Source organism: Vigna umbellata, chromosome 9, assembly GCF_029865625.1.
Source record: "Vigna umbellata cultivar VRB3 chromosome 9, Vumbellata_1.0, whole genome shotgun sequence".
Taxonomy (NCBI): Eukaryota; Viridiplantae; Streptophyta; class Magnoliopsida; order Fabales; family Fabaceae; genus Vigna; species Vigna umbellata.
In genome coordinates this window covers 10,738,145-10,810,233 of record NC_142173.1, presented here as the reverse complement: position 1 = coordinate 10,810,233, position 72,089 = coordinate 10,738,145, and the positions used below count along the sequence as shown (strand labels likewise).

The following is a 72,089-nucleotide window of genomic DNA, read 5'->3' as shown; positions in this document are numbered from 1 at the left end:
TTTTGAATGTTCTTGTATGTATGTATGTTATAGATTGTTGTGCCAGCAACCACATTTTTTGTAATCACAACATGAATTTCATTTGTCAGGCTATAGATTCCATTGCTGTTCCTGAAGGTCAGAGAAAAAGTGAAGATGCTATTCAAGGAGTAAGTGTTTTTCAATTTGCTTGTAAAGGATATATTCTCCAATTGATGTAATTACTTTGTTTGGTGATATAATGTATTAGTGGAGCAATCTTTGAAGTTTGAGTTGACTTGTGATAGACTTAACTGAAATCAGTAAACATTCATTTCCCTATGGTAACATGGCTATTTTCTTTATTAGGTGAGTGGTTGGAAAGCAGTTAGACGGTTAATAATCAACTAATATTTTGTAATTAGGTGTCTTTTATTTTGAAATCAAATTCACTTCATATTTGGTTTTACTATATTTAGTTTATAAAAGAATGCTCTATAACGTTGACAAATGTTTTCTGACATTGGCTTTATTATGTCTAAATATAATAATTTTTTTTATATTTTCAATTCATAGCATAATATTGTATTACGTAATTTTAATAATTAGGGTGATCATAACTAAGTAATTTCATTGTAACGAATTTTGATTTGATATAATATGTGATTTATTTAATTTTTTTAAATACTTTTATAGTTATAATGATATATTTGAAAATAATGCTAATGTTCCTTTTAGATATTATAATATTTTATAATTTGGTAAATTTATATGAAATGTTTTTTATAACTTTGGTAAAATTATATGAAATGGTTTTTTATTATTTTGGTTGAGTTATACTAAAAGTGTTTTTATAACTTTGGTAAAATTATATGAAATGTTTTATTATTATGTTGGTAGAGTTATACTAAATGGTTTTTTATTTCATAATTTTAAATCATTATAAATATATTTGGGTGAATGCATTAAGTGATTGTATTACAATAACTATTTATTTTTGGTGATATTCATAATTAATTAAATAGTTCAATTTGTGTGAATGTTTATTTTATTTTGTATGGTATGAGAAGTGATTTATTTATTTATTGTGATTTTGTATAATTATAATATATATTTGGTAATGATTATGATAATATTACGGATGACGGGCGTTGGGATAAATACAACTAATAGTAGTACTTATCCTTAGTTGTAGTAGGAAAAATTGTTGGGTGAATTGAAAAGAAAATAAATTTTAGGGAAAGAAATTGAAAATTTTGTGATAGATAAAATAAACTTAAGTTGTATATTAATATATTTTTGATAATATTTAATGAAATAAATTTTTAAAAATAATTTAATGTATTTTGAATTAGTTATTATGTTATAATAAAAGTTAAATATTTTATTAATTAATCAATTGAGTTCCTGATTATTTTTATTTGGATTAAATAAGTTTTTAGTCTTTGAATTTTGACATAAAATTAGAATTTGTCATGTTGGAAACTTTAGTACATTGTTGTTCCCAAACTTTAAAAATAATAATTATAATATTTTTAACTCAATTATGTTAATTTTTTTTTGTGTCAAATGTATTTCCTATATGACATTGAAAAAGGAAAGTGTCAAATAGTATAAGCAAGTGAAATGTTAGCTTGAAACATGTTTAATAAGTAAAACAATTGACATAATTGGATTAAAAAATTATATCCATTCATTAGAATCAAAATATATCAATAATTTCATCCAATGATCAATTTCAATTTAGAGTAAAAGTTTAAAAACTAAAAATATATTTAACATTTTTTATTTTATATCTTATTTTTGAACTTTTATATGCATTGTTTATTCTCTTTCCATATTTTGTTTTTAGATATTATATTATAAGCATAAAAGACTTTATGGTCTTTTTATACTTTTAATATATTCTAAATTTTTATTAAAATGAGTTAATGTATATTATTTTGTTAGCATTATTTATAATTACTAAAGATAGAAATATGGTGTACATCCATAGCATTTTCAGTTTAGTGGTTGTTATGTGGTCTTAGTAGTTATTTATATAGGATTTGGATAAATAAGATTTTTTTAAGTTGTATATTTGTTTTATCGAAAAGTAAAAATAAATTATTTAAGATATCAAGAATCACAATAAAGTACAAGATTAATAAGGTAAATTACATGCAATTGACTCAAAGACGGATTTTATATTGCTTGATTGATTAAAAGTCAATTTTTATGAAGATGGATAAAAGAAAAGGTGATGGTATAAAAAATCTTCACAGGGATAGTGTTAGCAAAGGATAAAAGCCCCTTCGACAATTATCAAGAATTCGTTTCGTGTCTTCTAAACCTCAATGGTCCTAAACCAAAGAAAATTATACTCTACAGAGTTGGAGAGGATGAAGGAGAATTTTACTAAATACTTCTTTAATGTCATGAGAACATGTAACTCTTTAGAAGGGAAACACAATTCGAGAATAATTATCGACTAAATCAAGAAACAATTGGAGAAGAATGAAAAACAACGGTCTTAGAGATATAGTAGATGTTAATTTCCGAGAACACATGGACTTCAAAGAAGTTTTGAAGACATAAAATGAAGTCTTTTTTAGGGCACACCAAATTAGGTTTTCTGATTTAGGTTTAATGACGAAACTCATCTTCTTCATTCCTCTCTTGCGATTCACTCAAATTGTGTTTTCGTTCTTAGGATTCATCTTCGTTCTTGCACTCTCACTTGTGGTTTCTTGCACCATCGCTCGCATCGTGGTTCTCGCCTCCAATCTCGTCTTTATCCTCGCCTCTTTGTTCCTCGTTCTCACGCTTTCATTCTATCGCCTTCATTCTCGTGTCGTCTTTGTCGCTCACGTATCGTCAATCTCGACTTCGATCTCAGCTTGTGTAAGTTCTTGTGCCTATACCATTAAAATTGTGTTCCTATGCATTATGTTTTAGTTGTTGTGCCTCTACCTCACAAAATGTATTTTACAATAAGTGTTGCATTGCACTATTAAAAAAAATGATTTTATTTTTGAAAAAATAAAGTGTTTCACTACATTATTCAAAAATTTGTGCCAAAGCTTTGTTGCAATGTTTTAAGTTCACCTCTACTGCAATGTTTTACGTTCCTAAAATATTATTTATGTTTGAAGTGAAATTAAGCTAATCCCATTATGTCTGGAAATGCACTAAATTCAAGAGAAATCGGTCTGATATTGGATTGAAACATGGATTTGATATTAATGGTAATGGAAGAAAAGTTAAATTTAAGTGATGAAATAAACATCATCTAATGAAAGTTGTTGAGTATAGTGTCCAATGTTTTATTCACCAAAGTTTTTAGTGGTAAGTCATTGAGGGACAAGGGAAACAACTCTTGATGCGATGATAAGCCAGCTCGAACTGCTTGGTTCTGATGAAAAGGAAGTATGGTAGGGTACGAAAGAGAAGACCAATGGTTTGTGGCAATGATGTCTAACCGTGTTTGAGTTATTGGTGTGTAACCTTGTTTGAGTTATTGGTGTGTAACCTTGTTTGAGTTATTGGTGTGTAACCTTGTTTGATTCTTAGTTAGCTCACCCTTGTGTTTGTTTGTTTGTTGTGTGTGTGCGATGATCGTATAACTCGTGTCACTATACGAGAGCAAATGATAATGTAGATAATTCGAATGTTGTATAGTGTAACAAGTTGATTGAGAGAATTGGAAAATTTTATGGTTTTGTTATGAATAAGCTATTTTCTTTGAGTTTTAGTTGTAATAAATTGAAATTTTGGTTTATTTTTTGGTTAATTGTAAGGACTTATTGTATTTGGATTTTAGTAATGGTATTATGATTTAAAATTTTTAAATTTTTACTCATAATCATGACATTCTAAAATGAGGTGTTATATTTTGGTAGTATTGTCAAAATGGGTCACTCGACTCAACCTGACTCGATCCACCACGAGTTTGTCACTTAGTGAGATAACCCAACCTTAACTCATTTTTCCCGGCCCGATCCACCACAAGTTGGTATGTTAAACGGGTTAGGTCATTGATTCACTTAATTATAAGGTTTTTTTATTTCCAAAATAAATAAAAAAATATTTCTAATTCAAATCTGAATAAATGGAAATGATCTTAAATTATATTTATGATCGATCAAACATAAGATTTCATTCACACAAAGATATCACAAAATCCCCTTAACAAAATTTTTAATGGCTTCATATTGATTCAAATTTGTTTTTGCATAAAAGTTGAGCTAATAAGTATAGATTTGTGGATTTATAATGTTGCCTAATTAATCCATACAAAATAATTTCATACGAGCCTTCGTTTCAATATTTTGTAATTGATTAACCCAACAAAAAGTACTTGGTAGAAAACTAAGTGGGTGGGTGAGCCAACCTAGCTCACTACAGGTTCAACCCAAATGAGCTGGGTTTTTAGTGAGTCGGGCTGAAAATTGGCCAGTATCGAAATTTCAATTTTTTTCAACCTAACCCAGCTCGAATCATCTATGGTAGGGCGGATTGGCTAACGGGTTCTAACTCATTTTGACAACACTATATTTTGGTATCAAAGCCTGATTTTCAAAAATTTGTGAGGTCTTGGGGAGTGACCCCATCTAGTTTCTATTGTGTGACTTTGAATTGTGTTAAAAGTTGTGATGCTTGAATATGCCAGATTATGGCATGTAGACCATAAACCCTTTCATCTGCTATTGATAAGATAGCTCGAGCCATCGAGAGGATGGTGGACGTGCTACAACGATAGCAAGTTATACCGAGTCCTATAAATCAATCACAGTATGAATGATTTCTTACATCATAACCTAAATAAGTTCAATGGGAAAACTACTATGGATGAGGTTGATGATTTGATAAGTAATAGCAAGAGATTTATGAAGTTATTGAGTATTCAGAGGAACAAAAGCTAGTGTTTGTTGCTTTCATGCTGACGGGAGAAGCCGCATATTGGTGGAGAGGTATGACATAGTTGATGGACGCTTGAGGAAAGGACATCAACTAGGTCAAGTTTAGAACGAGGTTTCTGAACAAATACTTCCCTGATAGTGCGAAGTATGAGAGGGACGCTAAATTTCTAACGCTACAATAGGGGAATAGGATGGTGCAAGCATACATTGATCGCTTTGAATATCTCACTTGGTTCTACTCAGAACATGAGCGAAGAATGGAAATGCAGAAAGTTCAAATGGGGTTTACGCTAGAATCTAATGAGAGTGATTGTGCATCTAAAGATCAAAGAGTTTATAGAGATTGTAGAGCAAACAAAAATGGCAAAACAACTTGAGGTGGACCAGAGTCGTGTGATGAGAACTCATAAGGGCAATTTTTTTTGTGGAAGGAAACATGAGAAACCTTACTCTTGACAACAGTAGTTCAGTCAAAGAACTTTAAAGTGTTTTGAGTGTAGGGGAGATCATCTAGAAGAAATTTTCTAAAGATTGCAGTTGGAAAGTTAGACGAGAAGAAGAGTTATAATTATGACAAGCCTGGGCATTTTGCTATCTCTTTTCCATATAAGAAAATAGCTTAATGGAGTCAATCACATTAGAAGTTGTCTAGAGAAAAGTCAAGGCAACAAGAAGAGTGTTTTGTATGATGGGAATAGAAACTAAGAGGAAAGAACATTCACACGGTGAAGGTACTTTAGAATGAAGGGACTCAGGAAATGAGTTGGGAATTAGAAGATGTACATGAGGAAGGAGTATCTGTATCTTTTTTACAAATACAAATATTTTCGAGACGAAATTTTTTGAAGTTGGAAAGAATGTAAAACTTGAATAAAATTAATAAAATAATATATATGATAAAGAAAAAAGAAAAAAATGATATAAATTTGTTTCTTTTGTATTATAATTGTTAGTGGATAAATAAATTAATTTATAGTTTTATTGATTTATTGTTTAATAACATAAGTTATGGTTTGTATGATTTATATGGGTATTTTTTTGTGTATTATGAAATGAAAAGCTTGTAGACTTGTGGTTGGGGTTTGTATTGATAATTGCATGGGCCATGGTTTGAACTTTGCTAGGTGAAAATTCACTTGGGCTTTATTTTGTTGTGTAAGTGAGTGGGTCTAGGGAATTGCCATTGAAAGGTTGTAGAGAGAGAATCATTTAAGTAAACATGAATCTTGCATGATTTTTAAAATAGAGAGAGGAAAAAAAATAAAGATGGAACGTGAGTCTTTGCATGGGTTGCATAGAAAGAGAAATGCACGTGGGAGAAAAAAAAGAGCATGAAAGAAACAATATACGCACATTTTAAGGAGGTGTTATAACAAAGAGAAAAACGTTACGGGAATAATAGAATGTGGGGAACACGATATATCAGCATGCACTAGTACACCAGCACGATATAACACCGGTTAAAATTAGTTATAGGCACCAGTTCTACAACCGGTGCATAATCAAACGGGGTAAAAAAATATAGGTTTTATGCCTCGGTCATGGACCGAGACAAAAGTGGTAAGATTATGCCCCGGATTTTAAATAACCGAGGTCGTAACACTTTTTTTTTTAAAAAAAAAATTAGGTAACTCAGTTCAGTTCAAGCAGATGGTGACCGAGATTCACAAAAATGCAACTGCAGAACCCAGAAGCGCAACCCATAACCCAGAACATAACCCAGAACAGCAACCTGCAACGCAAAACAACAACCCAAAACCACCATAACAGCAACCCAAAACCCAAATCGTGCCTCCATGATTCAATCTTCTCCACCCCCAACCTGCACAGAGAACCCAGAAACTCAAAAATCGGAGAAACGAAACTCAAATTGCAACAACCAAACTCAAATCGCAGAAGCCAAACTCAAATCGAAAAAACCAAATTCAAATCACAGAAATTCAAACGGTAGGAGAGAAAACAGAGATGGTGAGGGAGATCGAGGAATTTTCGCTGCCGCCGCGTCCTCGCCGTCGCCGCATCCTCGCCATCGCCGCATCCTCGCCGTCGCCGCGTCCTCGCCGTCGCCGCGTCCACCATCGTTTCTCTCTCGTCGAAAACCACCGATCTCGCGGCTGTGCTGGCTGTGTGGGTGTTGTCGCGCGACGAGATCTAGACTCAAGGACGTTGGGGTCGTTGTCGGAGAAGGCGATGTCGCCGGTGGTGCGGTCGGGGACGACGCGAGAAAGCGATGGAGGGAGTGGGAGGGAGGGAGTCAGATCTGGAGGAAAGGAGGGAGAGTGAGGGAGCGAGGGTGTGAGGAGGAAGAAGGAAAGGAGGGAGAGCGAGGGAGCGAGGGTGGGGAGGAAGAAGGAAGGGAGGGAGAGCGAGGGAGCGAGGGTGGGGAGGAAGAAGGAAAGGAGGGAGAGCGAGGGTGGGAAGGAAGAAGGAAAGGAGGGAGAGCAGGGAGCGAGAGTGGGAGTGAGATCTGGAGGAAGAAGGAAATGAAAGGTCAGTTAAGATACGTGCATATGACTCGGTTCACTCTCACCCGAAACAATACATGCGTATAGGCATCGGTTCTACACCTGACCGAGGCATATAATCCTCATAAAAAAATAAATAAAAAAATATAAAATGACTATATATCTCGGTTTCCATTTAAACCGAGGCATAAACACTGTTTCGTAGCTTTTAGACTTCGGTCATTACTTTAACCGAGGTAATATGCCACCGTATTTTAATAGGCTTCGGTTTCACTTAAACCGGTGCCTATAACGCGAGTTTAAAACCAATTTTTTTACTAGTGATGGGTCTTTAATAAAAAACAAAATAGATAGATATATCTATATATTTATAAGGATGTTCATATCTCTAGTGGGTTCAAAGAATTGATTGAGCTTATCTTTTAGAGTTTGTTTCATTGTGAATATAAATACATAAGGAGGGACGGAGAAAGGAGGCAAAAACGGCAAGAGAAGAATGAAGTTGTGGGAGAGAACCGTGAGAAACATAAGAAGAAAGGAAGTCGTGAAGCACAAAACTGTGAAGTTCAGTGAGGGAGGAGGCGGTGTGAGCACCGTGAGAGGGCATTAGAGAGGCATGAAGGATAGCCTGAAAACATGAAGCAAAGGAAGAAAGTTTGGATCCACCTAGGTAGGGGGTGCTAACTTGGGTTATCTTTGAATGTGGGTGTTGTTTTGGTTGGTGTTTTCCTTCTCTTTTCTGTCATAGGTGATGTAAAACATGGGTGCAATTCACGTTCTTTTTTTCCTTTGTTAATGGGTTGTATTAGTTTGCTTTGGCCGGATGCAATCATGCATGGGTTACATTGCACACAGTTCAACCCTTGGTTTCTTGTGTCATGCATGAGGCTTAGGGATACTATGATGTTATGGGGTTGGATATTAAATAATAATGATTCTGTGAGGCAATGTGCAAGGATAGTAGGTTTATATTGATGAAATATGGATTAAGGGTTGGGTGTGAGGGTTTTCCTGGGTTGGGGTTGTATTTACTCTAGAAGGGGACTACGTTACGTAGGATGTATGAGAATATAAGGGAAAAGTTTAAATGGTTGGAAGGAGATGTGTTACGTAAAGGTGTGTGCAGGTATTTTATGGAGCATTGGAGGACTGCTTTGTCTAGGTTTGAGGGTGTTATAAGGTGGGTAATTAAGTTTTACATACTACTAGAATTTTGTAGCTAAAGGGTTATTGTTTCAGGTTGAGTTTGGGTTGTTGTTTCACCATCATTTTTACATAGTCTCAAGGACATGACAAGGCCTGCTGGGAGTGTGTTGGTCTTGAGCATTCGTAAGTTTTTCATGGGAGCATGCCTCCTTGTTGGTCATATAAACGGGTGAGTTAAGTTGTATGCGTGGGAAGAGTAGTGTAGTATAGTAACTTGTGTTGAGAGGGTATAGGGACTGGTGTCTGTTTGAGTCATGTTGAGAGGGTATAGGTGATAATGGTTGAGTATACTGTTATCTGTTATGCAATTTTGATATTAAATAAACTTTTTTTTTACTTAGAAACTTGCTTAATCTCTTATTTTTAGTTTATTTTTATGAATAAGAGAGTTGATGTTATATTTGATGATTTTATCACTAAATTCTCCTGATTTTGTAAGTTATTGGAATGATTTGAAAGAGGAGTTAAAGTACCAAGGAGTTGGAATGCAGAAAAAGAGAAAAAGATGCAGTGCAGAAAAGTCAGGCTGAGGGCCCCCTCATAGGCCCTAAGCGCCAGCCAGTCAAGGTTGAGCGCCAGTCAGTCAAGGCTGAGCGCCCCTTTAGGGGCCATGAGCGCCAGTCAAGGCTGAGCGCTCCTTAGGGGCCCTAAGCGCTAGTTCTGTCGCAGTTTCGCCTGCTTGCCCCCACTTAGGGCACTGAGCGCTAACAACGTTGGCCCATGATCCAATTTTGATCTATTTAAGGACTTGCATGACCTATGGTTGGTATCTTTTGATGGCTACATCATAGAAACACATTTTTCTTCCCTTTGGAGGGTGATTTGGGATGCGAGAGCTCTCCTATTCTCTTTTTAGGGTTTCTATCTCATTCTTCCATTGTACACCTAGTTTCTCCATGACGATGGAGAACTAATCTCATTTGTTGTTGGGGAAGATGTAACCTCGAAACTTTCATGTATTTGAATATATTCTGAATTATTTTATACTTCTTTCATTAATTGTTAGTGATTTTCTCCTTTGCTCAATGTTAATTATATTTGGCTTTCTTTGTTATTGGGAAATACCTAGAAATCAGGATCTAGAGAATGTCACCCAAAAGCAATATTGCCCAGGGATAGGGATAGGATGTTTGGTTGTTTTAAGCTTTTGTTCGTAATGCAGAATTAATTATTAGGGATGCAAGAGATTGTGGTCTAATAATTAAGGATATATTTTCTTTGCCGAGGGATCATGTTTTAAGGAATTTAGAGAGTGACATTAACAATTTAATGAAGAAGATGAATTCTTATATGCATGAAAGTGATTAGGTGAAACCTAAACCCCAACAACATATTCATATTATTAACTTCATCCATCCATTTTAGTGTTTAGCCTCAATTGATCAATTTGCATTCATATTTACTTTTGTTGCATTTGCATTTAAAAACCAACAAAATATCTTTTCAGTCTTAATTAGTTAAGTAATTACACAATTGTTTAGTACCGTGAGTCTCTTGGGAAACGATACTTGGTCTTACCATTTATATTACTTGATACGATTTGGTACACTTGCCGATGTCTTAACAATAGAAACTGATGTGTGTTTGAGTTACAAAGTGAGAGGGTATTATCTTGTGAATGACACTATGTGAGGAATGATTTTGAATGGGTTACAAGACAACAAGTTTTCGTGTGTGAAGTTGAGAATATGCGAGTTTATAGTGTGGTTGTATGTGTGTGGAGATAAGACATGTTGTTGGGGGGTCTCGTCGTACCTAGAAAATCCAACAATGACTCTTTCGCTTGTGCAAGGTAGTGGAAAGAGGTTCTTTTCACTTGTGTGAGGAAGTAGAAGAGAATAGTTTATGTGTCATACCTTCTTGCTTGTGTGATGCAATGGAAAGGAGAAGGATGTTTCATCATCGCTCATGCTCGTTGCTGAGTATAGTTCCCATTATGAGATTCACCGAAGTTGTTACTTGTAAGTCCTTGAGAGGCAAGGGAAATATGTCTTGTTACGATGGAAGGACGACTCAAACTAGTCAGTTCTGATGAATAGGTGGTATGGTAGGGTATGAGGGATTGACCACTGGTTTGTGGTAACGATGCATAACCGTGTTTGGGTTATTGGTGTGTTTAATATTGTAGTGAATATTTAACACTTATGAGTTATGTTATTCTACTTATGTTTGATTCTCAATTAGTTCATCCTTGTGTTTGTTTGTTGTTTGTATGCGATAATTGTATAACTCGTGTCATTATATGGGAGCATATGATAATGCAGATAATTTGAATATTGTATAGCGCGATGAGTTGATTGAGAGAGTTCGAGAATTTAAGGTTTTGTTTTGAATAAAAAATTTATTAGATTTTTATTTTATAATAAACATTTTATTTTTGGTTAAATGTAAAGATTTATTGAATTTATATTTCCGCAATGGTATTAAGATTTACAAATTCTAAATTTTTACTCGTAATCATGACATCCTAAAATGGGGTGTTACAAACACCTTTTCCATTACGGGAGATCATCCATCTGCTTCCTCACTTGGATACAATTTGAAAACACTAACATATCCTTCCTCTTGAGGACAAAACTTTGTTGTGTCTTTCCTTTTTGCACCTTATTCATATCACCTTAGTCTAAGAACAAACCTTTATCTCATGTGAACCTCTTTACCCTTAATATGCCTTCTCTCAACTTTGATGTTATTATTGTTAAGAAGATCCAACCACTTCCTACTGATGTTGAACTTGGCATAAAACCCCTACGATACTTTATCCTCTTCAAAAAGACTATTTTCCCTTCCTGGGAAACACCATCCTACCTAATTAATCATCTAATCTCTACTTCATCTAAGTCTTCCACACTACAGATTAGTTTTCCTTATACACTTTAAGGTCTCTACCTTTTTCAACTTTAATCTCAAACCTTCCATAACTTTTCACCTTATGACCTCATGCACTGTCTAAGTGTTAAATAAAGTTAATTACTCAAATCTTACTATATAAGCGTGCAAAAATATCTTTCTTTATATTAACCATTTAAATCATTGGTTGGTCCTCGTGTTTATTCAAAATTCTCAATTAGGTCATTAAATTTTAAAAGGTCTCATTTAAGTCCTCGTTTTATAAAATTTGATATAATTTGATCGTTTCCATTAGTACAATACTACTGACATTAACTCATGTGCCACATGTCACTTTGCAGTTTTTTATTTATTTATTTTTTCAAATTTTTTTGTCACATGTCAAACGAGGATCCTGCCATGTAGTAGAGACAATGTGACGTGACAATAACAATGTCACTCTTGAGATAAATCTCATGTGTAAAATCTAAATTTAATTCTTTTATTTGTATTTTGTCTCAATTTAGTCTACTTTTTTTTAAAACTAGAGCGATTGCATCATTCTTCAAATTGAGACCAAATTTAACTTTTACATAAATGTTATAATGATACTTTTATTGAATATTTTTAACCATATTAAATTTATTTAAATTTAAATTTTACATTAAACTTATTTAAATTTTGGTCCATATATTTATATATCAATAATTTGTATACAAATGTTAGAGTTTGTTTGAAAATAACAACATTATAAATTTAAATGTAAAATATTAAAATAGTTTTATAACAATTTAAAATAAATATATTTAAAATTTGAAAAAAAAAATTAAATAAAATTTAATGTAAAATATTAATTTAAATAAACTTAATCTTATAAAAAATATTAATTTTAATAAAAATATCATCATAATAATTATAATATTTATATAAAAATTAAATTTTGTTTAGGATAAAATTGAGAATTATGACAAGACACATAACATTGTAATTATCACATTATGTGATATGATACTTAACAATATTTCTTTTTTATAAAAGATGAAAAATAAAATATAATTTAAAGAAAAACAATTAAAAAAATTACATAGACACATGAGTTATTAGTATTATAGTAAAAAAAGAGTAAATTACGTTACATCTTTAAAAAAAAAAAAAAAATCCCAATTAAAATCAATTAAAATCTGGTGACGAGATTTTCAAACAGTAGAGTAAGTGAATGTTACATTTAATATCGTCCAGGCATGATAATTTTTACTAATTCAATAAAATATACCGGAATAACGGACTACAATTTAAGTATTTTATTTCTGTAGCATAAAATTTGGAATATTTGCCAGGACTTTTTTTTTATGTTAACTTGAGTGCAAATTAGATATATATTTTTCTTTGTTATGCAACCATGCTAACTATATATATTTGAATCATTAGGTAGATAATTAAACAAATTCAATTTAAACAAAAAAAAAATATTATTGGAAGTGAAATACTCGTCTTAGAATTTTCTCAATCTTTAGAAAATATATTTAATACTTTTGGAGATCAAAATATATTTAAAATCATTTTTACAAATTGATATTGATTATAAAAATAATTATTTAAATATACTACCGTCGCAAAATAATTTCTGATCATGGAGTATTGTATATGATTAGAATCATGGTCTTTATTATAACTATTTTAATTTCAATATACTACCATTATAAAACAATTTTCATATACATAGTCAATAATTACTAGCTGAAAAAATTATATAACAACGATTTTAAATTAACACATATTATTATGCATAATAATTTATAACCGAATAACAGTTTAATAATAGCGTATATAAATGAAATCCTAAATATATTCAACATTTTAATGTGGTTTTATTTTTATTTTTATAAATCTGAAGTTCCTTTGGATGTAAAAGCATTTTGACTAATTGGACAAACAAAACAGAGTTCAGAGGTTTTCGTTTTTTTTTTTCTCTCTTTTAGTCTATGCAGCAGAAGCATCAATAACTCACCAGTCGCCAGGTCTGTTGGTTCCTCGTTTATGTTGTCTGGTTTTTCTTACTACGTTGTCGTCTGCCTTATAGAGTTTGTGCTTTGTTTCTTCGTCCACGAATCAGATCCCTGAAAAATAAAGTGTGTATTTTTATTTTTCTTGTTGCTGCATTCATATGTGTTGTTTCTGTTGATCTAGGTTTTATGGGGTTAGCTCATTTATCTTTTCTGATTTTACATGTGACGAAGTTGATGGGGACCTATTCGTTTTATAGCTCCTTGTTCGGTTGTGTAGAGTTCTGTAAAATAAATGTAAAAAACGGGGTTTTAGGTTTTAGGCAATTCTTGTTCAGTGCACTACCCAATTGTTAAAAAAACACCATGCACACTAATTTCCACTTGTTTCTTGAAGGAGTATGACGTCTTTGGAAGTATTTTAATAAATAAAAGTTATGATTTGCGGAGATATGTGGGGCTTGTATAGATATAAGTTACAAGTGCTTTTTGAGAGATTCTCGATCAGAAATGTAGAACTTTTTTTCCAGTAGAGAGGCTCTCAATTGTCTATCCAGCTTCGTATCCAAACATGATTATAGTCTTAAACAAGTGAAAGTTCATTAGCCGCAATAACTACTAAATATTTCAACTTGTTCTGTGGAAGGTATATGTTACCAAATTTTACACTTGGAATTACTCTAAAAGTCTAAAGTTATAACTAGCTAATGTACTATTTCTGAATAAATGAATTTTAAGCCTAATTCGATCTTACAAAAAGATTGAATTTGCACTCACTTGTATACTCTAGACTGATCTTATCACTAGTTAGGTGTGAAACCTCCAACAACAAGTGGCAGAATATTAACATCTTCTATTCATTTGTGCATTTGTCCAATTGAAAGAGTGTTCATCGTCCACACCGACCTAGGAAATTGTAGTTATGCTTGTTGTTTATGAGTCAAGTTTCTCTTGGTATCAGAATTGTAAACCAACCAAACTTCTCAGAAATGCTGTTTCTTGACATGGAATAATATTCGTTGATTGCACTTGTAATTTTGGTTACTTATTGTTGCTTGATAGAAATTTCAAAGAATACAAATGGCCCACAGGCGTTGCCTCTTGATAAGAGGGAACCTCATGAATCAAAAGTGCCACCCGTCTTTCAGTTATGTTCTCCACAGTGATGAAGAGAAACATGAAAGCACTGGCGAAAGGTCATCTTCAGCAGGGATTAGTAATTTTTTCCAAAGAAGGATGTTTGGGAACTCAGTGGATGGATCAATGTGGTGTTTTGCCTATTCTGAACATAGAATGTCTTCAAACAGATTCCTTTCTCCGAGCTCTGGGTATAATTTATATCGACATATGTCAACAACTAATCAGGGTTCCGATAAGATTGAAATAATGACTGACATAGCAGATGTTCTAAAAAACAATACGATGGAAGCTGTGAATTCTCAGGCACCTATTCTTAAAGAAGTTGCAATTGCCTCTGCTGATTCTGTTTTACCTGTGAAGGCCTTGCAGTACATTATAGATGCCATGCATTCCTACACTGGATTGAACTGGTAAGTTTATACTTATTTACCTCTATAGTTTCAGTAAGAGACATTAAGTTAATCCTCATTTCTAAAATCTGCTTTAATTCTGAGGAATTTCCACAATATTACAGAATGCCATGCATGTCAAGCTGTCATTGGTGGATGGTTTGCTTTTATGAGATTGTAGGTTTTTGATTTTAACTATCAACTTCTGTGGTTTCTTAGTTACTAAGTTTGATTTACCATGCATAATAAGTACTCAAGCAATTGATTTGCCCCAAATATTAAGTTTTAAAATTCTCTACATGCCTAAAGAGTGCTCTTTTATGAGAGAACACAGTTACTTTATGGTGTAGTTTTTTCTTCCATAATAAGTACATGTGTATACGAATAGGTTGTTCCTTCATCTTAAAATACTGAATGCCATTTTAAATGGAAATACATTTCTTTCGTAACATTTCAAAGCTTATTGATAATTAAGGGGTTTTGGGATTATGCTAGCAAGGTTGTTCTTGGATTGGTGCCATGCAGGATTCATGTTCTGGGCCTAATTCTGGTGATCTGTGTCTTCACATTTCAACAAAGATAGGTGGCACATGGTACAAATCCAAGAAAGCTCATCACTCTATTACTTGATTGTTTCAGGTGGGCAGCCATAGTTATAACAACTCTCTTGATTCGAAGCGCAACAGTTCCACTCTTAATAAATCAACTTAAGGCCACTTCTAAGCTTACGGTATGTTTGCGGCTTGTAGCTTCATCACCTTTTGTTAGGAGGTTGAAAGTATACGAGAGACGTAAGAAACGTGAATAGGCTAACTGCCTTGGCAGTTAGGAAGAGCGGGAAATAACTTCATATAAATAGTTTAGAATAAACGTTTTATACAGTTTTGGATTAATTGTGAATTCTGACGGGAATTATCATCCTGTGGGGGAGGTTAGGCTCTCTTTGTTTCTGATATTCTGCACTTTGGGTTATTGTTAATAAAAGGAGGAGGTTATTCATCAGTTTATATTGTGTGCTTGGTGTAGTCTGTGTTTGTTTGTGAAGGTTTCTTGAGAAGAAACCTATCAATTTGGTCCGACCTGCCGGATCCCAAATTGAGTGCAAAATCCAAAAAATGGAGGTAACCACTGAAGGAAGACTGGAGGCACTGGAGATTACGATGGAGGGTATGAAGGAGGAGTCCGCTGCTGTACGAAGAGATTTGCAACAACTAATGAGAATGATGGGGGCTCAGACGAATAACAACGACGGGCAGTCGGATGGAAGTCAAGCATCCGTAAATGGGAATCAGCGGAGGCGCGAGGAGGAAAATGGAGGTAGAAGGAACGGCGATCAACCGGAGGTACAGAGTAATTGGAGGAAGAAGGTGGACTTACCCACATTCGAAGGCGTAGAACCTCTCAGTTGGATCAATCGAGCGGAACGGTTCTTTGATATTCAGAAAGTGGCGGAAGAGGAGAAGGTAGATCTCGCCTACATAAGCATGGAGGGTAGCGCGAGTTACTGGTTCAAGTTCTGGAGAGAGAAGGCTACCAATCGTTCGTGGGAGGGCCTGAAAACAGCCATGATCGGCCGTTTTGGAGGCGGATATCGGGGAACTGTGTTTGAACGATTGGCAACGCTGCGACAGGAGGAAACCATCGAGGATTATGTCCGGGAATTTGAGATGCTGGTGGGGCAAGCACGGGGTGTTTCTGATGAGCAGATGTTGGGGTATTTTCTCGCTGGTCTGCGTGAGGATATTAAGGGACAGGTCCGTATTCACGATCCTCAAGAATTAACGGTGGCGATGAGAATCGCGAGGGATGTCGAGGACGCTGCACGAAGAGCCAGAGGAGGAAGTTGGAATGGGTTCAAGAGCAATCAATCGGGGCCGCGAGCGATGGGGGTGGTAGTGCGTAACGAAATTCCGAGACCCAGCATGAATCGCCCAGGAGGAATGGAGAGTGTCGGTTCAGTGAGGAGAGAGGGCGTCGTGACAAATGGCAGCGTGAGATCTAGCAATGTCGGGGGAAGTGATAACAGGGGAAGATTGGTGAGGAATCTTCCCTACCCGGAGTTCTTGAAGAGAAAAGAAGAGGGACGGTGTTTTCGTTGTGGGGGTCCATTTGCCCCTGGACACCACTGTCCAGAGAAGAGTTTACGGGTGGTACTCCTTGCGGAGGATGAGGAAGAAGATGATAATGTAGAAATAACCGACGTTGACCAGAAACCCATGGAATTGTCGGCATGCTCGGCGGAGGGGATAACGCAGCCCAAAACAATGAAATTAGTAGGGAGGATTGGAGAAAGAAGCGTACTAGTACTCATCGACAGTGGCGCCAGCCACAACTTTATTAGTTGGGCACTGGCGGAGGAGCTGAAGTTGCCAATAACGGACACACCCCCATATAATGTAAGTCTGGGTGATGGACACCGAAAGAGAACACGGGGGTACTGTGAAAAGGTAATGATTACATTAGCGGGGACCGACGTTGAAGAGAGGTTTCACTTGTTTGAGTTGGGAGGTGTGGATGTCATATTAGGGGTGGAATGGTTGGCAAAGTTAGGAGAAGTAATGCTTAACTGGGGGAAGATGACTATGGTGTATAAATAGGGCAACGAGAAGGTGATTATTAAAGGAGATCCCACTTTGACTAGACGAGTGGTGGGGCCCAAGTCTTTATTAAAAATTACAGAGGTGGAATCATGGACCTTGGTGTGGGACCTAGGTCACGTGGAAAAGAAAGAGGATACAGTAGTATGTCAGGGACTGTCTGAGAAACAACAGGCAGAGATGGAGAAAATTCTGGACTCACACTCCCGTGTTTTTCAAGAAAGGGGTGGCCTACCGCCAAAAAGAAATATGGTGCACCGCATCACCCTTAAAGAAGGAGAAGCTCCTGTAAACGTTCGACCTTATCGTTATCCGCATCTATTGAAAGAGGAAATTGAGAAACAGGTTGCTGATATGTTGAAAGCAGGGTTAATTCGTCCAAGCATCAGCCCATATTCAAGTCCCGTTATTTTGGTAAAGAAGAAAGATGGAAGCTGGCGGTTTTGTGTGGACTACCGGGCCTTGAACAGAGCAACGATACCAGATAAGTTTCCCATTCCAGTAATAGAAGAGCTCCTGGATGAGTTGAGAGGGGCTACCTATTTCTCAAAAATAGATCTAAAAGCGGGATACCATCAAATTAGGATGGAAGAGGAGGATGTGTGTAAAACAGCGTTCCGAACACATCAGGGCCACTACGAATTTTTAGTGATGCCCTTTGGCCTCACCAACGCACCTTCAACGTTTCAAAGTGCCATGAATAGTTTACTACAGCCATATCTAAGGAGGTTTGTTTTGGTCTTCTTTGACGATATTTTGGTGTACAGTTCTACTTGGGAAGACCACCTGGAGCAAGTAAGTTTGGTGCTGCATAGGTTACAGCAGAATGAATGGGCGGCCAATAAAAAGAAGTGTGAATTCGGGAGAAGACAGATTAGATACTTGGGGCATCAAATTTCAGAAGAAGGGGTTGAGATGGACCCAGAGAAAATTAAGGCTGTCTTGGAGTGGGAAGAACCGAAGAGCCTAAAAGCTTTGAGGGGATTTCTTGGCTTAACCGGCTACTACAGACGTTTTGTACAGGGGTATGGAAAAATTGCAAAACCATTAACAGAGTTGTTGAAGAAGGGTAACTTTGTATGGTCTGATCAAGCCACGGCTGCCATGACAAGGCTGAAGGAAGCTGTTACATCTGCACCGGTGCTGACATTACCAGATTTTTCCCAACCCTTTCATATAGAATGTGATGCTTCTGGGGGAGGAGTGGGAGCAGTGTTAACTCAGAAAAAAAAACCAATAGCCTTTTTCAGGAAGGCTCTATCAGATAAATCTTTAAGCAAATCAATCTATGAAAAAGAGTTAATGGCTTTAGTAATGGCTATTCAACATTGGAGGCCATACCTGTTGGGACAGAAGTTTATTGTACATACTGACCAGCGGAGCCTAAAATATTTACTCGATCAAAGAATAACAACTCAAAATCAACAAAATTGGATAGCAAAACTATTGGGCTATGATTTTGAGATTGTGTATAAGGTGGGAAGTACTAACAAGGTGGCGGATGCCCTGTCTAGAAGAGGAGAAAGAGGTGGGGAAGAAAAGGAACTGCAGATGATTGCTAGACCATATTGGCAGGACTTTCAAGAAGTCCTCAAAGAAGTGGAGCAAGATGAAGGGCTGAGAAAAGTGATATCCGAAATTCAAAAGGACCCAAATTCGCATACGGCTTATACGTTAGAGCATGACAGGTTGCATTACAAAGGAAGATTGGTAATATCCGCCCAATCTGTGTGGATTCCCAAATTATTGGCTGAGTTTCATGTGACCAACACAGGAGGTCATTCAGGGGTCTATAGAACTTATAGGAAGGTGGCCCAATCTCTGTATTGGGTGGGAATGAAGAAGTCCGTTACTGATTTTGTTGCTGAATGCTTGGTGTGCCAACAGCACAAGTACTTGGCAGCTTCTCCTCAAGGGTTGTTACAGCCCTTACCTATACCTCATGCTGTTTGGGAAGAGGTGAGTATGGATTTTATTGTGAAGCTGCCCAAATCACAAGGTTATGATGCAATATTAGTGGTGGTTGATCGCTTGAGTAAGTATGCTCATTTTTTGTCACTCAAACACCCTTATACAGCACGGACAGTGGCCGAGGTGTTTGTTAAAGAGATAGTGAGATTGCATGGGATTCCAGTTTCGATTGTCAGCGATAGGGACCCCTTATTCCTCAGCTTGTTCTGGAAGGAGCTGTTTAAGATGCAGGGCACCCAACTCAGGATGAGTACAGCTTATCACCCTGAAACAGATGGTCAAACAGAAGTTTTAAATCGGATTGTGGAGGGTTATTTACGGTGTTTTTGCTCTGAACAACCAAGAAGCTGGAAAGCAATGCTACCCTGGGCCGAGTACTGGTATAACACCAGTTACCAAGGAGCAACAAGATGCACCCCTTTCGAAACTGTTTATGGCAGGGCTCCCCCATCTTTGAGTAGATTTGTACCAGGAGAAACACCTGTGGAGGCGGTGGCTCAGGAGCTAAGAACAAGGGATGAAGCACTTAAGCAATTAAAGTTTCATTTAACTCGAGCACAAGATTTGATGACACAACAGGCGAATAAAAAGAGGAGGCCAACAGACATTAAGGTGGATGATTGGGTCTATCTTAAGATCAGACCTCATAGGCAGTCTTCCATGCCAGTGAGACTGCATCCAAAGCTGTCAGCCCGGTATTTTGGGCCGTTTCAAGTGGTGCAACAAGTGGGTGCAGTGGCTTTTAGACTCAGATTGCCAGAATCTGCTAGGATCCACTCAGTGTTTCATGTATCCCAACTAAAAAAGGCAATAGGTGACAAGACGGTGGAGAAGGAATTGCCTTCTGAACTGCAGGGAGAAGGCCCCACATACTGGCCTGTGAGGATTCTGGACAGCAGGCAAGTACAGCAAGGAGATGAGCTGTTAGAGCAAGTTCTGGTGGAGTGGCAAGAAGGAGGAAAAGAGGGTGCAACATGGGAAGACAGGATCACAATCCAAGATCAATATCCTGATTTCAACTTTGAGGACAAAGTTGCTGAAAAAGAGGAGGGTAATGTTAGGAGGTTGAAAGTATACGAGAGACGTAAGAAACGTGAATAGGCTAACTGCCTTGGCAGTTAGGAAGAGCGGGAAATAACTTCATATAAATAGTTTAGAATAAACGTTTTATACAGTTTTGGATTAATTGTGAATTCTGACAGGAATTATCATCCTGTGGGGGAGGTTAGGCTCTCTTTGTTTCTGATATTCTGCACTTTGGGTTATTGTTAATAAAAGGAGGAGGTTATTCATCAGTTTATATTGTGTGCTTGGTGTAGTCTGTGTTTGTTTGTGAAGGTTTCTTGAGAAGAAACCTATCACCTTTTCTTGCTAAATTAATGTATTTGCGATCACTTTTTTGTGTGTTCCTTTTGCCTTTCTTTCACATATATCTTGGTTGGAGGGGATAAATGTTAAACATTCGGATGGAACTGTTTCTTCTCTATCCCCTCTCCTCTCATTGACTTAAGATATTCTTAATACAAGTTAGTTAATTAGTTCTCAGCTGTACTCTCCCTATCTCTCTTTCCCATTTACTTGTGAAGGTCCTCAAGCTTGTAGTTATCAATAAATTATAACTTTTTCTATGTTCTATTTCATGTGTGTTGCAGCTGATGAGGCCTCACATGGAAAAAATAAAGGAAGAGATGGAAGATAAGGTAATACAGATATACATCTTCCAGTCAATTGTTTTTTCTTGTTAAGACAGTTTTAACTAATGGAATAGTGGATATATGATGTGCAATTGGTAATAGTGTCAGAATCAGATTCTGCTAGACATTGTTGATATGGTTACCAAGTCACCTCTTAATGGAGAAAAAAATAATGATAGAAATTACAACCATGTATTTTAACAAAATTGGATATCAAATGGAATTTTTTTTGTATGGACTAATAGCCAAATAGACTAATTTATCAAGGCAGAAAATATAATTAAGCCTAAAATTTCCTTACATATGGTGTATGCATGGTTCTGTTGCCCCTAAGTACTATTTTCTTGAAAGATATTTTATAATTGTGGTTTCATCAAGATTATGACATGATTTGTGCTACATAAACTAATACCTAAACTTAACTTCCATTTTTTTTTTCAGTGTGGTATTATCTTCTGTTCTGCATAAATATATGGTTGACTTTATCATTCAATAATTATACACTACTTGTATTTGTACAAAACAATGACTTTGGTTGCTGGATGTGAATTCGTTGTGCCTGTTGAGACATTGTTGGTATTTTCCCAATTTATTGAAATTTGAAGTTTTGGATTTTCTTACGTGTATGTTATAGATTGTTCTACCAGAAACCACATTTTCTATAATCACATCATTGATTCATCTTTCAGGCTATGGATCCCATTGCTGTTGCTGAAGGTCAGAAAAAAATGAAGATGCTATTTAAGGAGTAAGTTATTTTTCAATTTTCTTGGCCTTTTCAGGCTTTAGCTGGTACTAGTCATGTTTGATCCTCCTATTGATGTAATTACTTTGTTTGGCGTGATATGATGTATTAGAGGAGCAATCTTTTATTTGACTTGTGATATACTTAACTGAAATCAGTAAAATTGCCCTTTATTATATGGAGCATAATGGCCCTTTTCTTATTAAATGGAATTTTTTTTTTATATCATGCCACTTGTTAGATAGGTATACGTTAGGAGTAATAAAAAGGGGATGGCATTGCACAAGAGCTGGAAAGTAGTTAAATGTTAATAACCAACTTATATAATTGTTTAGAGGTTGTCAGGGACTACAACACTATTGTTAGACTGTAGGAAAGAGAGAGACATTATGTTGAAACTGTGTTTTGGAGACAACACAAATTCTTTATTTATATTGGGAAAAAGAAATCTTACAATAAATAGTGGGATTTTAAATTTCCTCTACTATTGAATATATGATACGACAATAAATATAAATGTTCCCAATAATACATATATAATCAATATATTATTGATTATTTAGTATTTTCTCCTTGTTTCTATAACTATAATATTCTCTCGCATGCTGGAGCATACAAATCATATATTTCTCACTTGTTGCAAATATAACCATCCTTGGTCCTCTTAAGGACTTGGTGAATATGTCAATAAAATGTTCACTAAAGTTGACAAATGTTGTGGTGATGTCTCCAAACCCTAGTTTTTCTCTTATGACATGACAATCAACCTTAATATGTTTGGTCCTCTCATGAAAGATAGGATTAAAGGCAATGTGTAATGTTGCTTGCTTGTCATATATAAGGTGCATTTGAGAACTTCCATCAAATTTAAGCTATTTTAGAAGTTGTTTTAGTCATGAGTTCACAAATGAATAATGCCATTCCACTAATATTATCCTTTTGAACTTGATCTTTGTTAGATATATGGTCTTTATCTTATCTTTATCTTTTATATTTAGTTAGTTTGTTATTATTTCTTATTTGTATTTTGGACTTAGTCCATATTTCTTCTATTATAAATAGAGGACCCTATGTGCATATTCAAAATAAGGGAGATTAATTTCATACATAGATTTTCACTATATTCAACATCATATCAGAGCCTAAAGTTCTTTTGAGGAAATTTTCTTTTGTTGCCTCTGCCACTACACCCGCTGTTGTTGGTGGCGGCGCCATTTACTGTTGTCAACGACACCATTGTCTACCGGCGTCATCTATCGCTATCACTACTGAAGTTCTAGTTTCGACCGATGATCATACGGTTTTAATCGTCTCGGCCATGTGACCATGATCACTACTGAAGTGATGCTGGAACAATTACGAAAACTGGGAGAAAGTTTTGACAGAAAAAATCCTATGGTGATAGTGGATCTACTGGGCCAACATAGTTAGAAAAAAGACTTTAAATAGTAAGTTAAACTATAGGAAAGAGAGAAACTTTGAAATGAAACTGTGTTTATGAGATGTTTTAGGGATATGATAGGGAATGAATAAAAATGTTCTAAATAATACATTTGTAATCTAGATATTCTTGATTATATAGGATTTGTTTCTTATTTCTATAATTATAACAACTAAAAATAGAAGGAGTGGATGATGAGTATATTTTCTTCAGGTTACACTCACACGGGTATCATAAAAATCCTTGTTACATAGTTTGGTCAATCTTCTCTCTTCTCTTCCATCCAATTGAATCTATGAATGTTTTATCTAAAGCTACATGCAAATAAATTAAATATTTAAATTTCTTCTATTGCTTAGCTGTGTAACCATTGTATATATGTTAGAAGACTAGTTATTGCTAATATTTGAAAACTGACATAACTGGCCTGCATGTCTCACTACAGTGTTTTAGATACTAATTTAAACTTCTTGGATCTTTTCTTTCACTAGCTGTTAATTTCCTCACTTGTTTGATAATCTAGATATGGTGCAAGTCCATTTACTCCATTGAAGGGGCTCTTTATTCAAGGTCCTGTCTTTATTAGTTTCTTCCTTGCGGTAAGCTGGCTTTTAATTTTGTATTTTCTCTAACTTTAGGAGTCTGAGGAACCTATCTATTGTTTCAATTCATTATAATTTTTTTGTTTAACAATAGATAAGAAACATGGCTGAAAAGATGCCATCATTCAAGGATGGCGGAGCCTACTGGTTTGTTGATCTTACCACTCCAGATGCATTGTACATTTTGCCAGTTCTGACTGCATTGACGTTCTTAATAACAGTAGAGGTGACCATTATCTTTTCAGAACCTTTCATTTCAGTTCACTTTGTATTATTGACAGTCTGAGTTTCTTACCTGAATGTTTGTGCGTCCTCAGTTTTCTGTTATGAATTTATCCTGCCAAAGAACTAAAAAGAATGAGCTGCTTATAATACCTGAAAGCCTAGTCTCAATTGAAGAGGAATGAGTGGTGTTATATGTTAGTTTTTTTACCCAATTTATATTCATTGATTTCACATTATTTCCAGTGCAACATGCAAGAAGGCATGGAAGGAAATCCAGCTGCTGGCACCATGAAAAAAGTCTCGAGGGTTCTTGCTGTCCTTACAGTTCCTTTTACCATGGGATTTCCGAAGGTAAGATTTTCCTTATCTTGTTTGACGACAAACAAGTTCTCATTGCTTTTCATCTTGTCAGCATTTAAAATAATTTATTTATAAACTTAGAATGATATCTAATAGTTCTAGTAAAGTTTGTTGTCAGTGAGTCTCCTTCGTTTCTGATTTCTGCAATGGTTGGGGAACCTAGAGGAACAAAAGAGTGATACGGAGTGTTGAATGTTGTTTTCGGGTCGGGTTGGGTCTTGCTTGTTGTTTAGCCAACTACTTGGTGTTAGGGAGGAATTGTTTTGGAATCGGTTTGGTTTCCTAGAGTTTAGATTTTGTTGATTTACATGGCTTTGGTTTGGTCCTCCCCGTTGCTGGCTTTGTTTTATTTTCTTGTTTTAGTAATATGAGAAATGTCGAACTTTAAAACAAAAATCTTCATCTTTGGTTTATGAAGAGACATTTCTGTTAGAGACTTAGACCTAACAATGTGTTTCTTTTTTTTTTGTAGTTTTATTGGATATAAATGGTTTATAAATTTTACAAACTAATTCTGTTAATGAGACCCCATGTATCCTAAAGTATTGATTGATGAAGTATCCTAAATCATTGATATAGGACGTATACGTTAACCAAATATATATACATATATGTATGTGTATATATATATGTGTGTGTATATATGTATACACACATACATATATACACACATATACATATATACACACATATACATATATACACACATATACATATATACACACATATACATATATACACACATATACATATATATACACACATATACATATATACACACATATACATATATACACACATATACATATATACACACATATACATATATACACACATATACATATATACACACATATACATATATACACACATATACATATATACATACATATATACATACATATACATATATACATACATACATATATATATATATATATATATATATATATATATATATATATTGTGAATGGAAAAGTGGATTTGCCTATGTACTTTTGTTTTTTCATTCTATACAGTTTTAACTTTTTGTATTTTTATAACTGTACAGGCTATATTTTGTTACTGGATTACATCAAATTTGTTTTCACTTGGATATGGACTCGGTAAGGCATTTCATTTTTAAGTTTTTCATATGCAATATTAGTATTACTGTCTTTTTTCACCATTTTCCATTTCAACAAGCAAAAAATGGATTTTTTTTCAGAGGTGCAGCAATTATTTGATTCCTACACGAGATTAATAATGGTATTTGCCTAGGATGATGGATAGTGCACTAAGCAGTTTGGTATTTAATATTATCATACAAGTGTATGTATGATGATCCATAACATCAAAATCAATATGCATTCCGTGTTTTTGTTGGTTTGCATTGAGAATGCATTGCCTTCATTATTCAGTCTGCATCTAAGTCATTGGTCTCTCTGTAAAATATCTTCTTGCTAATATATATATATTATATTTCTTATATATAAAAAATTTGTTTCTCTCTGTCTAAGTTTCTTATTCTGTGTCAAAAGTCTTGGTTTCCATTTTTAACTTTATGATACAAAACATAAAGTGAACTTCTGTTAAATGTAATACAGTCTTTATTTTTTAATACCCATAAACTCCTTTGATTTATCTTTTTTATTTTTAATGTTTTCTAGTTCTTAAAGCTCCTGGTGTAAAGAAAGCTTTGGGTATCCCCATAATACCGGAAGCAGCAGCCACCAGTGGTGCACAATCTCCCTCTTCTATATTTCCAGCCCTGAAACAAGCTACAGCAGCAAGAATTGCACCAAAGTCATTGCCTGTTGAACCATCAAAACATATTACAAAGACATCTTCTGATGTCAATCAGAGACTAAATCGTTTAGAGAAACAAGTGAAAAGAAGAAAGAAAAACAAGAAATGAGGAAAAGTTGAATTGTTTCTTAGTTATACCAACCTAATATATGATAGATGTACTGAAATTTTGGCTGTTGTTTTTGTCAAAGAATCTGTTTAGAGTTAGAATCAAAATTTTGGGAATTATTTCTGATTTGAATTCCTAGGACTTGCTGCCAATAATTAGCATGATTTGTTCCCCTAATAATTAGCATGATTTGTTTCCCTGTATTCAGTTTTTGATTCTCAGGGAGTGTTATTCCCTTTCTAGTCTATTCAAATGTGACTATTCAATAGGAAATAATGAGTATTTTCTTGCTGTAATTTGAGTTGGTATCATGGTATGTGTTCTTTATGGCTCCATAATGAATTTCAAAGCTGTCATGCAACTTTTTTTTTTCTTCGTTCTGTAGATTTTTTTGAGATTTATGAGGAGAAACTTTTTTAAGAATACTTATAGAATAGAAAAATAAGAAAAAAAAAGTCAGTTAAAAGTAATTTATATACAAGCCTATTATTTTTTAGTAGTTATATTGAATTTTTTTTTATCACAAACTAATTTTAATTTATAAAAGTATTTATTTTCGTCTTATACTTATTAAGATATTCACTATTATTGTTACCCTTGTAACATCCCAAAATATATAGCATAAATCATATAAAGGAGTTATCATATAATAATATTGTAAGACACTTAAAGATGTTATAATAAGATTACAGTTATCTTAAAATAACCATAAAATTTAAAAATTTACCGAAGTTCTACACAATCTCAAAACCATAAACTTAATCGATCGGTAATTCAGGATTACAAATTTAATCAAACGGTCCAATCCAAAAACTAAAAATAGTAATATGACCGAACAGTCATATTTTAAACTGCAGGATTCTCGCCTTCCAACTCCTGCTCCAACGAACACTCCATATCCTCTGCGCACACCCAAAAGGCGATCATCGCAAGAGAAAAATCGAACGAGAACATGGACAAAACAGGAAATAAGGGTAAGCTAATATAATTTAATTGTGCAAACATACATACATTTCGTACAATTATAACCAATGCAGAACCAAACACTACAACATACCACAACAAATACAGGTAAGCATATACAATTGAAAACTATACTTTATGCATAAACCGAACACATGACTTAACCATCCAGATTATATGAATATGTAGCTTGAGGCCGTTCATTCACTCGGGTGGTGTAGTAACTGGAAAACCATCAGCTGCCACCTGAGGTTAGTCCGTTATAACTCACCCAAGAACCTATGGGCTAGGACCTCCTGCCATTCTCACATAATGCCTTACCCATCTCTACTTGAGAATTGGTAATCATCAGAATATCAGGATGAACTCCGTGAATTTCATTATCCATATTCATACTATAACACCATTTTGATACACTTTTCACTGAGACATTAACCACTTCAATACACCTTTCACTGAGACATTCCTCCTTGGAATTCTCTTCCACATTACTTGAAACATATGCCTTGTTGAAATATCAATACAATTTTCCCATACGCAGTAGATCAATACAACTATCTCAACCCATCAAAGTCAAACAACGACAATAGCATTTGAAGACTAAATATTCATTCATAGAAGAAAACCGAACGTCAACAACACAACTTTGAGTACGACCGAACGGAAAAGATAAACATAACCTATGAACAAGACCCGACGGAAGAACACTCCCCATACGTGAACATGACCGAACGGTCATGTAAAGAGTAAACTCAGGCATGAGCCGAACGTCTTTGAAGTTGAACGCCAGAACAACCGAATTCTAAAGCTAAAACCGAACACTTGAAATTTAGAACGAACACTATTTTCGTAGACTAAACGCCATTGGCTTAGGCCGAACACTATTGGGTCAAGCCAAACACTATTGAAATAAGATACAAGAACAAGATTGAGTACTAATTCTGAGACCTAGTGCTAGTAACGAACTGACACTACTAAGACAGTACACGATCGAGCGGTCAATAATAGTTAAAACCTATGATAGACCAAACGCTATTTACGATCAAATGTTATGTCTAGACCGACTGCTATATTCACTTGAATATCAATACAAGACCAATCGGTCATTAACTAAGGATCCACAAAAGTAGAACTCAGTTAAGACCGAGCACCAATACAAACCGAGTACTACCAAGAACGAGTGTTAACACATAGTACTAGTAATAACGAACGCTAAACCTATTACGACTAATAACAAACGATAATACCTACCCTAAGACTGCCGAGATAAAAAACGAATACTTTTAAAACTGAACGTCAATATTAAACCGAACAACACTTAATTAGATTATCACTACGAAATCGAATACCGCTAAGCCCGATTACATGACTAGACTGGGTCGTTCTATACCGATCGCTCGATTTTCTACAAAACTTGTAGAACTTCTCAACCACTTCACAGGTTTCGTCCAAACACAGAATATTGCATACAATTCAATCAAACATACAATTGTTCATTCATGCAAACGTTCAAACAGAGGTTCCAAACACAAACACAGAAAAACATAATTAAATTACTAGCTTCCCTTACCTCTTAATTGGACAGAGAACTTTCAGTGCAGAAACTTGCTCACCACCAAAAGTCTTAGAAACCTAATGTTCACTGATTTGTGAAAATAGACCAACCACAAGACCAGAAATGTGATCAGAATTGTAAGATAAGAATATGATAAACGCATACAACCAGAAACTTGGTTTGCATGTACTGGAAAATAGACGTTCTAAGAAGAGGATGAACTTACCAGCTCAAAACAACAACTTGATCGGTGCAAAGTGAGCCCTTGACACTAGGAAGACTCAAGCGTTGCCTGATTGATGATCGAAATAAAAAGAAAGTGAGAATTTTTAGAAAGAAGGAAGAGAATTGTAGAGAGAAGGAGGAGAATATGAACTCAGAAACTTAGAGAGAAGAAGTGCATGCAGAGTAGAGTGGCACGAAATTTTGAAAAGTTTCATTATATACTACCATAAAAACTGATCGGCCACTCAACTACACACACCTGGCTTCTACTTTCTGAATTTTTGAATCCTTACACTTATACCTGGCTTCCACTCCCTACTGAATTTAATGGTCCTTACAACCCTTGTCAAAGTTAATTGGCTTTAATAAAACCATAAATCACTTGAGAGGAATGATCTGATAAATAGTTTACCAAAGCCTTTTCAACTTGTTGTATTATATCATTAGTTATCAATTCTTTCACAAAGCATTTTAGGTGTTTCATCCTACACCTCCAATGTCTCATCATGCACCTTCAAAAATTTCATTTTTAAGTTTCTAAGATCTCATCCTTATCTTACATCTCTAACTTTTTCAAAAAATTTATTTTTAACTTTAATAAATATCTATTCATTTTCGTCTATTTCTTGTTAAAAATACTCTACATTATCATAATAATAATTAAATTTCAAATTTAAATATTATTTAATATAATTTTCTATTTTAATAATTATTAAAATATGATTATATTATAATAATAGTTATATTAAAAATATAAAGATAAAATAAATAATAAATATAAAAATAAAATTATATTAAATAAAATATTTAATATATTTAAATATATTAAATTATATTAAAATATTAAATTAAATTAAATAATTATTAAAATTTAAATAAAAAACAAAATTTTAAAAATAATTATTTATCGAATATAAAATAAAATTATATTAATTAAAATATTTAAATATATTAAATTATATTAAAATATTAAATTAAATTAAATAATTATTAAAATTTAAATAAAAAGTAAATTTTTAAAAACAATTATGGGATTTTGATTAATAAATCTTTTCAAAATTTTCTTTTTGTTTAAACTTTAATAATTATTCAATTTAATTTAAATATATGTGATTTTAAATATTATTTTTATTTTGATTATTGTTACTCTTATTTTAGTTTTTATTATTTTAATTTTTTTAATAAAATTATGATAAAAATATAAATCATATTTTAATAATTATTAAAATATAAAAATATAATAAATAATATTATAAGTTTTTTTTAAATTCAATATTTATTAAATTTTAAATAAAAAGTATAGCTGTTATTAATATATGATAAACAAGTTTTTTAAAATTTTGGTTTTTATTTAAAATTTAATAATTATTTAAGTTATTTTAATATTTTAATATAATTTAATAAATTTGAATATATTAAATCAAATTTATTTTTATTATTTATTATTATTATTATTATTATTTTTATTATTTTTTTTATATTTTTAATATAACTATTATTATAATATAAATTATATTTTAATAATTATTAAAATATAAAATTATAATAAGGGCTTGGGGGGCGTATGTACCGTATTGGCTGGTTGGTCAAGAGGCCATAAAATCATGTTGTAGTTAGGTTGGCCGAACTGTCGAAGGAAGGACGACCGACCAGCTTTCGTAATTGTATTTATGCAAAAGTTTAAGGTAAGAAGTGATTAGAGTCGTTAGGCTGAGATTTGGCCGTAATTAAGGTTTCACCAATCCCAAGTCCATGACGAAGACTATAAATATGAGTCAAAAGTAAGAAGTAGGTGATTCGCATTTACTGTTCATTTGTTACTAATCTAAAGTTACCGAAGACTAGAGCTGTCAAGTGAGCCCCTTTAATAAGATTTGGCCCTAACCCATGTGGATTGGGCCAAAAAAGCCCACAGGGCCAAAAATAACCCTTCACTAAAAAAGCCCACAGGGCTAAAAACCCCAAAGCCCTATGGGTTAGGGCCAGCCCATGGGCTTTTCTTTTTACAAAATTTTAACTCCTCTCCTAGAGTTAAGGATGTGAAACTGCTATTGGTTATCAATTCATATGTTTGATAATAAACAGGCCACTTATTTGCGAGAAAATGGGAAATGTAACAGTTAGTGTGCAATCATGGACGATGATGTAATACAGAAAAGGTGATTCCATCAATATCATTCTCAATTTACTAAAAGAGTAGATCAGTAACACGGTAGAAGTTGAAGGCAGTGAATATTAGGACAACAACCCCCACTATAGTAGAACTGCTTCTCCAAGGGTCTCTGAAGTAAACCCACCTCAATGTCCCCATTGCCCATTTCCAATCATTGTTGTAGTGTTCATTAACATCTTCCATGATCTGGTGGTAGCATGTTGAATTTGTCACATGTTTGCAAAGATCATTAACCAGATTTGCCAATTCTTGATCACTTCCCAGTTCATGGACAATAATTTCTTTCTCAACCAGCAACTCTGCATCATCTTTGGAGTGAATAAAAGAGTCAATCAGAGAAACATAGTTGAAGATGTAAGGTTCTTCAGGATAGTGACACTGCTCAAATGCTATTAGGTTCCTCATAACAAACTCTGTTGTGTGGTCTACTTTCAACTAGGGGATCTGAAACCGAGCTTTGAACAACTTGCAACATGGCAAACAACCCAAGCAAAGAAACCAGCTGAAGAATCGTTTCTTCTCAAACTTGCTTAGACAGAGAGGTTTAGTCTAATACACTCATGAAAAGGGAAAAATACCAAAGAGGAAAACTATACAAACAAGAATGCACAAAAATCAGAATCAAATGTAAAATGAAACTTGCTCATAAACTCCTTATAAATTAACAATATTATTAACTACTTGCTTCACAAAATTAACCACACGGTGTCATTAACCCCTTATAAAGCAAACTTAACCAGTGTGAAATATTTCAATAAGCTAATGATTATCCTAACCACATAAAAGTTATTCTTGCTTTTCTAGTGGATCCATGTTGATTTTTACAAGCAAATATTAAATAGGGTAAATTGTAATAAAGAGACAGATAAAAACAAACCTAATTTAATGTAAACATATTTTATTGCCTCTGATAGATATCACAATTTACAAGCACCTAAAGCAGGATTTATCATATTCAATAAATTTCAGCTTTAAAAAAGGATGAATTTTTTAAAAACAAGATAAATTAAGATACGTCTTTTGCACATTTAAGCAAGCTGAAAGGATCCTCTTTCAAAATGAATCTGCTACCTTTTTTATAAAAGAAAAAGTATGCCACTAGTTTCATTACCCATGTTCTAAGATTAATAAAGAGCATATCTTCATCTGTACTCTGATCTCCACATCCTTCATACTATCCTAATATTTATTTGTCATCACAAATCAGTGTGGCCAATATATTGTTTCAACTTCCCACAACATTTATACAACAAAATAGCACACACCCAGACAACTACAATAGTACCTGTTTGTCTTTCAAAGACATTTTCAAATACAGTTATATTTTCTCACTTATTTTTTTCATAATTAGAAAGTAAATTAAAGCTATGGTGTCACCGAGTCTACCTGTGATCACTTTCACTGCCCACAATGTTGAAGACTTTCAACATCTTCTAAAAGTTTAGACTCATCAATTCCCTCATGACCAAAAATATCTTCAACAATTTCATCTATCACAAGCAATTGAAATACAATCAAACAACTAGTTTAGAATCAATAATGTAAAGTAATTTTTAAAATAATAACATATACACTTACCACTAGGATTTTCAGAAAATCCATATAGCCAATTTTGAGTACAAATCAACATTTGCACATGCTCAGGAAGAATGGAGCTTCTATATTTCGAAAGTACACGTCCACCTTTACTAAAAGCTGACTCTGATGCCACTGTAGTAATAGGAACACTAAACACATCTTGAGCCATTATAGACAATATGGCAAACTTTTTCTCATTAGTCTTCCAATATTTGAGCACATCAAAATCTTCACTGTCTTCATCATCATCTATTGTTGGTTCATCTAAATAAACATCTATCTCGTTCTTTCCAATGATAGATTTTGACTCATTCTGATACATTTTAAAATCCTACAATGCATTACATATTAATTATCAAAACAAAACTAGAAAAATTGGAAAAAAAATTGAACACTAGATATAAAACGCTTACCGAAATAATCCTTGATCTCTTAAACTTTTTCCCTTCAGTATTGGACTGAGACATCAAGATGGATTCAGTAGGTGATTGGGAAAGAAAAACACTAGAGGTAGAAAAGTTCTTTACATATTCTTTAAATAACCTCTTGAACTTCTCTAACACTTTCTTTGTTTTCTCTGCATAGGTTAGAGGATCCAATTTTTTATAACAATATGTTATAAAATCAACCTTTAGTCGTGGATCAAGAATAGCTCCAAAAGCTAACCCAATACTATACTCCTTCCAATACTTTTGAAACTTTTCTTTCATATTACAAGCCATGTCCTTTAAGATGACATCTTCATTCAACAAATTTTCTTCAATGATGAGCTGAATTTTCCAAATTTGCATAAAATACAAGTTTGAAGTGGGATAAGATGAACCAGACATCATGTTTGTAATATCATAAAATGGTTCTAAGAATTGACATATTTTCTCTCCCCTATCCCATTCCTCAGAAGATGGAAACTTTTTATAATTTCTATCAACCACTTTGAGAATTTCAAAAGCTTCCTTATATTTGATTGCACTCTCAAGCATTAAATAGGTTGAATTCCATCTTGTAGTCACATCTAATCTCAAACCCATGCTCATATTTTTGCCAGCATCACTAACACATTCTTTGAATTTGAGAGTTCTTCCATATGATGATTTAACATACTTAATACTCTCTCTAATACTATGGAGTGCTTTGTCAATCACCTTTAAACCATCTTGAACTATCAAATTAAGAGTATGAGCACAACATCGTACATGGAAAAACTCACCATCACATAATAAATTTTTATGAACACTAAGATGGCTTTTCAGAATGTCTTGCAAATTAGTATTGGCAGAAGCATTGTCTAGGGTAATTGAGAAAATTTTCTTATCAATACCCCATTGCTTTAGGCAATCAAACACAACACTTTCTAGTTCAACACCTGTATGTGGTGATTTCATTCGACAGAAGTTAAGAATCTTACTTGTCAATTTCCAGTTTTCATCAACAAAGTGTGCAGTTAGGCAAATATATCCCTCAGAAGTAACTATAGTCCAAACATCAGAGGTTAAACAAATTCTATTAGGAATCCTAGACATGATTTGCTTAACTTTATCCTTTTGTTCAATGTATTCCTTTTCCACATCTGATACAGTAGTGTTCCTACATTTCATGTCAACATTAGGATTAATGTATTTTATCCACTCTCTGATTCCTTCATATTCAACAAAATTATAAGGAAGGCTATGTTTAATTATGGCTCTCGCAAGTAACTTTCGATGAATCTTTTGATTGATTTTTCGTGTCCCAAACTTTCCTTCTTGATTCAGATCCACACCTAAGTTTGCAATACTTCTACATACATGGACATGTCGACTTAAATGTGAAGTTCCATAATTGTTTTTAGTAATTGGGTTTTTTCCAACTTTGTAGCTATTACCACAATACTTACATGCAGCCTTTTCAATGCCATCCTCATCTTTTCCTATTTTTGTGAAAAAATTCCAAGCATTTGAGAATTCCTTTTTATTGGTGGTAGCACTCTCAGATGGACCAGGAGTTTCAGATGCAAGATCATCAACCAAAATCAAAGGGTTACTCTTATGGTGGTCCATATTTAAAAGCTATTGCACACAACTGCCTATATAAATGAACAATATTTTTAGTAGGTCTTCAATAAAGATATTGTTGGGTCAGGAAAACTGCTTTTGAAAAGGGAAAGACGTGACCCAGAAAACAACCCGTTAAACTTAAAACCGATTAACCATAGCTGGGATGAGAAAGGGCATTTCCCCCAAACTATAAAACTATTCTTCATTTTTTTACTCACGCACCTAAAAAATAAAACCCAAAATAAATGGAGTTTATGCTTTCTTCTGTTCAGAGTTAAACTTCTTTTGCTTAACGTTTTTCCTAGATAAAGATATGAAGAGTCAATGAAATTGAAGCCGAGAGTTAGAACTTTGCATTTAAAAATTATCAACTAAAGAATGGCTGAGAAAAACCAGTGACATGCAAAGTTTAATCCACCATTCATTCTAATAAACAGACTTGTAATTAGTGTTGAGACAAGTAAAGAAATTTAGCATATAAATGCATAAAACAGAAGACAAAAACATATATTCTTCCACCTATTTACCTACCTTTAAATTCAAATCAGAGCATAAACAGAAGACAGAAACATTATGGTATTAAATAACACTGTTTTCCACTCTACCCATCAACTAGCATAAACAGAGAACTTTTACAGGTTGTATATACAAAATCATGTCTAAAAATTTGCACAAATGTATATACAAAATCAGAAAGTGGTATATAAAATTTCAGAGGAAAAATAAAACAAGGGTAAAGGACCAACCTGTTGCAACAATGAAGAACACAGTGAAAGAACGTTGAAGGACGGAAGGGAGTTCGCAATAGCCGTGAATCAATTCTTTAGTTGTTAATGCCCTAGAAAATGATGGAGGAAGTGAGCCCCTTGGCCTTGCGGAAGGGAGAGAACGAAGAAACCGAGTCGTGGATGAGTCGTGGAAGAGAAGAATTCGCGAAAGATGTTGAGTGAAAAGATGAAATTTCGGATTGAGGGCCAGCCCCACCCCATCCCAAACCCAACCCTCCTCCTAGGGGCTTTGGGGACTGGGGCTTCTGAAAAGCCCCCCATTAAATGGGCCAAAGAAAATGGACTTAATTTTAAATGGGGCTAGGGCCAACCCATGGGGTTGGGGTTCAGCTGAAAGCTCTACCGAAGACTATAAATATGAGTCAAAGGTAAGAGGTAGGTGATTCGCATTTACTGTTCATTTGTTACTAATCTAAAGTTATCGATCGGACTATTTACCGACTTAAGTATTGAAACACCTTTAACAGGTACACCTCCGGACGGTGGAGCGAAGAAGGGATCAGAGAGTGATACCAAACAGCGTAAGGTATTTGGAGTATCAGATATTATAAACATTTAAAATATTTTTAAACATTATTATTTGTTTTGTTTTTATAATTTTTTAAAACTATTTTTTAACTTTATCGCTTTTGTTTTTTTTTTTCATGTATTACCTATATTAATTATTTTGTAGAAAAAAGGAGTATCAGATATTAAGATTTCAAGTACCAACTTCTCATATTTTAGAACAACTAGTTCTCTTTTTAAGATATATTTGAATCTATGTTGGAATAGTAAGAAAATGGATACAAATACACGCATTACTCATGGAGATAAGCATAATATAAAAATTTCATACTCCTTCCGTATGACTATGAAGATAAAATAAATATTTACTTTAAAAGTAAAAATAAAATAATGAAAACCATACCCACCTCTTCCCATTCCAGCTTTCTTCTTATTCAACTTTACTGCGTACGACATGTTAACAATTTTTTTTAATAATAAATTATGTTACTATTTTATAGCTTGTAGATTTGAATCAAATTAATCATATTTATAAAAAAGTTATAAAAAAATTGTTAAAAGAACATTTTCTAATGTAACTATTCACTGCTTTTTCCCTCAAATAATGCGAGTTCAATACTCAGTTAACCCATAATCAATACCATTTTTTCTACAAAAGATTTATTAATAACATTAGTCAGTTCATTCCTCGCATTGATGGTCATCAAATATGAACTGAAGTAATTGACTAAGCAAACACTTTCCAATTTATGATGGGTATCTAAAAAGAAAGTTTTTACCAGGGAAAACAAAACCTTAATCTGTCAATTTAAAAAAGTAATATTATTTTTAATTCAAAATCCTAAAGTAATAAATTTATGATTTTTTTATTTTAAAATAATATTTAATATTTTTATATTAATTAATAAATTTATAAGTTTTTATTTTAATATATTATTTAATTCTTTTATATTATTTCATGTAAAAAAATTTCTCTAAAATAAAAAAAAAAATTAATAGTTAATATGTTTACACATTCAAGACTTATTATACGTTTATACAAAGCAACTAAACTTTATTTCCTGAAATAAATTGTTCAAAAAATGATTTTTAACCATTTTGTTAATAACTTTTTTACAACATCTAATAATTTGTGATTGATTCATTTTAAATATTTTTTAAAAATAAATTTAAACAAATTAATAAAATAATAATACATCGTTTACAATAAAAAATGGAAAAAAAATTAGACTCTTTTTTTGATAATTTTTTGTTAACGAGTGTTTACTTTAACTGTCATAATGATCTCTTTTATCTCCTTGGAGGAGAAGCTGCTTCATCTTATAGGCTCCTAGCACAGTGACTAGCCAAATATGGTTCACATATTCTTATCCATCGTTTTTTCTTCACAGTTATTGATCAATATATATAACTTTACTAACTCTACAAACGTTCATCACCATCAGCAAAAAAACCCTGCATGTTCCCTATAAACATTCCTCAACTCGTATCATCCCTCAACCTACACCAGCAATGGGAATCTGCATCGAGAAACAGCATAATCGAAAAGGATCAGTATCCCTCTATAAAGTCACCATTCACAGGCGTGTCATCACAACCATGGTGACCTCATGTCCCAAAGTGGTTTCTTCATGGATCAAATGCCATCTTCAAACGCCACGCAACTTCCAGAAGAAGGTGGTTGGCCTTGCCATTGAATGGCGTCCAAGTTTCAGGGTTCAGAACCCTGTTGCAATCTTACAACTTTGCATCAAACACTGTTGCCTCATCTATCAACTCTACCAAGCTTCTTCCATCCCAAGGACCCTCAACAGAGCCCTTTGCAACCCCAACATAATGTTCAGTGGGGTGAAGATATCTCTGCTGATGCAAAACGGCTGAAGGAAGATTATGGGCAGCTGAGGAGTTTGATCACAAGGAGTTCAAAAGAGCAGGGCTGAAGACTTTGGTGGAGAAACTCATTGGAGAGGAAATTCAGAAGCCAAAGAATGTTACATTGAGTATCTGGGAACTCAAGTATCTCTCTTCTGAGCAAGTGCAGTATGCTTGTGTTAATGCATATTACTCCTATAGGCTGGGGATGTTGTTGATTTTTGACAAGTGGTAATCATAGCTTGGGAATATTTGTAGTGATTGCATGTGTGTCATCATATGATTGTTGCAGTCTGAGTTTGGTTGGTATGAGTGTGTGTAGTTGTTATTAATATTGTAATTGGTATTTGATGTGATTCAAGTACTTGGAAACTATATCTTGAATTGTGCATGCTTGGTGATTAATTATAGCATTTCTTTTTTGAGTTTAATATAAGGATAATAAGAATCACAAGCGAAGAAAATAAAAAGAATCATATCAATTTTTAGTTATATAAATAGTAGACAAACTATGGGATCCTAGTTTTTTTTATAAGCAATTCTTAAATGTTCTTTAATAACATTGAAGGAATCTCTTCATTCAAAAGCAACTATAACAAACTTTACACGTAAGTTTAACTTTACAGAGCATATTATCCTTCGTGCTTAATATTAATCTCAAATTAGGTAAAAACACACTTAGGTGTTGATTATTAGAGTCGAGTACGATTCATACTTACCAAAAATTAATCTCAAATTAGGTAAAAACACACTTAGGTGTTGATTATTAGAGTCGAGTACAATTCGTACTTACTAAAACTAAGTAACTGTCTAATGGCAATGCAAAAAGACTTTTTTGTAATATCGACTTATTCGATCTTATCCATATCTCAGTCTTGTTTGACCTCAATCATATCTCAGCCTTGTTCGACCTCAACACACCTCGACCTTGTTCAGCATCAACCATATCTTGGCCATGGTTGACCTAAACCATATCTCGATCTTGTTCGACCTCGACACATCTGTACGTGTCAACCTCAACCTCTCGGTCTCTACATGTCAATCTATGGGGAAGTCTTACAACAACTTCTATCATATTGATAAAATTCTTTGAAGTCTTCCCAAACAGTGGAGACCACAGGTTACAACGCTCAGAACATCGAAAAATCTCGATGGGATGAGCTTAAAAAAGCTAGTCAGAATCTTAAAAGTACATGAGCTTAAACTCTTACCAGATGGATCAATAAAAAAGGAGAAGAGTATTGTGCTTAAAGCCATCATGAGGACCCCCACCATAGCTCTAGAACAAATGAATCCTCTTAGTAGTCGAATGATGAACAAAACTCCATGGATGAAAACGAAGAAGAGGAGCTTTCATTCATATCGAGAAAGCTTCATTCTATGTGGAGGAAAAAGAGAGGCACAATGTTCAATGGCAGACATATCAGATCTAGCTCAAGGAACAAATCAAAGGACAGACGACTAGAGCACTTAATTGTCTGCTATGAGTGCAACAAACCTAGACATTTCAGATATGAATGTCCCAAGATAAAAAAGGATGAAGAAAAAGTCAGTCGGTCCCAGATATGAAAAGAAGAAAGTATTGATGAGCACTTGGGAGGACCTGGACACATTAGATGAAGACAAGGAAGCAAAAGTATGCCTCGTGGCAGGAAATATTGAAAGTACATCAAACAACTCTGATGACGAGGTAGATTTATCAACCTACACTCAATTATTCATGCATATTATGAATTGCTTTCATATTCATCTAAATTGTCTAACACACAGGTTTTTACGACAATAGTGTAAATAACTCCTTATAGAAAATAATACTTTGAAAGAAGAAGTAACTTCATCTAAGGATGATGTAAAGTTGCTACAACAAAATGTTAGTAATCTTAAGAAAGAGTTAAGCACCTCTAAAAAGGAGAAGGAGAAAACCCTTTTGCAAAATAAAAAAACTTGTAGAAGGTATAACTATAGTTGAAAGTGTTAAACACGTCGAATCCCTTAGGCATGAAAACGACACTCTTACCAAGGTGTTTGTTAAACTGTCTTTTTATCACCTAAAATAGAATAAAATTGGTTCCTACTAATGTAGCATAGAGACAACCAATATATCAATCCTTGGACTCGGCTAAAATCAAGTTTAAAGTGTTAAGTAAAGTCTTGTTATTATTTACTAATTATTAACTGCTAGACAAGGTGGGAAATTAAAAAGAAAACAACGAAATTAAAAAGGAAAAGGAAATCTAACCTATAAACTATTTTAAAGAAAGCAAGAAATTAAGCAAAAGAGAAAATACTAAAATTGAACTACTCCTGAGTATATTTGTCAAACCTAAAGGCTAAAAGAATTCTAAGCTAAATGAACATAAACCCTATATAAAAAGCTAGAATAAATTGAAATAATGAATCCAATCTGGAAAGTAAAAGAAAGTTGCAGTAAATTACAAGTTTAACTTGAAAGGAATCATGATTAAAGAACGTAAAGTCTAAGAGATTAAAACTGAAATCCAATTATTAGCTCTCAAAAAGAAATAACTAATTCTAACATATTTGGCAAAGAAAACCATGGGATATCACCACCGTGATTGCTCAATTCAAGTCCATAATTACAGTAGAAAGCTACTCCAAAATCGCATAAAGAAAACCTAAGAGAAACCCTACCCTCGAGATCTCTCTACACTCTACTCTACTCACCACTGTCTACAACTGTACATACTTTTTTTTACAAAGAAAACCCATTTTTATAGGGTGAGAAACTAATGGGAAAAAGGGAAAGGGAAAGAAAATGTCGTCTCTCGGCGCTTCGCACTTCCCATCGGACGTCTCTCATTGACTTTGCTTATGAGCTTGCATCTAAACCCTTTGATCACTTTGGCATCTCGTTGATTCAAGCTCCGATCATCTTCTTCAGGCTTCATCTCTCTCGCTCTCGAAACGAACCCTAGCATAGAGGGTTTTTTTTTGTTTGCATATGGGTAATGAACATTCAAACCTCAAACCTCTTAAGGCAGCAACGACCTCTCAGACAAAACACATTGTTTCACTAAAACTCAGTCGAGAGTTTCTCCCTACACCACAACATGTTTCTTCCTCCACCACTCATTTCACAAATGCCCCTCAGTCAAAATTAAATTACCGTGATTGAAGGTCTCAAAATGGGAGATTCGTTGAGCCTTCAACGGATATCCATATCCGTCAACGGATATGGACATCCGTTTGTCCTTCAACGAATGTTGATATCTGTCAACGGATATCAACATCCATTGATGGGCAAACGGATATGGACATGTGTTTCTCCTTCAACGGATGTTGATATCCGTTTGACGGATTTGTACATCCATTTCACGTTTCGAGCATTGTTAATTGTTTATTATATAATGTGACCATTTATCCTGCACCAGCACTCCAACAAACTCTAGTATGTTTTGCCCTTCATCTCCCTTCGCAAATGTCAATACCAAATTTCGTTCGGATTGATTTTTTTTGCTTTTACTGTAGTCTATTTTCCTATTTTTATTTTTATTTTTATTTTTACTGTTTTACTTTATTTTTTCTTTTTATCCTTTTATTTTTATTTTATTTTTATTGATTTATTTATTTTATGACTTTTTTTAGTATTTATTTATTATGCTTTATTTTATTCTTATATTATTTTTATCTTTATTTTTATTTTTATTTCTCACTTTACTTATTCTTTTTCTTTTCTTCTCTTTTTTATTTTTATTATTATTTTTATTTTATTTTATTTTTGTTTTTTTCTAGTTTTATCCCTTTATATTTTATTTTGTTCTAATATTATATAACTAAAAAAAACAACAAGAAGAAAAAGACATTTTTGTCTTTTAGTAAAATATGATGAAAAAGGGAAAAGAAGGAGGTTTATGATTGGGGGGACAAGGTCGTGGTGTTGGAATGAAGGGGAGCAGAAACTGTTTTGCAGAGTACGCGGATGATGGCAGAGACGTTTTGGACGTACAGGATCGGTACAAGGGGATTTTGATACGGGGCACAGAGATTTTAACAGGAGAACACACAGAAAAGCAGAGAGCAAATATACACACAGCGGGGGGTTGTTTGGTTTTTTATCCATCATCTTTGATCATTGGTGAGGGCTTCTGGAGGGCATTCACCATTTTTGGCACCTGCAAAGAGACACGGAAGCCAACTTGGAAGAATAGGAGGAGTCACCGGATTCACATAGCTAACAGCGGCCAGTGAAGCTCCAAGAGGTAAGCACGCCTTATTCCCTCGTTCACTTGCGTAGTCATACTGCATTATACTGTGATGTTGCTCTGTTTAAGTGTGTTTGGATGTATGAATATTCCTGTCCGTCGTCATCCTTCCACATACAATCACCCTCCCATATTCACCATGTGACTTCCCATGTATGACTTTGCCACTATTATCATCAGTTTCATCCTCCTGATTACCTTGTTCCTGATCCTCCTTGTATTAAAAAAAATAAGCAAACAAAAGAGACCAAATCAATATCCAGCCAAACCCCTCGCCCTTCCCTAGTGATTTCAACACCATCCCCAATTTCTTTCACCTGCAAAACGCTAATCCACCACTGAACCTTTGCATTGTCATCCCCTTTCATATCCTCTCAAGCATTTTAACCAAACCATAGCCAAAAGCAATTACCAGCAAAGCTGCTCATTTCCAAATCACCAGCAAAGCAAACGATTGGAATAGGCATATACAGAAAACATAAAAAAAAAACCAAAAGCATAAACACATTACAATATCAGATTAAAATCTCAAACCCCCCAAGCATGGTCTTGGTAAGCTTCCACGGTTGTCTTCACTGATAACTCATCTTCATCTCCAAACACCCGCATAAAGTCGAGCCTTTAATCGTTTTCTTCTCACCATCTCCACGCCTTCATCTTCTTCCTCACCAAACAGCACACACGCACATAGCCCGTTATACAAATTAAAGAGATAACGACTGAAAACGAGAGAGGAAGACTTGGAGCGGCGGCCGGCGAGGGTCTCGGCGGTGAGCAGAGGCGCTTGCGACGCCTTGGGCCGCTACTCGCGGTGGTCGGTTTTTGCTGGAGGTGAGGCGTGGTGGCTGCTCTGGCCGAGACGGATGGTGGGCTCGCGAGAGAAGCGGGGAACCTCGGGTCTCTAAGAGTGCTTGATCTGAGTAGGGTGAGGAATGAGGGAAGATGTTGAACCCCTAGGGGATTCTAGGTTAGAAACCACCCGGGTGGGCCAAGCCCAGAAATAAACGCACGACCGGGAACCTTAAGCCTTTTTCGAACGCTCGTTATTCGGCCTCCTTTCCCAACGTCCGTTCGTCATCTCCCCAACGAGCGCTCGTCATTCAGCCTCCTTTCTCAACGTCCGTTCGTCATCTCCCCAACGAGCGCTCGTCATTCAGCCTCCTTTCCCAACGTCCGTTCGTCCACTTCTTGGACGGACTGTTTGGTTACCATTTCCCCAACGAGCGCTCGTCATTCAGCCTTCTTTCCCAACATCCGTTCAGCCACTTCTTGGACGGACCGTTTGGTGACCATCTCCCCAACGAACGCTCGTCATTCAGCCTCCTTTCCCAACGTCCGTTCGTCATCTCCCCAACGAGCGCTCGTCATTCAGCCTCCTTTCCCAACGTTCGTTCGTCCACTTCTTGGACGGACCGTTTGGTTACCATCTCCCCAACGAGCGCTCGTCATTCTGAATCCTTTCCCAACGTTCGTTCGGCCACTTCTTGGACGGATCGTTTGGTGACCATCTCCCCAACGAACGCTCGTTATTCTGAATCCTTTCCCAACGTCCGTTCGGCCACTTCCACGGACTGCACGGTAGCCTGCGACGGACCGTTCTCTCATTTAGGCCCCCCATTATTTGCTTTATTTTTATTTACTTATTTGTTTTTTATTTATTTCATTTATTTTGTTTATCTTATTTCATTTGTTTTTTTTATTTTATTTTATTATTTTTTTATTTATTTTATTTTAACTTTTTATTTATTTTATTTTTTATTTTTATTGTCTTATTTTATTTTATTTTATTTTATCTATTTATTCTAGATATCTACTTATCCTAAAATATATATATTTAATAATACAATATTTATAGCTTAAATAAAAGAATTTACAAAAATATGCTTTAAAGGTTAAGCACACGTGAGACTGCTCGCGTCGTCCTTGTGCTAGAAACCTTCCCTTCTCCCTTATATAAAATTTACAAAAAATACGTTTTAAAGGTTAAGCACACGTGTGACCGCTCGCGTCGTCCTTGTGCTAAAAACCTTTTTTTTTCTTTTATAAATAAAAATTACAAAAAAATACGTTTTAAAGGTTAAGCACACGTGTGACCGCTCGCGTCGTCCTTGTGCTAAAAACCTTTTCTTCTTTTTTTAAAAATAAAATTACAACAAAATATGTTTTAAAGGTTAAGCACACGTGATACCGCTCGCGTCGTCCTTGTGCTAAAAACCTTTTCTTCTTTTTTTAAAATAAAATTACAAAAAAAATACGTTTTGAGGGTTAAGCACACGTGTGACCGCTCGCGTCGTCCTTGTGCTAAAAACCTTTTCTTCTTTCTTAAATAAATTTACAAAAATATGTTTTAAAGGTCGAACACTCGTGAGATCATCCGCATCGTCCTAGTGTTCGATACCTTTCTCTCCTATTTACATAAATTTAAATAATGGTATGATTGCTCGTGTGACCGTCTGCGTCGGCCTAGTGCTCATTACCTTCTTTTCTCGAAAATATTAAAAAAGCATAAAATCTTCAAGAAATTAAAAACACCTGCTTTTTCAAGCAACGAAGAATCTTTTGAAAGCCAGAACTACGTGATCCTTGATTCTCCATCAAAAGTGGAGATACGTAGGAGCAAGGCTAGTCCTTGTCAGGTTCACTTCCCCAAAAATCCAAATTTATCCATAATCAAATTTCTCAAACAATTTCTCAAACAAAATTTTCAAGCAGTTTCTAAAAGAACTACGTAACCCTGATTTCTCATTTTGAATGAGAATACGTATGAGCAAGGTCAATCCTTGTCGGGCCCAAAAAGCTAAAACATATATTTTGTTTCTTTAGAGTTTTATTTTAGGGGATAGTTAAACATTTTGAAAACCACATCATATTCGCGTATTTAGTTAAAGGTACTGCCTTAGGACAGGCGTTGTAGGGTGCTAATACCTTCCCTACACGTAACCGACTCCCGAACCCAGAATCTTGTTTTTCCTAGACCATGCCTTATCATTTTATGGTTTTTCCGTAGTTTTCCAAAATAAACTATGGTGGCGACTCCAAATCTCTTCTTCAAACCCGTTCCTTTTTTTTTTGGATCGTCGTCCCGTCGCGATTCCGGTTGCGACAGCAAAAGAATAAGGGTTTCTTCTTTCTCCAACGACTTCAGCTGCTACAAGTTGTTGCCTTACGTCCCCATCTACCTAGCTTGTAACGCCGCTGCCGTCGTCGCACATCTTCCCTGCGGACCGAACCGTCGGCGAAGACGTGAACTCCATATTCATCTTTGACTTGTTATACCCCCAATAATAGAGTGCAAAAGAGTCTCCAATAAAATCACCAAATAGGGTTTTCAATCAGCAAACTAACTAAGCATAATGCTTATAAATGAAAATAAAGAAGATGAAAATTCTCCAAAACAGAGTTGTTATGCGAGGCTGTTTTCTCCCAAACTAGACCTTTGATTGAAAATTCGAACAATTAGAATGAAGAACCATACGTCTGGAACCCACTATCCAAAAATCAGTCTGATCCAACGGTGAACGACTTCACAACAATGAAAACACCAGTGCAAATTTTATGAAATTCTCCAAAACAAAGTTGCTGATGCGAGGTTTTTTTCTCCCAAACTAGTCTTTCGAGATAGGATCCGAACGGTCAGAATGAAGAACCTTGCGCTTGGAACCCATTGTCCAAAAATTAGCCTGATCGAAAGATCAACGACTTTACAATGACGAAAACACTAGTGCAGGTTTTATGTTATGCGAGAATGACTTCTTCTCTTCTTTTCTCTTTCAATTGGTTTTTCCCTCCCTTCAAATGAGTCTAATGTGCCCTACTAATCTGACTTATCTCCACTAAAACAACGTGATACATAATGGTCCACATTATTTGGCCTATTCTACACATAGGAAGGGAGTCCAATAACCCAACACTTACAACATATATTAGCATGGAAACCCCCAAACATCATAACTTTGTTCTCTCGTAGCATCAAACCTTTTGTTGGGATAATACAACAAAACATACATAATACATTCATAAGGAAAACTCATCACAAATATTACATAAACGCTATGTCCATTCATACACAAACTCTTACCCAACAATAACCACAGATAATGATAATCATATACACATGTATCAAAACAAGGATTACCGATCAAGATACACTAGTACAAAAATTGTGTATAATATCGAATATTTTTGGCTTTTAATGGCAAATTCGCAAATGACGTCATATCAGGAGACGTTAAATTTACGTCAAATTTAAAAATGCAACGTTAAGTTAACGTTGAATTTTGTTAACATACGACATGAACTTAACGTCGAATTTTGTCAATATTCGACGTTAATCAATTTTTTTTTGTTTTTTTTAATTCCGATCCTTTTTTACAACTCTATGAGACCTGAAAAGCGAAAAAACAACAAATTTCAGTGTTTGGTATTTTATAAAACATGAACTATGAACGTGTAGTGTAGTATCAACTACAAACAACAAACAAGTTCAATCAAACAACAACAAACAAGTTCAACCAAACAACAACAAGAAACAAGTTCAAAACATAAGTTCTTCAAAACGAAAACGAAAACTAACCTTCAAAAGGTGGGTTGGAATAAAGTTTCGTCACCAATGAGAGAGAAAGCAGAATGCGCCTATGAAAGAGAAGAACACAAAAATAATCGGTTAAAACAAACAAAAATCATACATAAAGTAGTTGATTAACATGCATTTGTATCAAATGGAAGAAAGGTTACATGTGATGCTCGTCAAACTTCGTTCGAGAAAAGTTTGAGAAGAGAAGAGAGTATTGCACGCTAAGATAAAGTGAATGAATTTTCAATCTCCCGCTCAAATTTTTATTGAATTCACTAACCTTTTGACGTCGAATTTAAAGGGAATTCGACATTTTATATCCTTTTACGTCGAATTACAATTCTAAACAATGTATAATAATTGTATTTATTTACAAAAATGTCACCGCTCATTTTTAACGTTGGTTATTCAGTGGTTGGACGCGTGACGTTATACGCTGTTTTTGTACTAGTGATAATCAAGAACACATATAACATACAACCATAAACAAACAAAAGGTAAGTTTCCTCATACCTTAAACAATCATAAGTTATCTACAATCCTAAAACACCACCAATTTTCCTTTACACTAAGAGTTTCCCAGCGTTCTCTCTCTCATTCTCCCAAACCGACAATCTCCTATCTTCCTCTATTTTCTAGGGTTTGATTTAGAGTTTCTAGGGTTTCTAAACACAAGTCACTCCTTAATTAATTTTTACACCAATTAAATGCAGGTAAAAGACTCTTTTGTCCCTATAAATAAAATATATAAAATAAAAAAATAACATAACAATTATATTCTAACAAAAATATACACTTAAAAACACTAATTTCCAAAAAAAATCCAAAAGTATCAAAACTATTTTATTTTTTAAACTCTTATTTTCTCTAATCTTATATAACGACAAATTCTTTTATAAAATAAAATTCAGTTATTAAAAAACTATTTATAAGTAATTTTTTTATAATAAAATAATCAAGTATCATCTTTAAAAACTATTACTACTATTTCTTTATTACTCTTTTAGTCCTGGATTATAACAAAGTAATTTCGATTATTATCTAAAATTAAAAATTTTAAATTATATATGATGTGAGTATATTTCAAATGAGTCATGAAAAATTAATTTTGCAATGAAGATAACCTTAATGACCACATATAATATGTTATCAAATTAAAACAAATTTAAATTTGTTAAAATGTTATTATTATTATAAAAAAGTAGACACCGACATCTCACACACCTATCATATTTCTTGGAATTTATGTGAGAACGTCAATAAATTGGTAACAGGTAACGCTCCACGTGACTAAGTTACATTCACAAAAAAAAAATGTATTTTTTTATTTAACTTTCATAGAGCAAATCTTTTTGTTTTATAGTTGAAATTCATAATTAATAAATATCTGTCATTCCATTTTTTGTTGTCGTGAATAAAAGTAACATTCCGTCCAAAAATGAGAAGAACAATTTAGAACTAAATTCTTTTAATTTTATTACACCCACAAATATGATAACCATTTTACTAAATTGAGTTAATTTAATTCAAAACATTTTTTTCATGATCATATTCATAATTCAATTTTCAATCAACATAATATTATATACAAAGTATTTACTATAAGAAAAATCTATCTACCTATCTAACTTTATTTTAAATTAGTATTTAATTTATTATTTTAAATTGCAAGGATTTTCAAAATAGAAAAAAAAAGTTATAAAAAATTTCTATTGCATAATTTATCTAAAATATCTTTAAATTAAACATAAAAAATAAACTGGCTCCAACATATTCTATAAATACCCGCCAAATCTTCTTTCACTCTGACAGTAACACTCGCGCGCGTGTCGAAATTCTATTCGCCACTTCAAATACTGCCTTCATTCAAGCAACCACTTAATTTTCTCCCAAAAATATATGAATTAATTAATTAAATATATAAATAAATAATAATAAATTGAAAATAAATTTTGACCTCATTCTTCTCTTCCCACCAACCAAAGCACAAGCTTTAATACCAAACAACCCGTCACACGTTTCCTTCACCTTCTCCTTTCTCCTTATTTCATTTCCCTTGGTTTTTTCGTAAATACAACCAAATTCGATTTTCCCCAATTTCTAGGGTTTCAGAAACCCTATCTGCTCGCCATTCTTCCTTCCGACCGACCTTGCTTGGTTGCAGGTCTGTTTGCTTCTTCTGGTTCTCCTTTTTGCCCTCTTCGCTGAACCAAATTTGGTCAACAAAATTATTCAACTAATAAAATAAAAATCCACTGATTGATCAATTTTAACGTTTTTCAGGTTACTATTTTAATTGTTTGCTATTTGTGTAATTTTCTGTTGTTTGTGTTCTTGGAGCTTGGTTTGAAGTCTCAGTGGTTGATATTTTATGTTTTCAGTTTTGCATTTTTTGTTGTTGCTAGTTGGTTAGTTATAAACTGGGGTGACAAGTGCGAGTTGATTGTAACTAGCTTTGATGAGGAATGAAATTGACGAATTTTCTTGTCGTGTTAAGCCAAAGGAGTTGGTTGTAGTTTTAGAAATTAACTGGATGGTGTAGTTTCTTGCTCTCAAAGCAGCCAATTCCTGTGTTTTATTTAGTAAGGATCTTGTTGTTTGAGTCTTAGGTGGAGGACATCATTTGGCTTTGTTTAACTCTTGGCATTTGATACATTATAAGGTTGTTAGACGCGTTAAGAACTCTCACTTAGCTGCGGCACCATCGTATTTGTTGAGACATTCCTCTTTGGATCTATGGTTATGGTTGGAAAGGAGATATGTTGGTTTGTTTCATACTTTCATTGCTAGTAATGCCTTTTTGTGGGTAAGGCTATCCTTGTTTGAGTAAGCTGAACATAAGGAGGTTGGAACCTTGGAATGAAAATCAATTCAAAACCCTTTACATTTAAATTGCTCCTAATTTTTTACCTGCTTAAAGAAGCATGGCCTAATAATCAAGTACAGCTGACGAGTTAATGTGTCTTTCCTTCCTTCATCTTTACTTTACGTGAACATTTTTTTTTCATTATCTTCTGCAGTAAATGAATTTGTTAACGAATGACATTTGCTGTGTGTCAAGAATTGAACATGTGGATTCCTATATGTCATCAGATTTCACTGTGTGAAGATGAATAGAATTGACAAAAAAATATGCAGATGAAAATATGTATCTCCTTACATTTTTTTATTAGCGTATGTATCTCCTTACATGATAGCAAAATCTTACCCGATGCACGTACTTACTCAATATCTTTTGCCAGTTCCCTTTTAATCATCCAGATCACCATGTCAAGTTTGGAGGAGCCACTTGGCCTTGACAAGTTGCCAAGCATGAATACCATAGATAGAATCCAGAGGTTCTCATCCGGTGCTTGTCGTCCCAGAGTAGATAATTTGGGTATGGGAAACTGCTGGATTGAAGGACCAAGCTGCAGCACATCAAACAGCTGCGAGTGAGTAAAACATTGCTGTTTACGACAAGTCTACACTGATGCATATATTTTTTAACTTATTCTTTCCTACTTCATAACATTTCGTGAAGCCTACCTATCTTTGGTGCAGTGAAGATGATGAAGAGTATACAGCAGAGACATTTCCATGGAGAAGGCAAACAAGGGACCTGTCCCGAGGTGACTCTTTCAGTCAAAAGACTATGACCATGGGGAAGAACTCGTTGAAATTTGGAGCAATTGATAATTCATTTTACCCGTCGGATTATCAGTATAGTCCAAAGAGCAATACCAAAAATGTACAGGATATGGCATATAAGGTAATGCAATGGATACAGTACGTTTTGTTCAATTATTAATTACTTATCTACTTGGTGCTTCTTTTTGTGTTTCATATTCTGCATTTGCACCTTCTGCGTAATTGGTTGATTTGATCATATTTCTATGGCTGGTAAGTAACTTACAATTTGTAATTGGGCAATGCAGTTTATGAAAGGTATACCAAATTTTGTAAAGATAGTTGAGGTTGGTCCAAGGGATGGATTACAGAATGAGAAAAACATTGTACCAACAGATGTAAAGATTGAACTGATTCATAGGTTGGCGTCTTCTGGGTTATCTGTCATTGAAGCTACTAGTTTTGTATCTCCCAAATGGGTCCCACAGGTATAATTTCTTTACCATATTTACTTGACTCCATTGATATTATGAATGACTGTCGTGGCAGAACTTTCTTCCAGGTGCAAACACATCAAGTCGGTTTGAGTATCATGAAATTTTACAGTGTGATTTGAGTTTTACCTGCTTGAATAACAATCTTTTTCTGTGCCTTTCAGTTGGCAGATGCAAAGGATGTAATGCAAGCAGTTCATAATCTGGGAGGCGTTAGATTGCCGGTTCTGACGCCTAATTTAAAGGTGCTAATAACGAGAACAACTATAAATGGACATACTTACTTTGTTATATCTGATCTGTTACATTTATAGGGTTTTGAAGCTGCTATAGCGGCTGGCGCTAAAGAGGTAGCTGTTTTTGCATCTGCTTCGGAATCTTTCTCGAAATCAAACATTAATTGTAGCATTGAAGAGAGCCTTGCCCGCTATCGAGCTGTTACTTGGGCTGCTAAAGAGCTTTCAATTCCTGTGCGAGGGTATGACTTTTCTCTTCTTCATTACTCTAACCATGTATAAACTCTTCTCTATTTCAATATGTTTATTAGTGTGCATTTATTTTCCATTTTGATATTTTCTGATGAATTTGCTTTTATTGCCCTGCAATTATTGTTTTTGGGTAATACGGTTACCTGTTTATATTTATTAATTTATATTTATTAATTAAACAATTTATATCCTACTTCGGTGGGGTTTTCTACATGTGCTGTTCCAGGGAATCTGTTTTTGTATCTTAGATTTCTAGCAGTTTTTACGTATATGACTCTAATCGGAAGTGAAGAACTGATAATAAGCATACCAATTTTATTTTATGCTGTTTTAATTTTGTTTGATCTCATTTCTCTCTCTTCTTAACAATTAAATGAAAGAAAGAAACAATCTGTTTCGCTTATTCCAATCTGTTTCTCTGTATTGAAATATCATAGGTATGTATCATGCGTTGTTGGATGCCCGGTGGAAGGACCTGTCCCGCCATCAAAAGTGGCATATGTAGCTAAAGAACTGTATGATATGGGCTGCTTTGAAATCTCGCTTGGTGACACAATTGGAGTTGGTACTCCGGGTAATCAATTAGATATATCCTTTAGAAAACTACAAACTATTCATACCTTGTTCAGTATTTCTGTTGAAACTACTCTCGTTTGGTGATATTCTGGTACAGGTTTTTTCTAAGTAGTGTAAAATTAATAAAATTAGGAATCTTCAGTGTTGCTACCTTTTTTATTTTTTGTCTGATAAGCCTCCACTTCTATAATAAGGGAGATTTCAAATCTTCGTTTGTTAGTCTATTAAAGTTTGCTTTGTAGTTATTTGTCCGTTTTATAGTATAGAGATCGATTATATCCCACAGTTCTTTGGCATATTGATTAATTTTACATCATATCTTTCATTGAATCTCACATTTATTGTTCTCAAACTAAAAGCGTGGCCTTCTTGTCTCTTCTGGTAATTAGTGCAATCACCTAAGCTTCATAATTCTGTGTTGGATATAAATCCATTTTCCTTGGAAAACTAATTATAACCAGAGTATAGACTATAATTTCGTGGAAGAATTTCTTTGGTAATTCATTGATTTGTCCTTGTTTTCTTATTTTACATTCCAAGTTCCAAGTATGACAAGCATGTTATCTGTACGTACTCTACTTCTCTCCCTTGCCCAGAAAAAAAAAGCATGCAGCATACTATATTAGCTCCATGATTGCATTCCTTTGTTTGGCATGTCTTTAAACAACTCTTACTAAAAATTAGCTTATTACTCAACCTTTCTTGTGCTTTGTGGTATTACGTTGTCTTTATTTTTGAACTTGCAATATAATTTTCCTTCATTTGAGAATGTTCAGTATCAAAAACATTTATTTACCTCTTGGCTCTATCCACATTTTTCCACGATGAGTTTTAAGCACTACACCTAATTAAAAGTATCTAACATGGTCATCCTTCCCTTATTAATTCCCTGCAACCTGTTTTCTCTATGCCTATTATCGATTCTCGATCTGAGTCCTGACTGCTTATTAATTTATTTTTCTTTGTGACACTGTGTGCCTATATTAGCTATGCTTTTATAACAAAGTAAATACTGTCAGATCTTGGCAGATTTTCATGATAGATGTCTAGCTCTTTGCTGTGTAGTAAAATAGAATATGAATATTCTTTATGAAAACTTTCTATTGGTTACTCAAATACGAACTTAGTACTTATATTGTCTTCTGTTCATTCTGTTGCGATCAGGTACTGTAGTTCCGATGCTTTTGGCTGTAATGGCTGTTGTGCCAGCAGAGAAGCTTGCTGTCCACTTCCATGACACTTACGGGCAGTCCCTTCCTAATATTCTTGTGTCCATCCAAGTAAGTCAACAAATTCATTCGCATGTCCCTTGATGGAGTTTATTGAACCTTTTTTCTCCATCACATGCAATAAAAGTTCTTAACTGTTCTGCAAACTTTTGAACAATTAAAATTAATGGACACTCTATTCCATCTATGAAAAAAATGTTTTCCCATTAAGTTGGATTTTATAACCAAGTTTAAACCGGCGCACATTTTGTCTTTTGGCATTCTAACAGTTTTTAATTGACATTGATTTGTATCAAAACAGATGGGGATCAGTGCTGTGGATTCTTCAGTTTCTGGTCTGGGTGGCTGTCCATATGCTAAGGGAGCTTCTGGAAATGTAGCCACTGAAGATGTTGTGTACATGCTAAAGGGACTTGGTGTGAAAACCAACGTTGATCTTGGAAAGCTCATGTCAGCTGGTGACTTCATCAGCAAGCATCTGGGCCGTCCATCTGGCTCAAAGACCGCCATTGCCTTTAGCCGAGCCACAGCTGATGCTTCCAAGATATAATCCCATATTGTACTATTAAAAGTATATGTAGATGTTTGAAGTGAGAGAACACTAAGTGTTTCATCTTCTTTATCCCATCATTTTAGTGAAAGAATAAAATGCCCGCTCATGTTGATGAGTTGGGAAGGAAGAAGTTATGCATGTAATCTGCCAAAAGCTAGTGAAAGCTTTTCATTTGAATGTAAGCCTGCAATTTTATCCCCAAATTTTTATTTCAAGTTTGACATCACAGATTCACTGAGTACGATGTTTAGTTATAGCATACATGTCTCTTGTATAATTATAAAAAGATCAAAGAAATTATTATTTACACAGAGCAAGATAATTAAAATTATTTAGCCCCATTTCAGGTACAGATTTGATACCATCTCTCAGACTCTTCTTTTTCTTGTTTTGATGTGGGTGGTTGGATCGTTACTTGTCGACTTGTCTGTGGAAAGGTCATTGCCCTGCCAACTTTCTTTGACATGAAGTTAAATTGGTTGGTTGCTATTTATGGTTAAACGTGTTTCAGCGTCTTTCAGCGTCTTTCAGGAATGTAATAAGACAAAAAAATGGAGGTTGAAATGTGTTTTCTATAACTTTTGTCTCTCATTTTTTTTTTAGTTCTTTCAAAGATATTTCAAACAGAAAGATATTTTGTAAGTAACATGAAGGAGAACCACATTATTTTATACTGATTTGTCTCCACCACGATACCACACTCGATTTTTGAAAACAATAAAATTTTACTAAACTATAAACTTAAGCAAATATTCGTTATAACTACTTTTGCCTAAACATTCAAGTATTTTTCTTTTACTTATTTTTGCAAGCAATTTTCTCAAATATTCTTTAAGTAGTAATCTCTTTAAGTTTTTGCACTATCCCTGTCACGCCCCATTAATTATTCTGCTTAGTCACCTCTCTGGTTCCATTAATGCACCGTGACACGCACACTCCTTCATTAAAACGCACTTACTCACACTGCATGCAGACTGCCAAGTGTCACTTTGGAACATTCTAAAACGGTAGTGGATTCCAAGTGGCAGCAGATGAATGGACGTTCTTCCTACGTGGGGAAGAGAAATTATTTTCTCTGGGAAACTCTTCCCATTCTTCTGCACACTTCATCTTCTTCCCCAAACTCTTGCTTTCCAAATTCTCTACCTTCTCTCTAGAGACCTTTCTTCTTCTCTCTTCTGTAACTCACCATTCTGCACTCCGATCACGTTTCAGAGCCGTGAGGACGATCACTGCACCAAGAGCTCCAGATTGAACCGAACAACTTACAGTTCTGGTAAGTTTTATTTGGACGCTCGTTTCTGGAAATTCCTGCAAACCATATTCCGGTGCATGCAATGGTGTGGACTAAGTCCTTTCATTTTCTTTGGTTAGTTTAGTTGGAAAGCTTAAGTGAAACGTTGAGAGAGTCTCGGTTAGACGAATCAAGATCCACTCATTTTAGGACGTTCACTACAATCCGGGTAAGGGAAGCTTATTAGATTTAATTCATGTGATGTCTGTACTGCATGCGCGTTATGAGATGCTTGAAAATATGATTTCTGATATTTGACTTTTGAGTATATGAATATGATTCTGAGATGATATATGAAAGTGTTGCATGTATGTACTGGAAATTATATGCTTGTGTGTATGAATGTTCTGTAAATTTGTATACAGTATGATTTTTATATTTGATGTAGGTATATGATTTTGATTCAAAGCTTGAGAAGTATAGAATATACTGTGATATGATTAATTGAATGAATGTAAGTTATACTGGAAAATGAGTTACTGGAAGAGAAAATTTTAATATGAGAAGTATATGAAAATGAACGTTCGTTATCGATACGGTCATTGACCGTACGGTATTCATAGTAAAATTCTTTGAAGTAGTCGAACCCTTTCATTTGGAAAGGATTTCCTTTTGAGGACGAACGCCCTCTTATATAGCTTTACGTTGTGCTTTCGGCCAGACGTAAACATCATGAGTGTTGTGTAGGAATTGAGAAGCCTGATAATATCCCTTTGAACTCTTAGTCAAATTATTAAAACAGAGACTTTAAATATCTCATCTTATATAAATCCCAATTTTATATGAATTTGAATTCAGCTAAGAGCCTCGACCTAAAAACGTACGTCCCAAGTGTCGCTCGGTCTTAGACCGAACGCTCGTCCCAAAGAGTAAGTAATAAGTAGCGCTCGGTCTGATACCGAACGCTCGTCCAAATGTGTATGCGGTAAAGAACGCTCGGTCCTATACCTAACGTTCGTTCCTTCTGTACTTATCAACAAGCGGTAATAGCGTTCGTCCTGAATTGAAATAGCATTCGTCCTTAAAATCTAAATAGCGTTCGTCCAATCATCCTAGTAACGTTCGTCCAAGATTTCAGTGACGTTCGTCCAAAAGTTTCATTTTAACACTCGGTCATTGACTGGCGGTTGACTCTTGAACTAAATCGTGTTCGGATTCTTTATCTAAACAATTTGTGATATATCTATCCATTTGATTCGTTCCAGAGTTATTGAATTTAAATTATTCTAAGTATTATTCGGGTCGTACTAAAGCCATTTCATTTAACTGATTCAAAGGAGTCTTTCTCGGTCTCGTCCTCGACGTTCGTCCTCGTTATGAAGGGGAGTGAACGTTTGTCTTTTTATGCAAGTGGAACATAGAATGAAAATGTATTTAAGAGAAAGAATTAAGATGTGCGAACACTATGAAAACTGAAATTGTGATTATGGTTTTTGAACGAGCGTTCCAGGGAGGAACGACTCTTGAATGGAAATTGAGATTTGTAAGTATGAACGTGGTAAGCTTAGATGGTGGTTCATCCTGATATTCCGTGAGTGCTCGTTCTCAAGTAGAGAGGAGTATGTCATGCGTGGGAATGGCAGGAGGTCTAGTCCATAACTGTAACTTGGACAGAACAGACTAACCTCAGGTGGCTACTGATGAGCATTCCAGTTACCCCACCTGAGTGCACGGACGCCTTAGCTACACAGGATTCATACAGTCCGGACGGTCGGTCTAGCATCAGGATTTGGATGGAATTATTGTATGAATTGAATGTATATGTTTGTGAATTTACTTGCTGTATTTGATAAGTATGAAATATATGTTTGATTTGAATTAAATTCAATAAGCTTACCCTTGCATTTCCATTGTGTTGTCTGTCTATGTATATCCGTCTTGTCAAATGCAATGATCATCCGTGTGGATGTAAGCAGATGGAGATGCTTCTCTGGAGCAAGCGCTTGAAGAAGAAATCCTAGTTGAAGAAAATCTAGTAGACGTGGAAGTGAAGGCCGAACAGTGAAGGCGTTCGGTTTTTAGTTAGTTTTAGTTATTAGAGCGAGTGGCTGTGAGCGAGCGCTCTTCTTCTGATTGTAAATATTAGGACGTTCGGTCATTGTTTTGTAAACCGTTCGTCCTTATGCTTTCGTGAACGCTCGTCATTTTGTGTGTATATGTAAGGCCGTTCGGCCATTTTTGCACACTGCTCTATTTAATTGTAAAATTGTTTTATCATATTAATACATGTTAATATTCTATTATATAGTTGCTGACTGTATAATTTTGGGATGTTACATTATTGGTATCAGAGCATTTTGTTCTCTTAAGGACGTTGTAGGTTATGAGTGCATTGCGTTTGTGCTGTGTGCTTATTGTGTGTTTAATGAGTTATTGTTTTAACTCTTAGACATGACTAACGTTCGTTTTTCTCTGGTCCAGAGAACTAATGGCGCCTAGACTCCCTCCTCCTCCGCAACCGAGCGAGTCTGACACGTCCCATAACACTAGATTGTTGGAAACAGTGGTGGAACGATTGCATCAACAAAACACCACTTTAATGGAGCAGAACGCTGTTCTGATGCAGCAGAATCAGAGCGCTATGCAGAGTTTGGAGGTTGCTCGCGCTAACTCTGAGGAAACTCAGAGACAATTGATGGAACTCATTTCTGCCACCAGAGGCACGCCAGGAGCGTCTTCTTCAAATGCTGTTCATCATACCGAGTGGAGTTTGGAGAGTTTTCTTCAACACCATCCGGCCAAGTTTAGTGGGAAGGGTCTTCCGGATGAGGAAGATCAGTGGCTGCAGGATATGGAACGGATTTACAATGCCAAGAGGTGTCCAGATGAGAATCATTTGGCTTTCACGGAATATTTGCTTACTAGAGAAGCAAGCCATTGGTGGACGAGCGTGAAAGCTATACTGACGGACGCTCACAGACCTGTTACTTGGGAAGTTTTCAGAAGCAAATTTTATGAGGAGTACTTCCCGGATAGCGTCCGTTTTGCTAAAGAAGTGGAATTTTTGCAGCTGGTGCAAGGGGGAATGTCGGTTTCAGAATATACAAATAAGTTCAAACATCTGCTGAGGTTCAATACAGTAGCGGCCAGTGAAGAGTGGCAATGTAGAAAATTTGAGAATGGGTTGAGGAGCGATCTAAAGGTGTTGATCTCCAGTCTTTGCATTCGGTCTTTCCCTGCAATGGTCGAGAGGGCTAAAGTGCTAGAGAAAAATATGGCTGAGGCAGAACAACAGAAGAAACTACAGGCGTCAAGAGGACCAGTTCTGTCGAGACCTAACCTGAACCGTAACAGGACACCGTACGCTCGTCCAGCACAGAATAGTGGATCTCAAGCTTTGGTGGTTGCTGGACAGTCAGGGCAACAGGGGCCGGTTAGATGTTTCCAGTGTGGAGGACCCCATTTCAGGTCGTCATGCCCTCAGTTGATTGGAGGGAAATATTGCACTCGATGTAGAAGGAACGGCCATCTGGAGAATGAGTGTAATATGGGCGGACGCGCAGTGATGAGGCCGCCGAACGCTGGAAGAAATCAGCAAGGGAGAGGTGGACGGGCCCAAGCTACTGGGCGTGTATATGCAATCACGAGTGCAGAAGCAGCGAGTTCAGGTACACTTATCACCAGCACGTGCTTGTTATATGGAATGCAGTGTTGTGTATTGTTTGATTCGGGGGCGACACACTCCTTCATCTCGAAGGCGTGCGTTGATAAGTTGGGGATAGTGGAGAGAGAGATGCAGTTTGATTTGGTGGTGTCAACACCAGCAGCTGGTGAGGTTAGGACGTCTACCATGTGCGTTAGATGTCCCATTGAGGTAGAAGGGCGTAGATATAAGGTGAACCTCATATGTTTGCCTCTCAAAGACTTAGAAGTAATTTTGGGAATGGATTGGCTGAATACCAATCGCATTCTCATAGATTGTGGAGCTAAGAAGTTGGTGTTTCCTGAAGAAGACGAGGAGTATTTGGGTGTGACGCTCAGCCAGTTGAAAGAAGATATTATGGAGGGCGCGAGTTGCTTTTTGATCATGACGCATGCAGACGGGGAGGATGGAACTAAGAGTTTTGAACGTTCGTCCAATAAGCACATTGAAGGACGAACGGTTGTGGACGAATTCCCGGACGTCTTCCCGGATGAAGTGCCAGGACTGCCTCCCGTTCGTGAAGTGGAGTTCACAATTGATTTGGTAACTACAGCCGCACCAATCTCAGTTCAACCATATAGAATGGCACCCGCTGAATTGGTTGAACTCAAGAAGCAAATTGAAGAATTAATGGACAGGAAGTTCATCCGTCCAAGCGTGTCACCTTGGGGAGCGCCTGTGCTGTTGGTGAAGAAAAAGGATGGCAGCTCTCGGCTATGCATTGACTATCGTCAATTGAATAAGCTGACCATCAAGAATAAATACCCACTGCCTCGGATTGACGATCTACTGGATCAATTGCATGGAGCGAGCGTCTTCTCAAAGATTGATCTAAGATCGGGTTACCATCAGATTCGGGTTAAGGAAGGAGATATTCAGAAGACGACCTTTAGATCTCGGTATGGACACTATGAGTATGTGGTCATGCCGTTCGGTGTGACGAACGCTCCAGCAGTCTTCATGGACTACATGAACAGAATCTTCAGGCCGTATTTGGACAAGTTCGTGGTGGTATTTATTGATGATATTCTCATCTACTCCAAGAGTTGTGAAGAGCACGAAGAGCATTTGAGGTTGGTACTTGGAGTGTTGAGAGAAAAAGAGTTGTACGCTAAGCTGTCCAAATGTGAATTTTGGATGAAGGAAGTGCAGTTCTTGGGTCACGTTGTGTCTGCTGGTGGGATTTCAGTTGACCCAACTAAAGTACGAGCGGTCTTGGAATGGGAGAGTCCACGCTCGGTCACGGAAGTAAGAAGTTTTGTGGGACTCGCGGGCTACTATAGGCGTTTCATAGAAGGATTTTCTAAGATAGTAGCACCGTTAACACAACTGACCAGGAAGGATCACCCGTTCGCCTGGACCGATCGGTGTGAATCTAGTTTTCAAGAGCTGAAGCAGAAGTTGACGAGCGCTCCAGTTTTGGTAATTCCGGACACTGCCAAACCTTTCGAAGTTTACTGTGACGCATCTCACCAAGGTTTGGGGTGCGTTCTCATGCAAGAGAAGAAGGCAGTGGCGTACGCCTCTCGGCAATTGAAGATACATGAGAGGAATTATCCAACGCACGACCTTGAGCTGGCAGCGGTCGTCTTTGCCTTGAAGATTTGGAGACATTACTTGTATGGATCCGTTTTCCAAGTCTTCAGTGATCATAAGAGTCTCAAGTACCTCTTTGATCAAAAGGAGTTAAATATGAGGCAGCGGAGGTGGCTGGAATTCCTAAAGGATTATGACTTTGAGTTGCTTTATCATCCTGGTAAAGCGAACGTTGTGGCGGACGCATTGAGCAGGAAGGTGGTGCATGTCTCGTCCATGATGGTGCGTGAGATAAGCTTAGTGGAAAGCTTTAGGGACTTAAGGTTGCAGTTCAATTTAGAACCGAACAGCATCAAATGCTGCAACCTTAGGATATCCAGTGACGTGTTTGAACGGATCAGAATGAAGCAACTTGAAGATGAAGAATTGATGAAGATAAGAGGCGCGCTCGGTACAGATCAGGCCAGATTTTTCAACACTGGAACGGACGGCCTATTACGTTATATGGGTAGAACATGCGTTCCAAGTGATGGAGAGCTGAAGCGAGTCATATTGGAAGAAGGACATCACAGTCGTCTTAGCATGCATCCCGGCATGACTAAGATGTATCATGATCTCAAGCAGTCGTTTTGGTGGCCAGGAATGAAGAGCGATGTCGCACGTTTTGTGGCATCATGCCTAACCTGTCAACGTGCTAAAGCTGAGTACCAAAGACCGGGCGGCCTACTGCAACCTTTGGAGATTCCAGAATGGAAGTGGGACAGTATTTCAATGGACTTCGTGACACACTTGCCTCGCACATTCAAGAATCACGATTCCGTTTGGGTTATAGTGGATCGTTTAACAAAGAGTGCTCACTTTCTAGCGGTCAACCTGAAGATGTCATTGACCAACTTGGCAAAGCTCTACATCAAGGAGATCATTCGTCTGCATGTAGTGCCGTCCAGCATCATTTCTGACCGAGACACCAGGTTCACCTCTCGGTTTTGGCAGTCGTTGCAAAGCGAACTGGGCAGCAGACTCCAAATGAGTTCAGCGTACCATCCTCAGACGGACGGTCAATCCGAGAGAACAATCCAGACGCTTGAAGATTTATTAAGGACGTGCGTACTCGATCATATGGGCGTTTGGGATGAAGTCCTGCCGTTAGTGGAATTCACCTACAACAACAGCTTCCAGTCAAGCATTGGAATGGCTCCTTTTGAAGCCCTGTATGGACGTAAATGCCGCACACCACTTTGCTGGTTTCAAGAAGGAGAAAACCTATTGACTGGACCCGAGCTCGTTCAACAAACGACTGAAAAGGTGAAATTAATTCAAGAGAGGTTGAAGACGTCCAGAAGCAGGCAGAAGTCATACGCAGATAAGAGGAGACGACCCTTAGAGTTCGAAGCTGGCGATCATGTTTTTCTAAGGTTAAATCCAACTACTGGAGCAGGAAGAGCATTGCGTTCAAAGAAATTATCTCCTAAGTTCGTGGGGCCGTACCAGATTACAAGGAAGATTGGACCTGTTGCATACGAGCTAGCCCTACCTCCACAATTGTCCAACCTTCATCCAGTATTTCATGTCTCGCAACTCCGAAAATACGTAGATGATCCCTCGCACATATTGGAGCTTGAGAACGTTCGTCTTCGCCAAGACCGGACGCTGGAGATGAAGCCAGTTCGTGTGGAAGACGTTCGTACTAAATTACATAAAAGGAAAGACGTTCGTCTCGTGAAAGTGGTGTGGGATGAAAAGACAGGCGACTCTACATGGGAAGTTGAAGATGCCATGAAGGACTTATACCCTCATCTATTCCCTGGTAAGTCTTCAATTTTCGAGGACGAAAATTTTTGTAGTTAGGGGGATTGTCACGCCCCATTAATTATTCTGCTTAGTCACCTCTCTGGTTCCATTAATGCACCGTGACACGCACACTCCTTCATTAAAACGCACTTACTCACACTGCATGCAGACTGCCAAGTGTCACTTTGGAACATTCTAAAACGGTAGTGGATTCCAAGTGGCAGCAGATGAATGGACGTTCTTCCTACGTGGGGAAGAGAAATTATTTTCTCTGGGAAACTCTTCCCATTCTTCTGCACACTTCATCTTCTTCCCCAAACTCTTGCTTTCCAAATTCTCTACCTTCTCTCTAGAGACCTTTCTTCTTCTCTCTTCTGTAACTCACCATTCTGCACTCCGATCACGTTTCAGAGCCGTGAGGACGATCACTGCACCAAGAGCTCCAGATTGAACCGAACAACTTACAGTTCTGGTAAGTTTTATTTGGACGCTCGTTTCTGGAAATTCCTGCAAACCATATTCCGGTGCATGCAATGGTGTGGACTAAGTCCTTTCATTTTCTTTGGTTAGTTTAGTTGGAAAGCTTAAGTGAAACGTTGAGAGAGTCTCGGTTAGATGAATCAAGATCCACTCATTTTAGGACGTTCACTACAATCCGGGTAAGGGAAGCTTATTAGATTTAATTCATGTGATGTCTGTACTGCATGCGCGTTATGAGATGCTTGAAAATATGATTTCTGATATTTGACTTTTGAGTATATGAATATGATTCTGAGATGATATATGAAAGTGTTGCATGTATGTACTGGAAATTATATGCTTGTGTGTATGAATGTTCTGTAAATTTGTATACAGTATGATTTTTATATTTGATGTAGGTATATGATTTTGATTCAAAGCTTGAGAAGTATAGAATATACTGTGATATGATTAATTGAATGAATGTAAGTTATACTGGAAAATGAGTTACTGGAAGAGAAAATTTTAATATGAGAAGTATATGAAAATGAACGTTCGTTATCGATACGGTCATTGACCGTACGGTATTCATAGTAAAATTCTTTGAAGTAGTCGAACCCTTTCATTTGGAAAGGATTTCCTTTTGAGGACGAACGCCCTCTTATATAGCTTTACGTTGTGCTTTCGGCCAGACGTAAACATCATGAGTGTTGTGTAGGAATTGAGAAGCCTGATAATATCCCTTTGAACTCTTAGTCAAATTATTAAAACAGAGACTTTAAATATCTCATCTTATATAAATCCCAATTTTATATGAATTTGAATTCAGCTAAGAGCCTCGACCTAAAAACGTACGTCCCAAGTGTCGCTCGGTCTTAGACCGAACGCTCGTCCCAAAGAGTAAGTAATAAGTAGCGCTCGGTCTGATACCGAACGCTCGTCCAAATGTGTATGCGGTAAAGAACGCTCGGTCCTATACCTAACGTTCGTTCCTTCTGTACTTATCAACAAGCGGTAATAGCGTTCGTCCTGAATTGAAATAGCATTCGTCCTTAAAATCTAAATAGCGTTCGTCCAATCATCCTAGTAACGTTCGTCCAAGATTTCAGTGACGTTCGTCCAAAAGTTTCATTTTAACGCTCGGTCATTGACTGGCGGTTGACTCTTGAATTAAATCGTGTTCGGATTCTTTATCTAAACAATTTGTGATATATCTATCCATTTGATTCGTTCCAGAGTTATTGAATTTAAATTATTCTAAGTATTATTCGGGTCGTACTAAAGCCATTTCATTTAACTGATTCAAAGGAGTCTTTCTCGGTCTCGTCCTCGACGTTCGTCCTCGTTATGAAGGGGAGTGAACGTTCGTCTTTTTATGCAAGTGGAACATAGAATGAAAATGTATTTAAGAGAAAGAATTAAGATGTGCGAACACTATGAAAACTGAAATTGTGATTATGGTTTTTGAACGAGCGTTCCAGGGAGGAACGACTCTTGAATGGAAATTGAGATTTGTAAGTATGAACGTGGTAAGCTTAGATGGTGGTTCATCCTGATATTCCGTGAGTGCTCGTTCTCAAGTAGAGAGGAGTATGTCATGCGTGGGAATGGCAGGAGGTCTAGTCCATAACTGTAACTTGGACAGAACAGACTAACCTCAGGTGGCTACTGATGAGCATTCCAGTTACCCCACCTGAGTGCACGGACGCCTTAGCTACACAGGATTCATACAGTCCGGACGGTCGGTCTAGCATCAGGATTTGGATGGAATTATTGTATGAATTGAATGTATATGTTTGTGAATTTACTTGCTGTATTTGATAAGTATGAAATATATGTTTGATTTGAATTAAATTCAATAAGCTTACCCTTGCATTTCCATTGTGTTGTCTGTCTATGTATATCCGTCTTGTCAAATGCAATGATCATCCGTGTGGATGTGAGCAGATGGAGATGCTTCTCTGGAGCAAGCGCTTGAAGAAGAAATCCTAGTTGAAGAAAATCTAGTAGACGTGGAAGTGAAGGCCGAACAGTGAAGGCGTTCGGTTTTTAGTTAGTTTTAGTTATTAGAGCGAGTGGCTGTGAGCGAGCGCTCTTCTTCTGATTGTAAATATTAGGACGTTCGGTCATTGTTTTGTAAACCGTTCGTCCTTATGCTTTCGTGAACGCTCGTCATTTTGTGTGTATATGTAAGGCCGTTCGGCCATTTTTGCACACTGCTCTATTTAATTGTAAAACTGTTTTATCATATTAATACATGTTAATATTCTATTATATAGTTGTTGACTGTATAATTTTGGGATGTTACAATCCCAAATATGTTTAAAAGGATACGAGAAGACATAAAGTTTTAAATAGACTAAGAAGAAAGTTTAGGTCAAGTTTAAACAAAACATCAACGTCTGAAAAAAAAAGAATGTGATAATATTAATTTTTATCGTTATTTTAATTATTTTTTAAATTTAAATATTAAATTAGTCTTTATTTTTATTGAGTTCTTTTAACGTGATCGCAGTTTTTTGTTTGTTCAAAAATAATTCAATTTTCGTTATTTTTTTTTTTCGATTTAGTCTTTTTAAATGTTCTTTAAGTAGTTAATGACATGTATGTCATATCTCAATTGAGTTTTTTTTGTTATTATTTTTATTTTTATTTTTTCTTAATTTAAAAAAAATATATTTTCATGTCAATTCAAAATTGTCACATGGTAATGTTATTGTCACATGATTGTGTCACGGTCATGTTTCCTTGTCTAATATTCAATTCAGTTCCTATATTTGTTATTTGTATTCAATACATTCTCATTTTTTTTAATGGAGTAATTTTGTCTCTCTAAATTGAAACCAAATTGAATTTTTATATAAATGTTATATTGATATTTTTATTAAATTTCACACTTTTATTAAATATTTTTTAAATTATTTTTAAACCTACTCTAACTATATAATTAAAATATAATTACTAGATTTATGTTTGATTCTTGCTACATGGAGTTAGAATTGGTTTAAAAATAATGAAGAATTTTCCTTCTAATTTAAACTAACTCTAATCTTATTTTTTTTAGAGGTAACAAAAATCAAATATAAATCTAATAATTATATTATAGGTTTAAACTCTCGTTTGGTCCTCATATTTGTTAGAAATCTCAAGTGGGTCCTCTTGTTGAAAACGGTCTCAATTGGGTCTTAAAGTATGTAAAACTGTAACAATTAAGCCATTTTTTGTTAAGTGGTCAAAAACAACATCTAGAAATGTTGAACTGTAATTTATTTTAGAGGACGTGTTATTGTGTATTAATTTCACTACCTGACGTGTTTTATAATGATCATTTCTACGCGGACCCTGAAATTATTATGCTTGCCCTAACATTTAAAGGGGGTCCTTAAGGTAGAATTTGTCATTGTTCTTCGTGTTGAGAAAGAGTTGGTTGTGGAAGCTGGAACAGAAAAGTGTTCAGTTGAGGAATGTCTCGTTCATCTTTGTCTTGCACATGCAGCGGTTGGGGCATACAACAAAGTAGTGGCGGTGCAAGGAGGTTGGGTATAAAACCCACTTGCTTCTATGGTGAGAATGTAGTATTTCGCATTGTGAGAACCCCTAAAATTACGGGGGGGATGGAATTCTGGGGTTGCCCTAACTTCAAAGTAAGTTTCATGGAAGCACAAATCTAGGTTTCCTTTTTTGGGTTTTGAGGACAGAGTAGATGTGTGTTTTGAAGTGTGTTGTTGAACAGGGTGGGAGTGAAGATTTGGTTGGCTACAACTTTTTTTAGTGGTGTAGTGAAGAAGGAATTGAAGAAAGTCCTAAAGATATATGTGGAAATATGGTGAATGTGGAAGAAATGATTCGTGAAAGTGCGAGAAATGAGGAAATGGCTGGAACTATGATGAAGATGGAAGAAAGAGATGTTGAAAAGATCAAAATAGCTTGTTTAGATAAATGTGTTTTTATGTTGGAAAAGTGGTTGAAGGTGTTAATGGGCGTGGTGTTTGTTATATGTGTTTTTAATGTAATTGTAATATCAATGTTGATGAAACTTGGTTGATTTGTTGTAAGAAGTTTATGTAATGTAATTGGGTATTTGTAATATTAATGTGTTTTAATTAAAACATTTACTCATTAGTGTTTAACAATGTGTAAAAGGTAAATAGAAAATGGTGTCTATCTAGAACCAAATATAGTTTAATCATTACATGAAAAATTGTACTCATTAAGCAAGAAGGGATATTCAACAATGGTCATTAATAAATACACAAAAATAAACCCAATAATATAGTTTAACAAAGCCCCAAAGTTATCAAAATACATGACATCCTCTTTGACAAAGTATATATATGCTTTGCATTAGGAACAAAAAAAATGATTGTCCAGGGATTGTAATTAAACATTACATCAAATATAAAACATTGTTTACAAAATTAAAGTCCTAACATTTTCAACTAATTAAACATCAGTTGATTGTTGAGTAGGAATCAAATCTGTTGGTGGAGATATTATTACTTTACTTTGTTGTGGTGCAGAGATTATTGATTCAGTGTGTTGTATTGGAGGTCGTTGTGGGCAAGATTTTTTGTTGTGTCCAAGTTGCTTGCAGACACCACATCTTTTTATGGTCCCACCCTTTCTTAATTCACTTTCCTTCTTAGGCCTTCCTGACATTGTTCTTTTCTCTGGGGGTAATACATCTGGATATGATGTAATTTCTCACACATGTTGACCATTGATAGAATAAATGATAGAGTTGTAGGTCTCTTCATATGTTGACTTCCCAAACTAATGGCCAATGTATTCGTCTCCATTTAAATTCAGCAATTTCATTGCAGTAAGGGCATGACTACAAGGAATGCCAATAATGCTCCATTTTCTACACGTGCACTCCAATTTGTCAACATTGAAATAAATTGCTCCCCAAATTGAGAAATTTGTCTGACTTCAAATAATTTATCTGCTGACCACCTGTCATGTATACAAAACCATAACACAGTTAGCAATAAAGTAATGATCATGTGAAATTATGTTAATTGTATCATTAAAGTTACCTTGGTATCCAATATCTAGTTAACCATGATTCCTTTTGAAATCTGTTGAGAACTTTAGAACAAATAGAACCTTCATATGATGTCATCTTTGTCCTGCTCGTAGCTCATTTCTTCATAATGTAAACCCTAATGTCTTCTAACATGGTAATAATGGGCTTAAACCTAGTATGAACTAATACACGATTGAAGCCCTCACACATATTGTTGACAAGAGTGTCACAGTTTGATGTACGGGTAAATCTAGATCTTGATCAAAACTTGATTTAATATATGTGAGTAAATATAAATATGAAAAGTAGGGGCAATAAATGTATATAAACCATTTATAACAGTAAATGCATACATGGGTGGAATAGCGATCAAGTATTTAACGTCGTCCAAACCTCTTTAATGTTCCTCATTTCAGACTCCCACCACCGAAACACTCAAACAGGGGACCACTGGTTCTACACAATTGAAAAAGAAATCGGGGACCACAACATCTACACTTCTACACATTTCAAAAGTCAATATCAGGACCACACCGCATAAAACATTCCAAATAAATACTCATACCACAACGCAAAAACCCATTTCCCATTTCCCATCCCTAAAACGAAAACGCAATACAAAACGAAGCACAAAAGCAAGCTAACCTTAACTATCGTGAACGTTTTCGGTACATCTTTCAAAAGCCTGAGGTGATTGTTTTCGTCTTCCCCTCGATTCTAATTCAAATGTCTTCACGGTGTTCGTCTCCTATTCACATTCAAATCTCTAATTCCTTTTGAAATCCCTCTTTCTCTAAACCTTATTCAGTTCACAAATCCCTAATCTGAATTGCACAAAAAATCTCTAATCTATTATTTTAACTACAATGACCAATTACATTTAGCCATGTTAAAACCTAATACACCATCTTAATTTAAATATTAATTCCACGTAATAACACAATGTTAACTTAACATGTGGATAATTTTTTTTAAATAAGAAAAAATTAAAAAAAAAATAACAAAACAATCATAAACTGGCATGTGGTATACTTTGTTCACATGCCCTTAACTAATTAAACAGTGTTAAAAAGAGGACTAAATTGACAAAAATAAATGAAAATTGAAATTTGATTGAACAACTAAAAAAAATACGACTACATTGAAAAACTCAACAAAAATATGGATCAAATTATTTAAGCCTATCTTCTATTAAAAAAAACTCTTTTTTTTCAGCTTTTAACCTTCTTAATTTTCGTTTTTACATTGTTTTATAAATAATTACATTAATCTTCATTCCTTTTTTTTTAATTTTGCAACAAATGATCCAAGCCAAGACATGTTTACATCCTTGAGAAGCAAGAAGAGTGTGAAATCATGGAAGAACAACACTAGGCACCATAAAATTCACGTCCATCACCACAAAGTAAGAGAACAAGGTCCTCTAGTACTACAACTGGTGTTGGGCAGTACCTATATAGCGTTGTGTATGTGTGTGCGTGAATATCGTTCTATATCATTTCATGTCTTTTCCATTCTCTAAGCATGTTTAACTTTCAAAGTTCACCGTTATTATTTATTAGTTAAACCACTTTCGCAATCCCTATTTCTGTTGGGTTTTCTTAAATAGGTCTCTTTTTTTCTCCAGTTGGGTCCCTAAAAGTGAAAAATTGAAGCAATTGGCTCTCTATCGTTAAATTGGGTTAATGTCTAAGTGATGGGTCAGCGTGAGGTGGAATCATTAAATGACACGGAACATTCAGAGCAGGTTATGTAGAATATATAATTAAAAAAAAAGTTTCTAAGAATTGAAACCCAAATTAAGGTTCATCATCTTCAACCTTACCTTTCATCATCTTCAACCCTAGCGATTCATGCTTAGGGTTCATTACGAAATTATGGTTCATGAAACCCAAAAAGTTTCTGAAATATGAAATTAACCACCACCAAATTAAGGTTTATCAAAATCAAATTGGGTTCGAGATTAAAGACACAACAAGGTTTGTCAAATCGTGTAAACTCCCAAGTTCTCGCGGGATTGAACTGGAAAATAGGTTAAATGATAGGTTCAACTCTGTCATGTCGTTCTAAAGGGCCACGTTACTGGGTATTTCGCGGGATTGAACATGTTCTCTTGCATCTTAAGTTTCTGTATCTTTTTTAACCAACTTATGCACGTAGGAACTTCACCAGTGAAGCGATTCTTGCTGACATCAATCTCCAGAAGGTGAGGGAGTTGGCATATTCGTGTTGGGAATTTGCAAGAAAATTCGTTAGTAGACAAAATGAGTTTGGTGAATGCCGCAGAGATGGAAGCAGAGACAAAACCTTTAAACTTGTTGTTGGACATTTCAAGAAACTGAAGCCTAGTAAGGGCCCAAACAGTTGGAGGCACCTGGCCTGATAACTGGTTGTTCCCTTGACGGCATTGTCGTCGCCCTCACAGTTGTCCTCTTCCTCATGTTATATTCAATGTATTTAACTATTATAATTTGAAGAATGTAATTTCACGTGTTATTTCAATAAATTAAAATTATTGTATCTGTTAATTATTTTGAGTTAAATATGTTTTTTTAGTTTTTAAATTTGGACATTAAGTTGAAATTCATACTTATTTCAAACTTTGATACATTTTTTTCACAAATTTTTAAAAATGAATGAATATAGTCCTTTTCTAAATTAAGGATTAAATATGCTTTTAGTTCCTCAACTATCAAGCGATTTTAGTTTTAGTCTCTCTTTCAAACTTTGGTACACTTTGATCCTTGTCCTTAAAGAAACTATAATTTTTCGTCCTCCAAAACCAACGCTGTTAAATTTAATCTGATCTGGCTAACGTTGTGCCACATCACTTTTTTTTTTCTGAAACGTGGCGATATGTTCAGGCAACGTGACCTTGTGCCATGGCGAAAGAGGAAGAAACTCTTCCTGCATTGCGTGACGAGGAAGCCCTACCCAGATCGCACCTCCACAGTGTCATCGCCTTCTCCGAACAACCAGAATCACTAGTTCTTCACTCAACACCACCCCGCGAGTCAAGGTTCTAAATGCTCGTAATATTTGACGTAATATTTGTCAGTCAAAAGCTAAAGAGTCACCCTTTTTAATTCTTTTTTCTTTTTTCTTTTAAACAACAAATAATATGTCGAATTCTATTAGGACTTTGACGTATTATTTGTCAGCCAGAAGCCAAAAAGTGATTCTTTTTTCTTTTTTCTTTTTTCTTTTTTTCTTTTTTTCTTTTAAACCACATATAATATGTCGAATTTTGTAGGAGCTTCAACGTATTATTTGTCAACAAAAAGTTTCCCCTTTTTAATTTGAGCGGGAGATTTGAAAATTCATTCACTTTATCTTAGTGCACGAGACCCTCTTCTCTTCTCAAACTTTTCTCGAACGAAATTTGACGACCATCACATGTATTGTTTCTTTCATTTGATACAAATGCATGTTAATTAACTACTTTATGCATAATTTTCGTTTGTTTTGACCGATTATTTTCGTGTTCTTGTCCTTCATAGGCGCATTCTGCTTTCTCTCTCACTGGTAGAAACACTTTATTCCGATGAACCCACCTTTTGAAGGCTAGTTTTTGTTTTTGTTTTTGTTTTGAAGAACTTATTTGTTGAACTTGTTTGTTGTTATTTTTTGTTGTTTTTTCTTCAACTTGTTTGTTGCTATTATTTGGTTGAACTTGTTGTTGTTGGTGTTGTTTGATTGACCTTGTTTGTTGTTTGTTATTGTTGTTTGTTTTTGATACTATACTACACATTCATAGTTCATGCTTTATAAAATACCAAAAACTGAAATTTGTTGTTTTTCTACTTTTTAGGTCTCGTAGAGTTGTAAAAGAGGATTACAATTAATTTAAAAAAACAAAAAAAAATGCTTAACATCAAATATTAAAAAAATTCGATGTCAATTTGATTAACGTCAAATTTTTAAAATTCGACGTCAATTTAACGTTTCCCGATATGACGTCGACCTCGAATTCGACGGGAAAGGCAAAAAAATAACGACGTTATATAATATTTTTGTACTAGTGAAGGCTTTGTCTATTCAGGATCACTCTGATAAGGAGTTGGCTAGAATTCTGCACAAGTTGCACCCAGATTTGTATAAAGATGGAAATCATAAACCAAAGATGGCTCTTGCAATAAGTAATTTTGTGGCTCTTTGTGGACTCATCACTCTCAAGGTACCACTCCATTTTTTGGATTATTTTTATTATTGTTAAATTGTTCCTCTGTTCTCTAGGCAGGGCTTCTTCGTCACGCAACGCAGGAAGAATTTCTTCCTCTTCTGCCATGGCACAAGGTCACGCTATTACGAGAAAGCCTCCTTTCCATTCTCTTTTCTGGAATCGTGATTCGTAGAAAGGTGGTGGCATCGTTGTCGGCATTGTTGACGACATTGAAGGCATTGAAGAGGATGATGGAGATGAATAAGAGAGAGAAGTCTCAATGCCAGAATCAGAAAAAAAAAAGAAAAGTGAT

General features: G+C 35.3%; 4 protein-coding genes and 1 pseudogene across 5 annotated transcripts in view; 4 read left to right on the top strand and 1 right to left on the bottom strand.

Annotated features, from left to right (window-relative positions):
* The window catches only part of LOC124826384 (molybdopterin synthase catalytic subunit), a 4,445-nt gene extending 4,122 nt beyond the window's left edge, over positions 1-323 (top strand). The window contains exon 5 of the mRNA XM_088098283.1: positions 90-323. The gene's annotated coding sequence lies outside the window, so the exon portion shown is untranslated. The remainder of the gene's footprint in view (positions 1-89) is intronic.
* A 12,943-nt stretch (positions 324-13,266) lies between these two features.
* LOC124826380 (mitochondrial inner membrane protein OXA1-like) lies at positions 13,267-26,719 on the top strand. 2 transcript variants are annotated; one of them, XM_047299202.2, is made up of 10 exons: positions 13,267-13,377; positions 14,425-14,912; positions 15,531-15,621; positions 21,112-21,159; positions 21,843-21,901; positions 23,863-23,938; positions 24,036-24,167; positions 24,410-24,517; positions 25,578-25,632; positions 26,176-26,719. In XM_047299202.2, exons 2-10 carry the CDS (start codon positions 14,443-14,445, stop codon positions 26,421-26,423), a joined length of 1,287 nt encoding a protein of 428 aa, XP_047155158.2. In that variant the 5' UTR covers positions 13,267-13,377; positions 14,425-14,442; the 3' UTR covers positions 26,424-26,719. The 2 variants fall into 2 exon arrangements, with proteins under 2 accessions (XP_047155158.2, XP_087954597.1); XM_088098471.1 differs by lacking the exon at positions 13,267-13,377 and adding an exon at positions 13,387-13,488.
* A 4,515-nt stretch (positions 26,720-31,234) lies between these two features.
* On the bottom strand, positions 31,235-32,645 carry LOC148192518 (putative UPF0481 protein At3g02645; annotated as a pseudogene).
* A 5,112-nt stretch (positions 32,646-37,757) lies between these two features.
* Positions 37,758-38,126, top strand: LOC124847636 (uncharacterized). The gene has a single exon (XM_047325176.1). It carries the CDS (start codon positions 37,758-37,760, stop codon positions 38,124-38,126), a length of 369 nt encoding a protein of 122 aa, XP_047181132.1.
* Positions 38,127-48,923: 10,797 nt separating this feature from the next.
* On the top strand, positions 48,924-54,065 carry LOC124826377 (hydroxymethylglutaryl-CoA lyase, mitochondrial-like). Its single transcript, XM_088098764.1, has 9 exons — positions 48,924-49,077; positions 50,156-50,347; positions 50,457-50,664; positions 50,831-51,010; positions 51,181-51,261; positions 51,331-51,494; positions 51,942-52,078; positions 53,245-53,360; positions 53,611-54,065. Exons 2-9 carry the CDS (start codon positions 50,181-50,183, stop codon positions 53,857-53,859), a joined length of 1,302 nt encoding a protein of 433 aa, XP_087954890.1. The 5' UTR covers positions 48,924-49,077; positions 50,156-50,180; the 3' UTR covers positions 53,860-54,065.
* Positions 54,066-72,089: the final 18,024 nt, after the last annotated feature.

Bases quoted from the DNA above. Each gene is read 5' to 3' on its own strand.
- LOC124826380 (XM_047299202.2), top strand. From the start codon at position 14,443: ATGGCCCACAGGCGTTGCCTCTTGATAAGAGGGAACCTCATGAATCAA. The intron at 21,902-23,862 runs GTAAGTTATTTT...TTGATAATCTAG, and splicing joins ATGAAGATGCTATTTAAGGA to ATATGGTGCAAGTCCATTTA. The intron at 24,518-25,577 runs GTAAGATTTTCC...ATAACTGTACAG, and splicing joins TTACCATGGGATTTCCGAAG to GCTATATTTTGTTACTGGAT.
- LOC124847636 (XM_047325176.1), top strand. From the start codon at position 37,758: ATGGGAATCTGCATCGAGAAACAGCATAATCGAAAAGGATCAGTATCC.
- LOC124826377 (XM_088098764.1), top strand. From the start codon at position 50,181: ATGTCAAGTTTGGAGGAGCCACTTGGCCTTGACAAGTTGCCAAGCATG. The intron at 51,011-51,180 runs GTATAATTTCTT...TGTGCCTTTCAG, and splicing joins CTCCCAAATGGGTCCCACAG to TTGGCAGATGCAAAGGATGT. The intron at 52,079-53,244 runs GTAATCAATTAG...TGTTGCGATCAG, and splicing joins AATTGGAGTTGGTACTCCGG to GTACTGTAGTTCCGATGCTT.